Consider the following 72,089-nt stretch of genomic DNA (forward strand, 5'->3'; position numbering starts at 1 on the left):
GACTAGGAAAAAAGTAATTTCTCAAGGCAGCAAATGCTGTATGACTTGGAATTGGTGCAAAAGGCTGATGTGAAACTAACGGTGTCCTCAGTGCTAATTTATCAGTGTGAAGTGAACTCTTTCCAAGCGTAGGCCAAGCACTGGAGAGAACTGGTCCGTAGCTGGGCAGTCCCCTGTTGCCCTAAGACTGTCAGTGCTCTGGGACAGGGGGCGAGTGAAGTTCTGACCCACTGGGGCTGGACCTCGCTGTCTCCAAGAGTTTTATAAGCCTGCTAAATGTTGTCTTTTAACAGTGACAAAATAGCGTCCATTATGCTTAGTAGAACAATATCTTACAAAACAAGAAAAGCCTGTTCGTTTTCAAGATGATACTAATACGATATTATCCAGTTGCTGTTTGTTGGAAAACATGGGCATTACTTTGGAAGATGTAGCTCTTTCTTTATGGCCTTTTTCTTACTGGGGCCAAGGCATATGTGATATGCCTAGGAATTCTGTAAAGCACTGAATCATTTAAAAAACAAAACCCCTATGAAGTATTTGGGAATCTGCATCGCGTAACAAGTTATTTTTTATTCATTTTTAAATGTGTTTGCCCCCTGGCATGAGGCAATGCTAGCTGAGTGTTACTCATTGGTATTCACAAAGTTGAAAAGAACTTATTTCTATGGAGTCTTTGCATTAAATGCTACCAAAAAAGGACATAAGGTATGCCCCTACTTCTTATGGGGGGGGAACAATCTTAAACAGGTATCTCTAAGTTCAAGAATAATGTAACCAGTTTTGATATCTATAAATTCTGTGAGAATACTTAGCAACTTTTTTTATGAAAAACGAAATGCTTGTTGCTTGTCTTTTTGCAAGGCACTACAAAGATTTACTAATCAAATTACAGTAAAATTAATTGGAAGTCATTCTGGAAAACTTTTAATTAAAACCAGTCTGCAGCAGCATGAGGGGTGAAGGAAGACATGCAGAGTATGGTCAAGTATGTTGACTGCAGGTTTCTACACACCTCATGTCAGTGAGTTTAATTGTTCATGGAAAGAGTATTAACATTTTTACCAATCCAAACAAAAAGCAAATTCATTAGTGCCATGAGAGAATAATTATCAGATTGTCCACAGGTAGTTATGCAGCTAATGACCTGAAGATGGGAGTGTAATTAAAGCCTTCACTCACAGGCTTCGCTCCCTCTAATATCCTTTTCTGTCTCTTCATTTATGTTCTATTCATTATAACTGTACAGATCGTTAACTCATTAATAACTGCAGAATGCAAACGCAGTGAAGTAGAGTGAATTTAATGTCTCCTTGGTTGTGAAGTATGTTCCACTGCTGGAGTGATAATTTTTTACAACTGCTATTAGAGTGGTTCTGTCAATGAAAGAAGCTCCTCAAAAAAAAAAAAATTATTAAAGCTAACCAAAATTAATATTTCACTGTTAAATAGCAAACCCAGCCACCAGACAAGTAAGGGAATGAACTGCTATTCTAAAGATACGTTTTAGAAAGCTATTCTCTCTACTTTCTCTAACTAAAGGGCTGTTTCTAAAGGTACTGATCTTGCCCTTATTTTCTATTGTAATATAGGAAAAATTACCTGTGTCTTTTCTCCAGGATTATCCCATTAACAGAACTCTGACAAACATGGACAGAGGTTAGGCAGAAAAACGTGTGGAAAAACTGGAATGATTTACGCATACTAATTTGTTGCATAATATAATGTGTCAGAGGGTTTTTCCTCAAATCTGAGATATGCTTGGGCCAGTTGAGGAATCTCTTAATGACAAGCATCTTGCCACCTGATCCTACAAACCCTGCATTCAATCCACTGCCACCTAACTCACTTAAAACCTTTTCAGTCAAGAACTTATAGTAGAAGATCTCATAAAGAAAACACTATTTCAGAGCTATTTGATTTCCTCTTGTTATCAAAAGCCCTTTTGAGGCCAGGAGATGGACTTAAGATAACCTGTAGCCTTACAGACCGTGTTCAAGAGACCCGGGGTCAGTCCTTGGCTATGCCATGTTCCTCTGAGCATCCTTGCCTAAGCTCTTGAGGGACAGAATTTCAAAATAGCTCCAATCCCACCATTCTGATTTTGGGAAAAATATCACTGCTTAATGAGAAGTCTTTGCATACTTTTCTGGTGGCCTTTAATTTTTCTATGCCTCAAATTTCAATCTTTAAAAGGAAAATACACTTTTTCTCTGTCACTGGCATAGTAACAAAATACGATGTTCAGCTTTTTGCTTTATAGAGTGTGATGTATCTGGGGTGCACTACGTGTTGTTGTTATTCATAATTAAGTCATCGATGGGACAAGAGTTCACCCAGATCAGACTACTGGCCTTTTTCTAGGCAGTTAGCTTTAAAAAATGACTATTCTTTTACAAGTATCATTGAAAAAAAGTTAATTAACAGAGCACTTAATCACGTTTTTGGGCACCAATACATCAGGTATAGATGTCATTTTCATTAATATCCTCCAATATTTATATTTCTCAAGACTCTGTGAAAGTACTGTTAATGGACTTGAGAAGAAGAGATAATTTTCTTGCTGAACTGAGTCTATGTGATTAAGCGCTCAGTCTCTGGTAACAAATGAATGCAACAACCTTTAAATCCTTTCCATACAGACAAATTAATGTATTTCTCATAATAATATTGCTGGAAATATAGACAAGCCAGTGCATCTTTGTGACTTTCTCTGCATGAGTCAGATTTACAATGCTGCACTGACAAAAAAAAAAAGGGCTATGATGACAAGTTGATAAACAAGTTAAAATAATATAATTTGCACTGTGTCATTTGTATGCTGTCAGCGTACATATAATTCCAAAAATTACCGTGGGTAAATCCATTATAGGTCTGCTAAGTACTGCTGCTGGGTACATTGAGTCCTGATGCCTCATCATGCTTTAGACCCGTTAGCAATTTGCATGGCAGAGCTACATAGCTCTTAACTGAAAGATGAAAGTCACACTTCCTATTCCAGTAGTGCTGACATTTAAATTTGATGTCAATGTTACAGTCTCATCCTAATTTCAAAATCCCTTGTGCTAATAGTGCTCAAACCTTAATTGCACATTTAATCATAAGAATTACAGAATCGCTCTGGTAAGTTAGACAGGAAAAAATGCAATGGACATAGATACCAAAGCAAATCAAATAGGGAAGACAAAGAAAATAAGTAATTTTCTATTTTACAGAAAATGTTAAATGTTTTTCAAGCAACCAGCACAAATGTTGAAATACAAGATTCCTGTAAGTATTACTTTTGTCCTGCTAAATGTTGTGTGCTTACTGTAACTAAATATCTAAAATTTGTCTGTTTATCTACAGTTCTAAAGTGACTAAGGGACTTACTGCCATCAACTAAACTCAAATAACGAACATGGAGTTTTGTGTAGCTTGCTGCTTTTTTTTAAAACTCTGCACACACATAAAAAAACCCCACATAAAAAGTATGCTGTATTTGAAGGGAGAGACAGATTTTTAACAAGGTAATTAAAATACTCGGCCTCAAACAGAAAATCAATCCTATCTACAGGCTCTCTGAACCTAACGCTTCAAGACTACCAATGAACTTGCTAAATGACTACAGTCACCAAGAAATAAATGTTACAAAGTTTGGGAAATAATGAACTCAAACTGGAAGCTAAGATAGTCAAGAATGTTCAGTGTTAATACTGAAATGTCAGAACTACAATTTATGTATCAGTGCATGGATCTCACACAGTGTAATTATTTTGAGAAAAGTCAAAATAAGATTTTGAGCCAAAGTCCATAGACATTAGTTGTCTTACTACATGTGTTACTGTAACACATTTGTTACTGACGTTTCTTTATACAGAGAAAGTCTTTTTGTGAGGTCTATAATGCCTAACAAATGACACTAATTTCATAATCATCCTGCCAGCTACTATCACATTGTTAGAACTGGGCAAAAATAGATCCCACTTTTTTTTTTTTCAGAAAAAGTTGCCATTTTCTCACTGAGAAGTGATTTGTTCATAAAAACTTTAAACTCTTTTTATAAAGAATCCAAAAGTATGAAACTGATCCAAAGGCTGACCAAAGACAGGATGAAAGACATAATCTGATCCTGTTTCTGACAGTGGGAATAGGTTTGCTTGTGTCCCCAGCTAAATTCTACAGTCTACACTCACAAAATTGATTTGACTGCTTCTAGTTTAACTGCCATGAAAACCAAATTGATTCTATGGGGGAAAATAAAAATGATAAATTGAGATAGTTTTGACAACAAAAGCTGTGTATGTTCATGGACTGGAAGCAGAAACTATCGATCTTTTGATAATCTATCTGATCATCACAACTGATGCCATTAGCATTGAAGATAGCACAAAAGCAAAGAGAATCTCAAAGCACAGAGCAATGCTGTATTACAGTAAGACTTAAAAAATTAGAAGTCTTTAAGATGCGAGTATTCTTTCAGGCTTCAGAGGTGCATGGTGAAATCTGAAGGGACCTCTCTTCTCTGATAAGCATCATATTATATGTTGCTGCACCTTGAGATGCTGCCATAATCAATGCGTTATAGAGATAAGTCCTTTTGAATCACAGACAATACTCTGTTGTACTGCATCTTGGGTCATCAAATCCTGGCAAGTCCAGTGTGTGAATGGCATTCGTCCCTTTCCATGATCAGGTGTAAGTTAAGTCAGAAAATCTTGGAACCTCTGCCCTGTGAACCTGCAGTTTTCAGTGCCATTTGCTTTGATATCAACTATGTGTTGCTGGTCAGACCAAACCATCCCGACACAAACCACCAACACCAGCATGCCATCTTTGCTGTCAGTAATTCCTAGCTGTGTTGGTCTCAATGTCATGTTGCTTGAGGCTGTGCTTCAGTACTTCCTTGCAGATTTTCATCTGACCGCCCTGCTGACATACTCCCTCTTTTAGTTCACCAAATAACACCTGACTTGGCAATCTTCTAAAATCGTTGTCTTCCATTCCAGATACAAGACCAGCCCAGTGAAGTGTGCTGTAATGATCACGGTTTCAGCTCCCTATAAGACTGCTATGCTTTAAAATTATTTAAAAGAAAACTTCTTCCTACCCTGAATGCACAGTGTGGTAAGCAGAAGAAATCCCTCCTGAGCTGTATGCATTATCACAAATCTGTGCCTTCTTGTATAGAAAATTAGATAAAGTATCCACTTTGCAGACCTTTAATTTAATCTAGAGACTGATACCATATTGCTTCCAAGCTTTGTTTCTTAAAAAAAAAAAACCCACAAAAGATGGACAGGCTGTGCTAATGATATTTGACAGTTCTTTGTCCAAGAGAACACCCTCCAATAATGTATTTCCAAAATAGCAAAAATTTTCATGGCTAACATATGTTGTGAATTAAAATGACTAATGACAGGCTGTGATACAAAATGACATGCATAATGTCCTTTTTCCCCAAGTTTATTACGAGTCTGTACCTCTCGAACCAAGCTCATAATCAGCTTCGTGATGTTTTGTGTACGTGCTTGCTTCCATGGGGCAGTTATCAGCAAATCAATGTGATTTAGTGCTTGTAAAACCTCAGTCTGTTCAATGGTGTTCACAAAACAGTCCTGGCCCATCAGTGATACCAGGATCAACTTACACCATCTCCTAGGCTTTCTGTCACGAACAATCTCGTGATACTGTCACAGCTACTCATTGTAACTTGCTGTGGACGCTTTCCTGGCTTGCATCTGACCCTGTCTCTGGTTGCATTCCTGAGAAACAATCCTCTCCTTCTTGGCGCATACTAAAACCCCAAAGCTCCTGAAGGAATTTTACAGGTGGTTTGGATTGTTTTCTTGGAGAACCCAACTTGCAGGTCATTGCAAAAGTCCAGGTCTTGACAGTGTCAAATTCACTGATAAGAAACAGAACAGATATGCTCTTCTATACTTTTCTGACAAATACCTTACTGGTTGCATCTCTTCTGCATTTTAAGCTGTATCGTGGGTCAAATGGCATGTACTGGACTATATTCTTCTCAAGAAAGCATTCTAGTAGTGTGCTAGTTTTTTCTTTTTTTAATTGTCAGCAGTAATGAAAATGGCACTTTTGAAATCCTGCCTTTCCTATGTTTTCCAGTTTGAGGGGACAAAGCAAGCCCTGAGAGAGCATTTTGAGGGAGTGACACATACAACTGATAGCAATTGCTGATGGGACGTGTCTTAAGCAAGGCACCAGTACACTGCATTTTCGAATAGATTTTTGTATCTATTCATCAGTTCACCTACTCGATTCTTTCTTAGTATTTGTCAAGGTTTGTACTGACTCTGAACATACCTGTCTCTTTTTTTGCTAGGTCTTTTATTCCCTCTGACAGCCCAGCAGAACCTCAAAATGAAAAGCTTTTGCTTTAGTTATAGGACTTATGCATAGATCCCTATAACATTACCTGAAGCTCCACAAAGCCTGTGGCGGGTTTTCTTCATTTCTAACTGTCTTATAACTCTGTAACTCTTTGCTTGGCTTGGATTAGGTATGAGAGAGGTTTTACTTGGGTACCTGTCTAGCCCAGTGTTGATACAAAGCCCTGATTCTAGATGAGTCCTTTTCTTCCGCTCTTCACTGATGACCCTTCACAAATCAACCCGGGCTCAGTTTTGCTCTGACACTTAGGAGCTAGGAAGTCATCAGGAGCTTGCAGACATAAATCGAGTGGCCAGGGCTCATTGTGCATTCATTGTTCATGCAACAATGGTTTGAGATAAAAACACTGCTAAAACATGATACAAGCTCTACAAGCAGTGCTCTTGGCAACAAAACACCTTATATATCATCTTTGTTGTTTTTAAAGGTCAGTGAATGGGACCACACACACAATATTCAGAGGTATTAATGTGCCTAACGGTTCACTCATGGTTTTGGTACCTATCTGGCTGTAAACATAAAACAAAATATTTATAGTAAACAGACAATATTTGCCTGATCTGTTCCCTGCTGCTGTTTAATACTTGTAACTCTCACCATTTCTGGCAGCTGAAGATGTTCAACATTTGTAAACACCAAAAAACTCTCTCCTCTGTTTATACAGAACTGAGTTCCTGGTCTGGGAGAAGATCCTTAGCACCACTCAGAGAAGTACCTAGGCCACAAGCTTATGGGTAAAGCTCTCACATAATCTATGTAATACAGATTAAGCAGCCCTTGTTCCTTCCCCCAGACAGGAAGAAGTCGGGAACTGCACTACCAGAAGGACATATAGAACTCAGCCTTCATTCAGCTTTGATCTGCTGCTGAGACCTGCCAGGCCAGAACACAGTGTTATAGCCCCTGCATACAATACTTCCGTCCAGAGTTTTGAAAAACTTTGGACCTCTTGCATAGATGGGTTTTGTTGGGTTTTTTGGGGTTTTTTTTTGTGTACGCACAAGATATCTGATGCAGCCAAGGACACTTCTGTTCAGTGCAGATGTACAGAGCTTCCCACGAAAGCTGGACTTACTATGCAGATCTCCAGCACAAATACCTCTAAGCAACAACCAGCATCTCCACTAACACTGCAAAATGTCTGAGCCTTTCAAGCACATGGGTGGGTACAGTACCATCTCACAGTTCCATCTGCCAGTCCTATCAGGTCAGGCACAAATTCTTCAGAAAATTACTGGACATTTTTTTCCAGCAGAAAGAGGACACATCCAAAACCACCTAGGTATACAACAGACTTGCATTTTTTTCTGTTTGAAAAAGGTAACATCTAAACTTGACATGGTTCCTGAGGACAAAGGCAGAGCTCTGTCTTGGTATTCTGGTGTAGTCTTGCAAAAAAAAGAGCAATAGCAAAGTCATCAATTCTATTGTCCTAGAAGTCAAAAGCAGGTACAGCATTGCTCTGGCCCAACCAATTATTTAATCACTGAAAGAACTTTAATGCCATAAGATAAGACATTAATTATCACCTTGAACAAAAATGTTTTATTTGAATTATGCACTATAAGCAAATAGAATTACATCCTTGTTTTCAGCATGAACTAGTGAGCTCTGAAAACACCTTTTTGCTTTGTACCTGCCACTCTGTGTATCAAACAATCAAATAACTCTTCAATCTCATCAAATGAACTCCCAAAGTCATTGAAGAGATAATAAACTAGGTTACAACACTCGTCTGGTATACAGTTAAATGTCTTTCATATATCTTTAAGTGGTTATTAATCTCTGAATTAGTTTAGAATACATTAACCTTCAAGGTAAATTAGATCAATCAAGAAAATGACTCACAAGACTAGGTCTATCTTTTTTGCTCAAATTCGGAGTGTGTGCCAAGAATATAACAGTGCTGGGGAGAGAGCTTTCAAATGCAGCCTTTCCCTGAAAGTATGGCATTTATCATGGAGAGGGGCCGGACTTTCATGTTCTTCTTGATGCTTAGGGATAAAGTTGTTCCTTAGGATAAGAGGGATCAATGACCAGACAAGAACGAAATGTTTACAATTGTGCTAAAGGGGAATTATGCTGTGAATGCAGAATGACATGATGTCCGTGAAAATTAGGTGTAATCATATCTTCAGCTCAATTCATTTTCTGCTCTGGGTTTATTTTCGTCTTGTTTACTTTAATTATAGAAATGGCTAAAAAGCTTATTCTGTTCCATTTTGCATATGGCAGACAAGGCAGACACTTTTCACATTCTGCTTCAAAATTATTCCACTCTTCAACTTTTTGACTTCAGATCTTACAGAAAAGAGGTACTTAAATACTCGTGTGAAAGCGAACCATAATTACAGTTACTATACATAATGTTGTGCTGTGCATTGTTCTAAGAACCTATGAATTCAATGTTTAGCCACTATTTTCTAAAGGAATATGAGAATATTAACACTGAGTAGCAAGAAGACTAATCTGAAGTCAAGTGGTGTTTAATGTGAATGACTGATGGTGAAAGCTTTGTGCTGGTTTAAGCTAGCGATTTATTTTGCTGTTGCAAAATGCATAGTTATCCTGGCTCAGCTGGATAAGTGATAAGTCACGAAGACAAACTCGGGCTCCTGTGTTTGTGAGAAGATAGTTAACTATTCTTACAGGATAATTCAGATCACACCAGTGATCAGTGTCACTACTTAGAATGCTATATTCCAAATCTACACTTAAAATCCTTAGTTATGAGAAGTGTCACAAGAGATGCACTTCCTCTAACCGTAGTTAGTGAAGCACAGCTTTTGTGCGTAGTCATAACACACTGAAAAACTGAAGGAAATTGATATCTTGAAAACCTTTCCTTTGGCTGGTAAGGGGATTATTGTATTAAAACTTCAAAGACTGCAGTTTGCCTTGACATCAGAATATCTAGAAGCATGCGATTTTACAGTGCTGATAGATGACATGTTAAGACTTGATGTGCTGCTTTACAAATGGGCAAAAAAAATCTAAAACATAAATCAGACCACCTTTTAATATCAGTATAGTGTGTTCCAAGGTAAAAGAAAATACAGACAGAACTTGCAAAGCGAGATCTGAGAGCATGATGGAAAGCAAGTAATACTGCATATGGGCTCTGGTTTGAAGACACCGCATACTAAACACTTGACTTAGGAAAGCATTTTGCTGTTATCAAACTTCTGAAATATTTGTATAGTCCTATTGTTTTCAGTGAGACTGCTTACAGGCTGGGATTACATGTACTCTGCAGGCTTTTGTTGGACCAGAATCTAAGGGCTGGAGCCCTTCTTGCCTCCTGGGCAGCACATGGAATGATCTGAGTAGTCCGATTTAAACCACTCCTCCAGTCCACCATTACTTTCCAAGAGGGTCAAGAGCATCTTGCCTAAGGTAGATTATGCCAGCCCCAGATGAAAAAGAATATTTTTTTCTTGTCTTAGAACATCATGCCTTTACGGTACCACAGAAGTTACACTGAGCAGACTGAAGGGTAGCTAAGGATCTGTGCTGTGGTTGTCTACAATGGTGCCACTTTCTTGAGGCATTAGTTGTATTGGTTATGAAGAATTTCAACACAGGATGAACTCTGCAGTAGAAGAGGAAGATCTAGCTACTACAACCAATTCCAGCTTCTCTTGAGTCTGTGTTTGCAGACTCTAGCACAATAAAAGCAGGCAACCAGATCCCGTTTTGAGACAGATCTCTCAAATATTACAGCCATTTAGCCAGCAGGACCACAAAAATCTCCTCATCGCCTCTTCCCGTCTGAGCTATTCTGTACCTGCTGAGATAATGTTCCTACTTCATCTGAATTGCAGAGAAAGGAGTAAAAGCTTTGTCCTTGTACATCTAGGAATAAAGACAGAGTTTCAGCAATCTTGTTGCAATTAAATCTTGAAGATCAAGAAGTTATTGGAAGTGGTCAACACGGATTTACCAAGGGTAAATCATGCTTGACCAATCTGATAGCCTTCTATGACGTTATAACTGGATGGCTGGATGAAGGGAGAGCAGCAGATGTCATCTACCTTGACTTCAGCAAGGCTTTTGACACTGTCTCCTATAACATCCTCATTAGAAAATTAAGGAAGTGTGGGCTAGATGAGGAGGCAGTGAGGCTGTGAGGCAGAGCTGGCTGTGTGACAGAACTCAGAGGGTTGTAATTAACGGAGCAGGGTCAAGTTGGAGGCCTGCAACCAGTGGTGTCCCCCAGGGGTCAAAACTTGGCCCAGTCCTGTTCAACGTATTCATCAATGACCTGCATGAGGGGACAGAGTGTACCCTCAGCAAGTTCGCTGATGATACCAACTGGGAGGGCTGGCCGACACTCCAGAGGGCTGTGCTGCCATCCAGTGTGACCTGGACAGGCTGGAGAGCTGGGCAGAGAAGAACATAATGAGGTTCAACAAGGGCAAGTGTAGGGTGCTGCACCTGGGGAGGAAGAACCCCAGGCACCAATATAGGTTAGGGGTGGATCTTCTGGAAAGCACTACTGAGGAGAAGGATCTGGGAATCCTGGTGGATAGCAAACTTTCCATGAGCCAGCAATGTGCCCTTGTTGCCAAGAGGGCCAATGGGATCCTGGGCTGCATAGGGAAGAGTGCGGCCAGTAGGTCAAGGGAGGTCATTCTCCCCCTCTACTTTGCACTGGTGAGGCCACAACTGGAATACTGCATCCAGTTCTGGGCTCCCCAGTTCAAGAGAGACACGGAACTACTGGAGAGAGCCCAACGCAGGGCAACTAAAATGATTAAGGGATTAGAGCACCTCCCTTACAAGGAAAGGCTCAAAGAGCTGGGGCCTGGAGAAGAGAAGGCTAAGGGGAGACCTTATCTATGTTTACAAGTACCTAAAGGGTGGGTTGAAGGATGATGGAGCCAGACTCTTTTCAGTGGTTCCTGGCAATAGGATGAGGGGCAACGGGCACAAGCTGGAACACAGGAAGTTCCTTTCAAATATGAGGAAAAACTTCTTTACGGTGAGGGTGACAGGGCACTGGAACAGGCTGCCCAGGGAGGTCATGGAGTCCCCTTCTCTGGAGATTTTCAAGACCCGCCTGGATGCAGTCCTGAGTAATGTGCTCTAGGCAATCCTGCTTTAGCAGGGGAGTTGGACTAGGTGATCTCTAGAGGTCCCTTCCAACTCTGACAGTTCCGTGATTCTGTGAAATACAAGTCTGAATGTGCATGCCATAATTAAAAATAAGTCTGTTTCTTTAAAACAAATCAGTTTTAATTTGCATTATAATTGAAAGCCTATTAAATATAGTGATAAATGCTATTTGAGAGATAATTTAAAATCTTGACACCTACATGATGCTTTACAAAGCTCTGAAAACGTTGACTAATTCACCCTTGCAATAGCTGAGGCAGATAAGTAAATACATCTAGCTCATCTGAGGAGAAGAAAAAGAACTGAACAGAAGCTTGATTTTAAAAAAAAAAAAAAATTAAAAATTTTCAAGACTATACAGATTTTGGTTAAATGCTCAAAAAATGAGAAATTAAGCTTTTTTTATATTCTCACAGCATCCAATCAAAATGAACTATTGTTGTAGTGAGCCAGAATGCTCTCCTGAAATGCCCTGTGCTCATGATAGTGTCAGAAAGGCCACAGCAGCTTAGCTTAAAAATCCTTCCAGCCCATGTCATTCCTTTGAGAGCAATCCGCTGTGGTCAAAGCAAAGGCAAGGATGAGAACAGAACTAACCTATGGCAGTTTTCTTTGTGCAGCTCCTCAGCCTGCAGAACTGTTGCCCTGACTTCCTCCATCAGGTGTTACTTTGTGATCTTTATGTAGAATATAAGACAAACTTCAGTCAATGAAATTATCTATGGAGAGAAATTTTCTCTTTCCTGTGTTAATGGTTCATTTATGCTTTAAAACATGAAGTTAATGGTAAGAGCTGGACTAACTCTGGTCATATTAAGTACACTCTGCGGCCTCACTGGGAATCTGTCTTAATTCTTCCTCCTGTAATACTCTTATCTCAGAGAATTTGGTGGTGTTCCTCTGGAGGCTGCCACTATGAATGAGTTTAATTTCAGGAATACTGGTAGCTCTAAGAAAAGAAGCAAATTCAAAGCAAATACAGTGCTACCTACTCGGATGAAAAAGCAGTCATTTTAACTAAAACTCTGATTCTAAGCAACTTAATGGTTGCTATCACAGAATCATTTAGGTTGGAAAAGATCTTTAAGATCATTGAGTCAAACTGTTAACCTAACATTGTCAAGTCCACCACTAAACCATGTCCCTATCATTCAAACAAGATCCATAGCATGAGATTTGTATCCAATTAAACATGTTGATTTAGAAATATCTCCTATTTTTAAAACAGCTGATACGACAGCATTGGAGACCAAGAATTATTTTGTTAATTTCTTGAATAATTGATCAAATAAAAGAAGTCACTCTATTTGTGGCCAATTTGCAAACAGAATGGTAAACAATGTGTTTGAATTAACTGTTCATCATGAATTATTTATTTGGTTCTACTAACTCTTTGCATGGGGTTGCTTTTCTTCATCTGTGTCAACTGTAAGGAGACCCATTATTAAAACAGCACATAATTCTGTATTTACCATAACTGAAGAGGCAAGTTAAAGTTTTCTGTCATCCCATGCAGTCTCTGTTGAAATGGCTATTGTGAATATACCAAAACTACTTTACGTGCCAAGAAGAGTGTTTGCAACGTTTTTGAATCCCCTGTGGGCAAACTGTCCAAAAAGCCATGTCAACACATGTCAGGCAAAGCTCTTGCTGAAGCTTTAGAATACACCCGTGCCTGCTCCCGGTTACTTGGCTAGAATTCATCCTCTGCTGAGGACATAAGACAGACTTCAAGGAGCTCGAGGTCTCATTTGTGTTTCAAGGCTTGGTTTCATTGCATTAGTAAGGGAGGAATTATTAGTCCTTCCACGAGGATTTTCATTTCCATACTTTAATTTTCCAAATTCTGTACAATGGTGAATTCTCAGCCCCATACTTAAGACAATCTGCAAGCCAGCTGTGTTTACTAGAAGAAAGGAAGTCTCTCCAATAAGATTTACCCTTTCTACTTAAATCCACAGATTTCAATTCTAAATTATCAGATTAAATTACTGTAAAATAGATACCTCCAATGGATTTAGGTTCTTCTTTTGTAACTGCAATTTTGGTCTAGCATTTACTTTTGCATGACATTCTTGGTTTGGAGAATGTTAATATGTAGCTTCACAAAATACTTGGACAGTTGCTGTGATATCCCTGGGACACAGAGTATAAATATTTTGGTTTAGGGAATCTTCTAGCACTGACTGGATCTTTATGCAAAAGGTAGGCTTTTTACGATTATCTGAGAATAACAGACGCAACCTCTAAAAGAAGGCCAGCAGAATTATGGAGCTTAAACTTCTCTGTTTATACATCTTACTGTACTCAAAAGGATATGCTCTGCATGCTTGAATACTTGTCTGTCTTCAACTTTTATGAACTAGTTCAGAAAAAATACAACACAATTTAAACCTCCTCTGAAAAGTAAACCCAAAAGTATTATTGTATAAATGTCAGCATGTCTTTACCTTGCTTCCTCTTTTAATGACTGCTGCACCTTAGCAGGCTCTGGCTAAAAAACAGGCATCCAAATCCCCAGTTCTTTCAAATATGCTTTCACACTCAAAATCCATCTTACTCTGTCCAGACAAATGGCTAGTTGAAACCAGGACAACTACATGCACTTTATGTCTTTAGGTACAATAGACTGGACATGGCAGCTGCCTGGCTCTGTTCCACTCATACTGTTACAACAGTCAGAGAACTTTCCTCTCCTTAGGGACTAGGAAACAATCATTCTTTTCTGTTTTCATGTTTTGCAGACACTAGGGATAGGTGTGTTTTTAGCTGCAATCGCTGTACTGTATGCTGCCTTGGAAAGCTGAGATAAGCATCCCAAATACCTGCTTCACAGAGAACAGAGATGAAATAAGATTAGCTCTTTTTAAAAGGCAGGAGAAAAGGGGGCAGGGAAGAATAAAGAAATCAATTCCAAAGAGCTACTAAAAATTCACTTCTTCACCTGAATAATTACTTGTGATATCCTCTGAAATACCAGTGTCACTCTAAGGGGTTTATCATTTGAAGTGGCATTTCCATGGTAGCCAGTACTAGGACTATAATCCCTTCCAAGCTTTTAAATGCTCTAATAAAGCTCAATATCAATAATCAAGGAAGGAACAGTTGTAGGCTTTACTGTATTTTTCATCTCATTATTCTTTATAAAATGGCTGTGTCCTTTCTTCTCACAGTAATGCTGCTTTGCCTACTGATTGTACCTCTTTTTAAGCCACAGGGAAGAAAGAAAATATGATGAGTAATGACGTGCTTCTTCAGATTTTCCACTGGTAAAAAATAATAATAAAATATTGAAAATTACACTGCGGAGACATTAAAAAATGTATACATATGCCAGGCACCTTTTTTTTTTTTAATTTCTGCTTTTGCCTGTTCTTTTAAGAAATAAGACCAATTACTGCTTTTTGTTCTAAATCAGTATTTCTCCCAGGCTTGGCTACTAATTTTGAGTCAATTTTAATACAACATCTAGGAAAAATGTAAACTATTTGCTTAATGCAAATCATATTCAACTTTTGCAAAGTTTGAATTGAGGATGTTTGCTTCTGCTAAGGCAGAGATCTTTGTATGTGTGGTCTTACGTTCACCACGTTATAGATAGTGGTAAAGTTTATGTTTAATTCACTTCCTTGAGCCTAATGTGTCTGGGGCACTTAGTAATGGTTTAGCAGACAAGGGTCAACTCTAATTCTTCAACAAAACTGAAATGTTAACCATGGGGAAAAGCGGGCAGACTGCCGAGGATGTTCCTGCTCCGCACTGCTGTTTCTATGATGGCCAAAATCATTAGCAAAGCTGTTTCAGACATACAAAAGGCTTGTTCCGAACTACAATCATAAGATTCCCTCTAAACTCTGTAAAAGTCCACGTCTAGGTAAAAGAAAGAATTTAGAGGGAATGCCACAGCTTTCTTTGTGTGGGAAAAAGTCCCAATGCCATGAAATATAATGACTTTTAATGAAGGTACTAACACCAATACAAAATCCCAAAAGACACAGGAAAAAAGAAACTTACTTTCTTATTATGTTTCTGTTCCTAATTCCACACACAGTGATTTTGTACAAATGCAACAGCAATGATTCAGGAAATTTGCACAAGTATACATAAAAATGGAGCTTAGGTGTTTTTCCAGAAAGCTCAGAACCCTTTAGAAATAGCTAGGATGGAACTCATTATTGCGATGCGAACAGAAAATGCTACTGCATTTCTCTCTATAAAATACAGTACAGACATTTCAAATGTTGCTGGTGTCACTTTTTCACAGCAAGCTGTAAGTTGGTTTTTAGATCTTTCTTACTCCGTTGCTTCCAAATGAACCATAATAGCTGTGAAATGGAAAGAATTCTATTTTTTTGAGTTGTTGAAAATTTCCATGTTTGCTTTGTGCCTTAAATAAATTGTTCCCATATAATTATGCAGACTACTATGGCTCATTAATTCAGTTCTATTTCACAACCAAAAGACCCAGACAGCAGCGTTTTCAAAGCCGAACTAGAACTTTCTCCTTTCATTATGCTGATTAACAGAATAGAATGTGACACAATTTGGTTCACATACTTCAGCTAGGTGTAAGTGGTGCATTGATGCATAGCAACTAACTTTGTGGCCTTATTTGAGAAGTAGTATAGAATAAACTTAGGTGTACACATTAATGAAGACGTAGCCACTGGAAATAGCTGTGATTTTTCAGAAAAGTTATATTTATGGAGAATGTATCTTATTTGCTCCTTTCAGAATTCATTGCAGCTAAGGGGAATTGATTTCTTTTGACTCTGAATTAATCACTTTTTCATTTTACATTATTTTAATTGTATGACTAATTTGTTTTTCCAATTTGTGAATGGTGTTCATTATCTTAGCATCTATACAACTCCATTAATTGAAATACAAACATTTCAACATGAGGCTACAGGTCACCATGTAAGCAAAGAAAAGTAAGGGCCGAAGTGCACATTTTCAGCATGCTAAGAAGTGTGTGAGCTATAGCCAAGCCTGATCCGGAGCTCATTATCAATGCATCCAATCTACTGTGGAATAAAAAGCAAATTTTGTAGTCTCCACTGCAGTACAAAGGACAAATAAAAATAGCAGGTTACAGACAAATTACTCTGAGAAATTTCCTAACTTCTGTATCAATCAAGAAGAACTTCACCTTTGAAATAAGAGGGAATTGAAACCAGCATTTAAGGAGCAGAGGAAAAGAGCCCGTGATTTTTCTCCCACACGTCCTGTTTAGTATAAGGAAAGCTTTGCAAGCTACTCATATTTGACATGAAACTCAGGAAATTCTTGAGGTAATTCCTACACTAACCACAAAGTTACTGCATGTTGTCATAGCAACACGCATCAGTTGAAACATCATGATGATATTAAATAAATCTTTGATATAAAATGAAATACAATTTTATTTTATTAGATGTTTGTCATATCAAATATAATGGCAATAAAATTATATGACAAGAAGTTCTAGCCAGTGACAATAAATAAAAGTCAACCTGATGTGAAATTCTTGTGCTGACGTCACCAAACAGCATTATAAATTCAAATAGCTACTTAGCAGTCTGATGCCTGGGAAAGTGAAAGCACACAAAGCCCAAGCTGGATGTAAAAAATGCAAAGCACCAGCAAAGTGTCACTTACAGCACATGCGGCTGAAATGCAAAATACTGGTTGGTGAGCATTGAAAGTAGTATGAAAGTTCCATGTCTCATTTGAGTTAAAGGTGGCTACCACAGCAGAAAGCAACAATATCATATAGGTAAAATACCATTTTTTTAACTTTGTTGAAGTCTGACAGTTACTGTATCCAATGCAAAACTACCCATAAACTTGCACTTTATGCCCTCTAGTTACTTTTTCTTGAAGAACTTAAAAAAAAAAAAAAAAAACCAAAAAAAACCAAGAAACCCACAACCAACCAACCCACACTTGTCTATAGGGTATCATAGATCCAATTCTTCTTCCCACGGTACTTTGTACCCGCAATAATGAGGTGCCAGAGAAGTGACTACAGGTAAACATGAGTGCTATAATGCACTCTGTGGCTATTAATAAATATCACTATCTCCTCCCTGGCTACATCATGTAGGAATGAACCACGAGGAGGATAATCTGGGAGAGAATAACTGTGAAACCTCTGCAACAGTGATCTCACAGTAACATCTGCAAGCAGTCACACAGCTACTCCATATCACCAATGTCCAGAGCTGGAGGGTGAAGAAAACAGAAAGAAAAACATCCTCAGCTTTGCTCCATCAAATGTTGTAGAACAAATTAACTAGTAAAGTAAATTCTACAGTTGGTTTTGATTATCACTTCCGTAAAATCAAAGATCACGACCATAATAAAATGTGTAATCATGGCTACAATTCTTCTACAGTGAAGTTCATTTTGATCCTTTTAAAAAAAAATAAAAATCAATAATTCTTAATATTTGTGTTTGCATATATGATGTACCAGCATCTTCTGCAAAGCGCACAGTGTACCCACACGGTCCCATCCTTGGCTCATGCAGTTGTTTACATGAAAGAAACAGCACTTAGGAGATAAGAACTGTAAACAGATACATGGTTAGGTAGCTTAATACAAACATCTCCCTCAGTAGTTGAAGTCATGCATAGTCCTTGATGTATCTGTAATTATTCTACAGATAGAAATATTAGCAAACTGTTCACTTCATGCCTGTAGACAAGATCCTTCACAAAAGCGATGTAAAGTAAATGTAAAATGGTTGGGGCGCATTTTTACGGGAGGTTTAACACAGCTATCTGCATAAGCAGCACAGGAGCTGCCAGGATTTCCATCTGTGGCTGACATTATCCTTGCTTCCATCTTCAAAAGTCAACCACTATAAATGCTGCCCTGAACACCTCAAACACATCCATTGCTCTTTTTCTTTTCAAGAGCATAAATTATCATAATGCCTTTGTCTTAGGCAGCATTTATATGAAAAACACACAAACACTTCTCTAACCCCTACAAAGCAGAGACAAGCCTTAAGTTTAAAAACTTCCTCAGAGGCTGTTCTAGAGCATAGTCACATTTAACTGATGCTGGGAGACATTTTCAGAAGCAAACTAAAGCTTTTACGGATCAACTTTTAATAGCAATATTAAGCAACTGGGGAAGAAAGAGTTTTCACAACAGAAATGAAAGTTTTATTATTTTCCCCTGAAGTGTTAATAAAAACCAGTCTTGGGTGTAAAGTTACCATCAGTCCTTAGCCATATGTGTTGAGATTAATAATTTTTATCTGAGCTGATTTACCACTGTTGTGTACCCAAAGGCAGTCAGCTTTTATACTTGTGTGCTATGGGTTGTTGTTGTTCAATGACTAGCCCTCACCAATGAATCTGGTTTAATTCACAGTTCTATCCAGATAACTAATAGACAGTAGAAATTTCAACTTTAAATATAATTAAAAAGAAGTTTTACCAGAACACTAGAAGTCTGGTATGCACAATCCTATTAGCTACAGTTAACAAGACAAAAAAAGCACTCAAACGTGGTAATATAATGGACTTCTGTACTGTGCTGGAAGGGGTAAAGCTTGACAGAATCTAAAAATCCATTAAACAATGTTTTTCCTCACTTGTGCTGAGTTGTGTTGAGAAAGCAAAGAGGAAATTTTCCTAATAGCTTAAGGAAATGGCCAGGTGTAGTACTGGGCAAGCTTGTATTTCAACAAGTACGTCTTGTCTCTCCTCTCTGCTGTACCAGTGGTAACATCAGACCAGACCTCAGTGGTTATCCTGAAGCAATCCTTTGATGAACTTACATAACTCTGCACCCCACCACTCAGTGTCCCCAAGTGAGGGGTTTTCTGGCATGAGTACAGAAGGCCACCTAATGATACCTGCAGTTTATAAATTTGTAATTTTTTTTAAAAAAATAGTAATTCTTAATATTTGTATTTGTCTGCATATGTGATGTAGCAGCATCTTACAAATTGAGATCAAAGTCACAATATACTAACCAGCTCTGGAGAGCAACAGCAAAGAAAAGATTTTTATAAGTCTGCAGTAAATGGCTAATGTTCTACCCAGGTTTATAATTGTTTTATTACATCTCTAAGAGCTGGATGCAGTCCTCCTTAACTGTAAACCTGTTTCACCTCTTGCTGACAGAATCCTTCCTAGCCATTTACGCCTGCGTTTGGTGCACTGCATTCTGTGCAGTCTGATCAGAAGCTAATGTTTAATTACAAAATAATTTGTTTTTCTGTATGACTCATACAATCAATATAAGGACAAACTTGGTTGTAAATAATTTCTGTCTTATCATGCCTATATACATCCACATTTTTTTCTCTTTCATGAATCAGACTATTAGAATAACATTAGATAATTTAACTGAACCACTGACTCATGCAAACCAAACTACTTAATTCTGTTGCTCCTACAGAAAAACATGGCTTCAGTATTCAGCATTCAATCTCTTTTCCCTCTTTGAAGTGATAGTTAATACCACAAAATTATCTGTACTTCAGCTACACACCACTTCCTATAATTATTGAATAATTATCAGCCACATTTATATTATGGAGTGCTATGGTATCCAAGGATCTTCTATACAAAAGTGATGAGAAACAATGAAGGTTCAACTGGAGAAGGTTATGCTAGAGATAATCACGTGGAAAACATTTTTAAATCAGCTGACAAGATACAGAATCACAAACAAGCCCCTGAAAATATAATAATAATTGTATCCTATTGCAGAGTTTTTAGTGGGCTACTTTAAAAAACTGGTAAGTTAAGTCTCCCTGACATCATGCACTGAAATAAGCTCTGTTTCACGGGCTGCAGTTTTGCTGGTTTATCTGCTTTAACTGCTGCAACCAAGTGAAACGGTGAAAAGCCAGTCACTGGTGGCTCTATGACTTGCAAAACAAACACAGTACAGAAACTGTATTTTAATACAAAGATGGAGCTGAATAGATGATGCAATCACTAAGAGATAGTAAGAGATCACTGGCCCAATGCTCTAAATTAAGCCGTTAAATTAAAATAACACTTAGCACTTTTATGGTGCATTTCATCTTTGAAGTGCTTTACAAATGTCACTCCCTTGACAATACAGAGAATGACAGTAAACTTTCTGCATTCTGACAATGATATTAAAAACTGTATCTTGTCAAGTGCAGCTAAATGATTCATGACATACAGAGGTGCACAGAGGATCAGGTTTTTTTCATGGACTTACATTATCTGAAGAATATAACTGTAAGGTAAACATTATTAAAGGTAACAGAAATTTCCAATCTACCAAAAATAGGAAGTACTTAAAAGATGGGGTGCTAAACAGAATAAATGCCAACTGAAAAACAATTGCATATATTCACTAGGGAGGAGAAAGGTTATTAAAAGGAAAATATAGGACTCTGTTAAATACGTTCAAGCAACTGATGGATGATCTGCAAATCGACTTCTACAATGACAACTTAAGAACAAAAAAAGAGTTTGCTGCATGTTCTATTTTACGCATATAAAAATATCAAATGATAGCCTGGGCCAGTAATTATGTAAACTACAAAAATAGAGACTAGTCTGAAAAAGCTTGTTGGATAATTACTTGCCTGACTTGCAAACACAACTGTGCAAACCATACAAGGAAACTGGACATTACATGTGCAAAAAGGCACCTATATTTTCAAGGCTGCACAAACACACAATTTGTAGTAAGAACTAAGGAAACAGGAAAGACACATCATACATAAAAACCTAAACTCTAGTAGTGCAGGAAGGCCTAGTGAAATGGCCTGAAATACGCCAACACCATGATAACCAGAAAAAAAGAAAGAAAAAAAAGGGGATGGGGTCACAAAGCAAACCCCAAACAACCAGAGAGGAAAGACCTTTGGCATTCACAGGAACACTCTAACAGCCTTCTTCTCCCTAAACACCAGGGCTGTATATATGGACAGTTCCAATTCTAGGACACCAAAGAACAGCAGGGATAATGCAAGCTCTCCACACCTTGCCAGCATTCTCCCTTTGGTCCTTTACTGAACCAAGGTCCTCATCGGCTTTACAACTGCCACTGGAATCACAGTTAAACCTTACTACCTGCCTTTTTCTTTTCCATAATGAAGTCATATCCATACTATGGCCTATCTGCAAATCACAATCATTTTAAATACCTGCAGTCTGCACAGCTGTGAATATGCTCAGAAAAGCAGAGCTGGCACAGCAGTCACTTCGGAGTGACTTTTAAAGCGTTACCAACCATTTAATGAGAATGTGATCACTGCACCACAGTTTCACTTTACTAAAATCAGCGCTGGTGCTCACAGCCTTGGCATGGGCTTACGATAAAACAGGTTTCCCGGCTCTTTGATGCCATCTGCTGGATGCTTCTCATTATGGGTGAAACTCGACCATTAGCTCAGTTTTCACCTGGAAAAAGTCTTTTACACTTTTTTTTTTTGTATATAATTATAAAGACAAGTGCATTGGATGGTTTATTTTCACATACCAAATGAAGTTTTTGGCTGTTTAGAAAAAGCATCAAGATACCGGCACCTCCTACGTCTGTAGCCTTGCATTATTTAGCTCTCAAACTGCACTGTCCCGAAAGACAGTTTCGGACTAAGAGCTGTATCTAATAAAGCAGGATAAGCAAAGCTGAGTCACCTAAGTCCACAACACTCATATCACCTGCTCTCAAATAACTGGCCACAAGCACCCTTAGTGCTTAAAACAACAGTTGGTCAATCCAGAACTGTTCTAAGTAGTTTGGTGCCAAACACTTAACTAACACAGAAAAATGAACGGAGGGTTCAGAAATTATGTAGAGGAACACCTCTATCTCCTTGAAGGCCCAACACACTTGATTTGCTACAAGCACTGACTGGCAGATAGAGCAGCAGAGTTGCCATGGCTACCATATCCACATTTTACCTAAGAGTAGCTGAAGTATTCACTCAGAAAGTAAGGAAAAACCTGAACTCTTTCCCAAAACATAGACTTGAATTAAAACCACAACCAGTTAGAAAGCAAAGCTTAAAATCTCTACAGGTACAGCCAGGGTATTTGCACACATGTCTAGCAGCAGAAGCATACAATCCATTGGAATTCTACAGAAAAGAAACTTGGGAAATGCCAGGGCTAGAGAGAACATTAGCACAGCTTTTGAGACTTGCAGCCATCAGCTGATCTACACTGTAGGTGTAAGTGCTTGTGTTGAGGTATTGGATCTTCACTATCCAAGACAGTCTTCTCTTATGGCTATGCTAAACATAATATACAATGTTAATAAACTTACATAAACAACTATGTAAGTTACAATGTTGCATTCATAAATAACAATGCACTGGTGAGATCCTGCTCAGGTGTACTGAAGACCAAGTTCAATTATCACCGCCTTGTTAAACTACTTCAGTAACAGAGAAACCAAGTGGGGTTTTTTTCCTCCACATTCCCACTGTTTGAAGAAGAGGTGCTATACAACTGACACAATAGGTAGGTATTAATCACTTTATAAGAATATACTCATCTCCTACTCTGATTATTTATATTAAGAACAATGACCATAGATTAATATTTGGCCAAATGAATTCTCTGTCCACCCTGTTTTGGAAAATAGCTTAAAAAGATGATTTAAGCATACTTAGACTTAATTTTTTAAAAACAAAGTCATAATGAGCAGGTATTTCCATGGAACAATACATTAATCAAAGCAGGCAAAAGTCCAAAAGCAGATTTATAGGATGTAAGGATGTCCAGCAAATTAAGGATGTAGGGAGTCAGCAAATTAAGACATTTAAAAATTACATTCAACTCCACGTAGCAATGGAGGCATAGTTCCAGGGATTAATGCTGACATTGCGACAACATCTACGAACAATTCTGATATTAACTTGATGTATGTATCTGGATTTAGAAAATGATTGTTCAGGAAAATCAGAAGTTAAGACTCACCATTCTGACTTACAGCATCTTTTGTGATTCCCAAATACAAAGCAGTAAATGACTGAATATGACTGTGACTCCAAAAGCTTTTCTTCAATACCAACGTGAGCTTTACAGAGCCCTCCTTTCCTTTCTCCCCTGTCAACTTGTTGCCACGTTGTGCACTGAGCTAACAGCGTTTATGCTATCTGAGCTAAGAGTGAAAGACAAAGTATAGATTTAGTATTTCCAGGAGGGCTGCTAAAAGCAGCTAAAAATAGCATTATAGTTAAATCATGCCCTACATGTTACAGAGAAACTTTTATCAAAAACAGCCATTACAGTGCAAATCAAATATTCTCCATTTCTATTGTTTTTATACTTATAGCATTTTAATGAGTGGAAAACAAGACCAAGGAAACTACAAATATGTGCCTGACTTTATTACTTTAATAACGCAAATATTCCAATCTTGATGCTTTACCAACAGTATGAAGCTAATGCTTTCCTGAACAAATAAATAATTGCAATAACCAAAATAAGAAAGTTCTCATTAAATAGATGGAACCCAAGACAGGAAAGTTAAAAAAAAAAAAAAAAAAAAAAAAAGAGTTGTTTTTTTTTTTAAAACGTGATGGGAACAATGTTATCAAAACATTTAATAAATCACGGAAAAGTTGTATGGTATATTTAGAACACCTTTAACTGTCCTCAGCCTCAAGATTTATGTTATTTCCAAACTTTGCATAGAGCTGAACTTTCAGGTCAGATAACACCCTCTGAATTGATTCCACTCGGGATTCTAACGCTTCAATTTCTTCTTGTAAACTTTTCTGAAAAAGAAAAAAAAAAAACCAACTAGTTATGTAAAACAGAGTCATGTTTGTCAGCAACATATAAACAATAAAGAGGTACCTCTGCCAACTTTTTGCCATGTCAGGCTCTAAGACTTATTACGGGGCCATGACTTTGTACACTGACATCCCAGTTAGGAATTACTGTGCACGCACGTCCCCTTCCTCAAATCATAAATCAAACATGAACTTTAGAAAGTAAAAGGTTCATAGGAGGAAGAGATTAACTGATTCCAACGCTCATCACACTACAACAGCCATTTATTACAGTAAAGGAGCTCCTTTTTGCCCAGACAAACCTTTGCCTCCTCCAGCATCTCTTGCGTCTCTTCTTGCGAATGACTAATGAAGACATCTCCAATTTGGTAGGGTATCAGAAGTGAATCACCATCATCAAGCATCATAATGTCATCACAAGCATCTTCCAAATTCTGAAGTTGTTTCTATTTATCAAGACATAACAAAGGTGGTCACTTTGTACTAGGTAAATTATTTCAATGGATACATTGTCTTGCTTTCAGAATAATGAACTCTGTGAGTCCACATTTCGGGCAAAAATCCTACCTACCAGCATGATATCAACATGTTTAATAGAACAGTTCCAGAGATGTAATTTAGCATTGGTATTAAATTCAATGAAGCTGTACCAGGAGAAATTTCCAGTCAATACTCATTATCTATCATTAATAGGATAACTAATTGTCTAGACAAGGGAAATACAGCAGATTTATATTTCACTAATGTCTTATATGGCTTTACATAGGAACTTTTAAATTTAGTGAGAGAACAGAAAAAAATTAATGAGATGGCAAATGTTAATTACTTTATTGCAAAAGCAGGATTGCTTAGAGTCCCAGCACCTTAAGCCATCAATGGAACATCAACATAAAAAGGCAATATTTTTACAATATATGTCAGACAAACTAATTACAGAGAGCATTTTTTGACACTACTAGCATTTTTTAAAAACTCAGTAAAACTTCTTTGGAAATGTTATGACATGTTGAAGGACAGTGAGTTAATATTAAAAAAGAAAATTAGAATGATGTATCCTCTGCAGCCTAGCGAAAGAAAACCTCTGCGCTCATAATGACAATCTCTGTCAACACATTGAAAGAAGAACGTAACAAACAACTGCCTTACCGGTTCAAGAAAAAATAAATATGAACAATCTCAGGCAGGAAATTTTAAGAACACTACAAACAGACCTTATATATAGACAACGCTTCATATATGACAACTAAGTAGTTCTAAGAACTGCATGCAGAAACATACTGTTGGCTTTTATTTCTCATTACTTCTTTCTCCACTTTAATGTTCTCTGGCTATTTTCAAAGAATCAGAAATCCCATATTAGAACCTAAGTAAGTACACAGTAATGCACAGACCCTATTTCCTGTGTTACAGTTAAAAATTAATTCAGGGGAATGAAGAATACATGATATTTGAAGCAAATATACCTTTTTTACTTCTATTTCTTCTTTCAGCTCTGTGATCCTGCTAGTATTTCGTGCAAACTTGTTAATTTTCTGTTGATCTTCAAAAGTTACATTGACATCTTCTGCAGCCTGCAAGGAGAGGTCAAAATGAAGACTTCGTTTCTTACATCAACTTGAATCTCAGTACAAGATTACTCCTACAAAACATCTGAAAAATAGTCTTACAGCCACTACATTCTGCTTATACACTTGATTCCTTACAACATCTCCTTAAGGATATCAGCAATACCCACATTTAGCTGGGCAGAGGCTCTGGTAACACCCAATTAAAACGAGCTATCCACAGCATCCCAGCGCCAAAGGTTGTTTCCTTGACAGCAGCATTGAAACAGACACCTCTGCTTCAAGATCACTGCATGGTACAGCCTAACAGGTTGGTGTAATCTGTCAGCAACATCATTTTGTAGTAATTGGTTAGCTGTGCTGTGCTACAGATTTTAAACTCACTGAACCATGTCGGAATGTCCCTGAGCAGCCTGGGGAGGTGGACAGGGATTGGGTGTCCTCCCTTACAGGCAGTTTGTGCGGCCACAAAGAGCTTCTGTCAGTTTACAACTGCTGTGTTTTGGGCCGGACTGGCCACTGAGACGAACACGTAACGGCAGCATAACCAAACCCGCACTTGCACGTTCGATAAGCGACTTCGATAGAGCCAAGAGAACAACGCCAGGACCTTAATCCACCGACAAGCGGGGGGGGTATTTTCGGCCGGGCCTAACCCGAAACCGGCCTGACCCGCAGCGGCCTAAGGAAAGGGGTCCTTGGGAAAGGGACCCTCCTCCTCCGGCCCCGCAGAGGGCTGCCGCCCGGGCGACTGTGTGAAGGGGGGGGCGGGCGCTCAGGGAGGCACCTCAGGTCTGGCAGGTGACGGGAAGCAGCGCTGAGGCGACATGGCCGCGCCGCTCCAACACCGACGGACGGCGGCCCCCAACGGCCGGAGGGCCCGGCCCACCCGCCCAGGAAAGCGGCGGAGGAGCTGCGCCCTCCCCGCGGGGAAGCCACGGCGGAGGAAGAGGCCTCCGTAAGAGCTAAAACACCCCACCGTACGCTCCTGCCACACTCACCGCTTTCTTCATGGTGGCGGCCATGTTGGTGGGACTGAACTATCCGCCCTCCCCACAGAGGGGGAGCTGAGGGCAGGGAAAAAGGAGAGGAAAGCGCCCGACGGCGGCGACCGTACAGGGCTCGGGGCTTCCCCCGCTCGCCACCGCCTCCAAGCCGCCGGGCTGCTCGAAGGCGCCACAGAGTACACAGGAACCCCCGAACCACCCCCGAAGCCCTTGGTACGTCCCGTTTAAAGGGGAAGAGACCCGTCTCCCCCCCGCCGCCTGCCGAAGGGGAAGACTGTGGCTGCCGTTCGACAGCGCGGCCGCCGGGGGGCGCCGGGGCCTCGGGGCTTCGGCGCCTCGGCTTCGGCTTCGGCTTCGGCTTCGGCCTCGGCCTCGGCTCCGGCTTCGCTCCCGCTCGGTGCTGCTGCCACAAGGCCAGGGGGAGCCCGGCTGGGTGCGGCCCGGCGCGGCGGCAGCAGAGCGAGGGTACGGGACGGCTCCTGAGGGAGGGCGGCCCCGGAGCGGGCAGCGGGGGACGGCCGGGCCGGGCCCAGCCTGAGGCCCGGGGCCAGGGACTCTGCCGAGCTGTCCCCAGCCCTCGGCAGCCGCCTTTCGGGAACGGAGGTGGAAGAGGCCTTCGAGTTCAAATCATTGCGGAGGGACTTTTTAAGCATAAATAAATATTTTTTTCTCAAAGGGCTGGTTGACAGCTTCTAAACAGAACCAGGATTTTATGGCATTTATGTTGCATAATTGCCTCCATGTGCTTAAGTTTATTTAGCTCCTCACAGCTACAAAACAAAATTTAAAAGCAAACCAGGTCATGGTAACGTTTCCCAGCTGCGGCGAGAGCGGTGGGTACGAGGCCCGTGATCCAAAAGCCTGGGGCGGTGGTGGACGGGCACACGTGGGTGGGTGGGTGGGTGGATGGATGGATGGATGGATGGATGGATGGATGGATGTTCAGTGCCACGGGGGGAAGGGACAGGGTCTCTGAAGGCATTCGTGCTGGCGGAGGCTGGTCTTGCCACTGCCACTGGCAACAGTGGCTGAGACTCCCTGAAACTCCATGATCAGCTCCTGCTTGGGTCTGCCAAGACCGTCTTGAGGAATGATCAGCATCTCCGGTACCTGCGAGCTTTCAAAAATTTAAATACACCTCAGCTACAAAGATTGCCGAGCGATACACTGTTTTGCCAGTGTCAGGTGGGGATGGCAACAAGCCTGTAGTGTAAGATTCAGAAAGGTGTTTGAAAATATCTTCAGGTGTTTTGCTGTGATTCATCTTTATGCTATGCTCTCCTGTGAGCTGTGGTTGAAAGTCACTAGACCCAAAGAAAGTACCTGGGTACGGAGAGTCCAAGGCCCTGGATGTGCTTGTAAAGTGTCTGGCTTTGGAAAGGAATTTGGAAAGCTGGGTTGGAGTCTGCAGCTCACTGAGCAGTGTCTGGGGAGAGTTTGGATGTCCAGAAAGAGAACCAGACAGTGCTGTGACCAAGGGGCTGTCAAGGGTCAGCACGTTCAGTCCCAGGCAGCCAAAACTGCTGAACCTTTTCTCAGAGCTGCTGAGAATCGACTCCCAACTGGTTTGGAGTCCAAAGATCAAAACCATTTCCTGAAGGCAAAATTTATAACCTTTCTTTCTCAAGCTATGGTTTCAAAAGCCAAATACCCTGATTGCACGCGATGGTCTTGTTCTTCAAACACTTATTCATGATATGGGAGACTGATGTACATTTCCCTGCTGTCTGATGGCATCCAAATTCACGTCTCCCACCCCCCTCCTAACACATGAACCTTAAATAACTCATGTTATCTAATGACTATTTTAATGAAAAACAGAGGAAGAATCCGTGGACCATAGCGCCAGTGTGGGCTTTGGTTAGAACCCCTTGTTGCTGAGGGAGAATCCAGTCCTGCAGCTGCAAGAGAATCCTTGCTCCACAACAGCTTATAAAAGTCCATTCAAAAGTGGATCTTTGGAGAACAATAGAAGACAACACCCAACAGAAGAACGGGTCTATATTTTAAGAGTTTCCTATTAATTTCCTGCAATTAGGCTTATTAGGAAGAGCTGAAATATGGCATGCTCCATACAAGTCTTAGCACGTATACTAACATCGTTCTCTCTCAGCCTTGACTTTGTCCATTAAAGATGGAAACAGTATAGTGGCCCTACTGCCTACAAGAATGAAAAGATTGGGTTCCTGCTTTATTACTTATGGAGACGGAGTTTACACCAACAAAGCTCAGCTTCATTTCATAGTAGAGCTGGTTTGGGAGCTCTCTTTCAGTAACTGCTTTTTGTTGAATAAACGTAAGAAAGTGACAAGTGCTTCTGGGAAAGATTGCAGCAGGTTTCTAGCTTGAAAATGAGGGAAAAAACTTTCAGAACTATCAAAATATTCTATAATGGATATTTACTGAATGAAAAACTTCTGGGTTTTTTTTTTCAGTTCAGAATGACTGCTCATTTCAAAACTCCTGTTACAAACTAGTAGAAAAAACAGAATAGAAAATATTTTGAGTGGCCCTCAGGCTGACTGTTACATTTTATTTTGGTGCATAATTTCGACTTGTTTCCCACTGAGGGAGAAAATTAATCACAAAAGTACTCCCCGGGGAACTATGTTTTTATTGACTTATATAAAAATATCATCCTAATTCTAAGTCTCTCTTTTTTCTCAGAGAACAAACTCTCATCTCTCTGGCCATTCTCCTACTCTTCCCTAAGTCAGCTATCTTCTCTCCTCTTAAAGATCGTACTATGAAAGGATATAGTCTAAACCATGGTTATTTCTGTGGGTGGATTAACTGAATAATACATGTTAGGTCCGAGCCAATGTAATTTCCTTCAACAGAAAAGGAGCGGATTTCGTAAGAATTTGATGACTTGAAGGCTTTGAAAATAAATCTTTTTCTCCCACATGCTCGGGCAAGATTTGTGGTGTGAGCATGTTGCCAAGAGTAACTTACTGTAGACCTTTCTTATGTAAATAAAAGTGAAAACAGTGCACGAGTGCAAACATCTAGTGGTGGAGTAAGATAAACTCAATGAACTCAGTGACCTCATTTCTCTTTCAGTTGCATAAAAGGACTTGCTCTTTCTTGTACTGGTCCTCGTTGTTGTTGCAAGTGTGGTTAGCTTCACCTTGCATTTTGGTGGGATGCCTTCCATGGTGTGTATAACCCCCACGCCCTTCTTCTTACATCTCCTTTGTGGTTCTTTTCCACATTTTTATTTCATGTTACTTGCTGTAGCCTTTTGCAATCCAGCTCAGTGGTAAGGAGCCTTCCCATGCTCTTTGCTGCCTAAGTGAGTTGTTTTGAATTACCAAACTCTTTACCCTTTTCCCTGAAGTTACACAGAGCTCTTTCTCAGTCTTTGAGCATCTTGAAACACCCACACATCAGCAATGTTTGTTAATACAAGATGCATTAGAAATGGAGAAAACTTAATGGAGATGGAGTGGTTGGTTTACCTAGATTTAGCCTTTATGAAGTGGATTGCTATTAGCAGAAACTGCACAAAGTTGTACTATTTTAATTGTGCCAGTATCCTAAAGGGGTACAGCTTCCATATCATGTAGGTGTAGAGCTAGCAGTAGTGTGACATTTCCAATATTAGACAACATGACTTATTGTGGTATAAAGTTCCTTATATCAGAAAGCCTATGTCTTCTACCAGCATTGCAGGAAAAATAGAGGTTGAAGAAAAAAAAAAAACCTTCTAAGGGTGTTCTTATTTTCCATAAAGACACGTCAGCTCTTAATGATACAAGTCTTAAGTATTTATAGGATAAATCCCCCTTAGTTTTTCATTGTTTTGTGTTCTGAGGAAAGGAAGGCAGATTTTCTCTGATTTCTAACCTTGTTCTTTCAAAGAAAGAAAATCCCTCCTTTTAGTCAAAAGCACCATAACCATTTTATCATTCAGGCCCTCCTCTATGTTTGTATATATCCAGCATTAGAGTTATTAAATTGCATTAGCTCATTTCTGCAAGTAATCCCAATAGGCTTCACCCTCTGAAGGAAACTTTCTTCTCCCTTGCTGTAGTGCTTTGCGGACAGTTCTGCAGCGTCAGCTGAACCCATGAAGCCAAGGGGAGTTTTTTGCTGGCTGTTTGTGCCTGAGATGGAAGCTGGAGATTCCCTTTTGCTGGGAAATCCCTTTATGGTTAAGCACAGTAGAAGACCTTACTCCACCTTTGTGGACAGGATATTCTGTCTACACAGTGCTTTATTATCCCATAATTCTGGCCCAGAAGAACAGTTGTTGCCTTATGCTGATTTTATTTAAAATAAAAGGTAAGAGCTATCTCTGCAACCCTGCCCTTCCTCACCACTACTTGGCATCTCAGTATCAACAGTGAATATACCAAAGTCCAAAATATTACCCATGTATTTCTGTTACTCCACAACCCATCCTGTCCCAGAAATGTTTCTAGTGGTGGAATGTCTCTCGGTTTACTGGGAACTTTTCATGGCCCGCACTGGAAGTCTCTCTACAGGGCCTACAACTGCATCAGGCTTGCCCTTTTTTTACTTTTGTGGTTCGTCTTCAATAAGAAATGCTTACAAACTACCTAAAGTTAGGTCTTCAGTTACACCTGTACAGGTAGAAATAATTTCCCTTCTAATTTCCCTTCCTTCCCTTCCCTTCGCTGACCTGCTGTCAGTGCCAGTTTCAAAAGTCAGTGTGTATTTGTTGAAAAATACACATAAGGAGGAGTTCTGTTCCCTCCTTAACCATCGTACTGCTGGATTCTTTTGTCTTAAAGCATTACCAATTGATAAAATTGATTTGCCACTGAATCTGGAGGCTGGTTCTAAACTCACAGCAGGTGAGTCAGTAACATACCCTGTCTGTAGTGTTACTCAGCACTTTTTAATCTGCACAAATTTGTCTTTTTTTTTCCTTTTTTTTTTTTTGGTTGGGGGAGTGTTGGCAGAATCACAGTGGAGTTTGGGAGAAGAGTTTTCCTCAGGAAGGTATCAGATGTGCTCATTTGATACTTTACCAAATAGAGCAAGAAATATATTAAATGTTTTCCCAAGGGCAATAGTTGCATTCGGTAGTCATACATCTGAGGAAACTAAACTGTTCCCTAGAGAGGTCTGTGGCCAGGCATTTGAACTGAAATAAACAGCAGGATTTCAGGCAAAGGCTTTATCTGATGAACTACTGATGCAGTCTGCTCTAATCCCTCCAAAAACAATGAATAGGAGTAGCCAGTATGTGGCCCAGAGGGTATTGAGTTCAGCGAAGCATAGCCCAAGTGCCTTTTGGCTGACTAATAGTAAAGGGAGATAGAGTTTTCATCTTTTCTTATGGCTCTAATGAAGACAATAGAAGCAAAATGCACTCAGTTCGCAGCAATTCACTCGTTAAAGTTCAAACTCATCTCTGTGGTTTTGCAGAAGCACTGCTGGATTAATAGTATCTTCTACGTATCTATTAGACCTTTCATCAGAAAATACTCTAAAGGCCACAGACAAGGATTGTTTCACACACTCCCTCCCTGGGGTGAAACACAGCAGTGCTCCAGAATAGTTAGTAAAAAACATTTAAAATCTCCTATGTCTTTGCCATATCTGGGAAATTTTGAGACCAGATATTATTACCAAACTGTAATCATGGGTAAGATGATGATAATACTAATAACTAGCACTCTTCCTCTCTGAAAGCTTGCAAACTCTCATAGCCGTGGTGCTGTATATCGTTCAGAAGATAATTGCTGTAAATGACATGGAAACTACTGACAGCGGGCTGGGGCTTTGAGTTCTGTATTGGCTCAGGGGGGAGACACCACTTGCTTAGTCACTCACTTAACCTCCTAAACCATCTTTCTCGTATATTGGCAAGAGTTCAAGATGCTAACCTCATGAGAGCATTATCTTGGTATTTCAGGGGAATTTAGAGACCAAATATTAATAGCTGTGAAACTCTAATTCTAGAAATATAATACAGCGTAGTACAAAAATGACATGAAAGACTATATTCACACAATTATGCTTTATGAGATTTTATAACAATGTGTCAGTGCAGGAAAAATAGGATAAATATTTTTTATCTTAAGATAAATGTAAGAAAAATGTGCAAGAACAATATTGTTATTGCCTTTTCTTTGACAAACTGGCTGGTAGCATCTCGTAGAAACAGAGCCTTTAAAATTTTAGCAAGTAACAAGCATCTGTTTGCTTTCAAAAGACTTGGTATGAGGTCAGGTCTACCTCAGCAGAAACACATCCATCAAACTGAAAGTAAAGTAATCTGTGCAAACGTTACAGCCTTAATCAACAAATCCAGTAAATTGCATGAGTTTGAGTCTGATTCAAGTGTTTGCATAACCAGCTTTAGCAAATTCTCTCAAGAAGTCATATAACAGCTATTTTTCCAGGCAATGAAGACAATCACACAACAACTAAAAGCTTCAGGTTCTTAAGCATATCTTTATTTTAGAGTTGTGTTGTTTGAATTAAAGGGATACTCAACGTTTCCTGCTTCTGACAGCTTTCTTTGCTTTTGGCAAACAGGTTTTGGTCACTTTCTTACATTGTGGAGTTATTAATACCACTAGAACTGAAAATATTTTCAGTATCGTAACACCAGCACTACTTTGCACATTAACTGGATTGGAAAAAGGCAACTGCACATGTACAATGTCTTAGCAGAAGGTTAAATGTGTAATTGCACACAAAAATAAGTAGAAATATACACGATTGCTCTGACGTATACTGTTTCTGGAAGCAGAGCTAAAATGAAGATTAATTTCCCAATGGGGAAAAATCATAAAATCATAGAATCATAGAATCATAGAATCATCTGGGCCGGAAGGGACCTTCAAAGGTCATCTAGTCCAACCCCCCCTGCAGTCAGTGGGGACACCTCCAACTAGACCAGTTTGCTCAGGGCCTCATCGAGCCTTACCTTGAATGTCTCCAGGGAAGGGGCCTCAACCACCTCCCTTGGCAACCTATTCCATTGCTCCACCACCCTCATGGTAAAGAACTTATTCCTAATGTCTAATCTAAATCTGCTTTTCTCCAGTTTAAAGCCATTACCCCTTGTTCTGTCATTGCCGGCCTTTGTAAACAGACTGTCTCCAGCCTTCCTGTAGGCCCCCCTCAGGTACTGGAAGGCTGCTATTAGGTCTCCCCGGAGCCTCCTCTTCTCCAGGCTGAACAACCCCAGCTCCCTCAGCCTGTCCTCGTAGCACAGGTGCTCCAACCCCCTGATCATTTTAGTGGCCCTCCTCTGGACCCTCTCTATCAGGTCCATGTCCTTCTTATATTGAGGGCTCCAGACCTGCACACAGTACTCCAGGTGAGGTCTCACCAGAGCAGTGTAAAGTGGCAAAATCACTTCTCTGGATCTGCTGGCAACACATCTCTTGATGCAGCCCAGGATGCGATTGGCCTTCTGGGCTGCAAGTGCACATTGCCTGCTCATGTCCAGCTTTTCATCTGTCAGCACCCCCAAGTCCCTTTCCTCAGGGCTGCTTTCTAACACCTCATCCCCCAGTCTGTATTGATAGCGAGGATTGTTCCGGCCCAGGTGCCGGAAGTACTGTCAAGAAGTACTGTCTCAGAACACTGCATGCATTCGTCTTGGCAGAGACACAACCTGTCAGGGGTTTTTACAGCTGGAAACAGAGATACATAAATACCTACAGAATTTAGGTGCCTTTTGGGTTTGGATGCCTGAGGATCTACATTTTGAACTGTATAGAGGTCTAACTCTCCATGTCTCCAGGTGATGTAGCAAACTTTAACTGACTCCTTTGGCCTGAATCTTGGGCAAAACTTGACCACCCGAAGGCTTCTTTAGACTTTATGTGGAATCTTTCACAGTTCCTCTCAGTACTTCTCAGGACCCTCCTGCCCTCTGTACCTCTAGGATCAATTAATAAAGATAGATACCTAGATATTGTGAATTTACACGGGACTGTCTGCAGGTCTAACCTGAAGTGGATGCAAGCTGGCCTGATTCTTAGATGCATCATCTAAAGTCACTAACACCCACCACACACACCAAAAAAAAAAGGAATTTAATGGCAATTTATTGTATCTGTATAATTACAGGCTTTTGCTGATACTGCTAAACTAGACTGTTTCAATATAGACTGGATCTAAAGGCACAGCGCTTACATGTCATGGATCATTAGGCAGCATAAAGGAGGGTAAGTCAACCTGTTCAAATGGTGAGGAAAATACTATTTACATTATACCTTTTTGTATGCTCTAGCATTTTCTTTGCATAACATCATGTTACACTGATAACATCAGCAATAAATTGACACTTGCATTTTTACACTGTCATAAACATACGTAATTCTTTCGCAGTAAGTAACCAAATTACATCCGTACTCATTGGGATAAATGTAAAATATAGTTAGATTGTACATTACACCTGTCAATAACTGCAGAATAGAGAAGGATAGGATGGGTGTCAACAGGAAAAAGATGGTTTATGGACATCTGGGAGAAACAAGGCTGAGAGAAGCAACAGGGCTTGTACTATACTATCTTAGTATGAAGATATCCACCTGCAATTATTGCCCAATCACAAAATCATGATTCCAGTAAGTACTTTTGAACCATCCTGAGGGTTTCAGTTCACACTGAATTCCCTCAATTTCCCACTGGAAGTGTTGAAGACTAATAAAGAGAAACCAGAACTTCCAGTATCACCTTTCATTGCACAATATCACTAGTGAAATTCCTACCTCCCGAACATGACCAAATGCTTTGAAAAATGAAATGTTCTTCTGTCTGTTCTGTCCAAAGACAAAAATTCAGCCTGGGACAGTAACTCATTCTTACAGCATCCTAATACACAAATCCCTTGGTACAACAGCTCCCTTCCCTACTCAAGGAGGACAGGATTGCTAAAAGAGACAAGGAACTACAAAAGCCCAGAGAATGGTTCTAGTTATCAGAAGAAAAGGGAAGAGCCAGTTAGATCCTGAGCATTTCCAAGCTGACTGTCAGAACATTTTGTCATGGACTTCAATTTCTTGGTCTGTGCTCACTGCTTTCTCCCTGACTTATCCTCCTTTATGCTTAACCTCTTGAGAGAATGAAGTATGAATAGAGCATTGCTTTATCCATGTAAAGGAGAAAATAAATATTTATACACAGAAAAGATGGTTCAAATTATTTTTTTTCTAAAGTAAATATCAATATGCTTAATTTAAGTCAAGAAATCTCTTATTTTTCTTGAACCGTGTACTTACTTAATTAGAGACTCCTTCAGTAGTTGAATGTTGCAATGTTTATTGCAGAGGTAGGTATCTCAAACAGGTCATGGCCAGCTAGAAGATTCCTTGGCTGGTGGAGTTTGAGCTCTTCATCTACCTTTCTGTTTTTCTGGATCCCTCTCTGAGGATTACCTTGTTCTCAGTTTGCTCAGCAGACCTTTTTCCCCACACTCCTACTCCTGTCTTGTAGGAATGTAATCATCTAGTACACAGTGAGATCGGACGAGTTTAATGTTAAAAAATTAGTGTTTGAGTAAAAAATATAATGAAGATTTCTTTTGCTTTCATTTTACAGTGAGTGTCTGTGTAACAACTTTGGGATCTCAATTTTCAAATACATTTCAGTTTCTCTTCTGTAGAATGGGAATTACTGTACTTTCCCATTTCCTAAACTGAGGCTTAATTCATCAGTATTTACAAAACTCTAAGATCCTCAGCTGGAAAGAGACAAAGAATTAAAAGTGCATAAACAAACATGAGCAAAAGCCTGGAATAACAACTTTGTGTTTTGACACCAGAGTTTACAAGTTGCATTCAGCTCGTCTTCCCCAGCATTGTGAAATACCTTCCTATGAGAGATACTCCCTGTGCAGTCCACCCATTCTCCTATAGCACTTTTACGTTGTAGCATTTTAGGAAACACTGGAGACTTCAAAACCATTTTAGCTCCAAAAAGGAGAAAGAGTAGAGGTCAGGAGACAGGAATTGTGTAATATGTCACAAAACAAATCTGGAATTACAGGTATTAAGGAGGAAAATCCACTACCAATCTAAAGCTCTTTCCCATGGAGGAGTTATTCTGGTAATATTTAGTGTATTTGAAATACACTATATGAAAAGCAGTCAGTTCACTTCGCTCAGTGCTTTTGATTTGTTTTACGATATATTGGAAGTTCAGCTGTTGTGTTTCAATGAGATTTCCAAGCACACCTCAGTCTGTTAAATCCCAGTGAGGGGTTCTTAGATTGATGGGATTCCCAAGTTTTATTTAAAGAATATGTTACTATTGTTTCCCAAGAGGCAGGACTAGCAATTGCTTCTGCTTGGGAAGCAGCTCTAAAACTTGGACTTCAGGTACTGATTAAATATTTTAGTGATGAAAAAGATATGCTGTGATACAGCCTTTCTGTACCTCTGCAACAATCCCAGTCAAATCTTCTACAGAAGCATCACAGTGGCAGCTCGTTTTTCAAGGAACATTATCTCCTGACATCTGAGACTGCAGAAATCAAAACCACATTTATTTTTCTGCAGCAAGAGAAGCATAGAAGAATATGTATCATAAGCTATGTAGTTTTGATCTTCAGATATTTCCTAGGTCTTTGACCTAAAAATACTCCTTGCCATAGTATAGAAGTGAAAAAGGCTTTTCACTCACAGTTGTCATTAGCTGTTACAATTATTAGACAATATTGTGAAGTCTTGTGGATAGACATCTGTGGGACAATGGTGACATCTTCCCTGTCACAGGTGCCTCAGTGAGATAATAATCCTGTGAGGATAAGCCCCCAAAATTCAGTTCAGGAACCCTGTTAACTAGTGTCGCTTTACTCTTAAGCTAACCCTTGATATGTTCTAAAGGTCACAAGAAAAGATCGTGCTGAAAATTAAAGGCTTGTTTTTGAGATCTCTTAAAAGGGAGGGGAGGAAGAAGTGAAGGCTGAAAATGCCCTTAGAACTGCACTTTACCTGAAATTGAGACAATCATTAGCTCTTGCAGCTCCAGGCCCAGCTGAGCTACAAATATACCAGCTTCCCTGCCAGAGAGTTACATCACGACCACAGAAGTTAAATAAAACCTTTTCCATTCTGTAACTTAAAAACAGCTTAATAGAGAAGATTTCGTATTAACAGGGTGGTTTCTTCCCCATAGCAGCGACGAACATGGAAAAATTGACCTGTGCCCAGTTTAGTCTTGACTTGCCTATTCCAGAGTCTTCTAAAGAGATCGTTTCACAGGCACTAAGCTGTGACCCTTCAAATGAGTTCATTTTGGTTCCTTAAATAGACAGATGTCCAGAGAGCACACAAATTGTCTTTTCTTGTCTGGTTTCTCAGAAGAACTTATCATTGAACAAAGCCCAAACTGCACTCAGTCTACAAGGACAGCAAGATGTGTTTTCAGTAGAACTAGTTCAAAGAAAAAAAAATGCCAAGAATATCAACTTGTTGTGGTATTTCCCTAAAAAAAAGTTGCAAACTGTCAAACAAGCTATAATTGTTAAGCCCAGCTAGAAAGTGATCTTGTGGCCCATGTAGTATGATCCCCTAGAAGAAAATCACTGAAATAGAGGGGCAAGATTGGAAAGGACGTACAAAAATCACAGAAGTCTGCAGTGAGATGTCATGTTTTTTGTACATTTTTCTCTGTATTGATCTACCTTGGTCTTTTTATTGTGATTAATTTGAGTTTGAGACATGAGCCTTTATGGGTCTCAGGTTCCATGTCAAATCCATCTTCTAATTATTCCTCTGCGTGTCCCTTGTCTAACACACCCATCTATCTGCACACTCTGCATCTTACTGTCAGACACTTAAATAAAAGGGATTAAGAGCTGAGTCACAAAACGCAACTTGAGAAAGATGAAAAAAGGTAGTGTGGGGTGGGAGAGAATCAAGTCCTCATTGTAGCATACCTGTCTTTCCTGGAAATGCTCTGGTTTACAGGTAGCTTTTTGTCTTGCAGCAAGACCCGCAGCCTCTCTGACTTGTCTTGCAAGGGGAGGACAGAAGGCTAAGTGTCTGGGTGACCTGAGCTTCTTTATCTGTGCTAGCTCTTCTCCTGCCTTCACTTAGCATGAAAACCTTTGGCTCTTTGTGAGCAGTTTCCGATTAAAAGACTCATGGCAATAACTGATTATTTTTTTTTGTCAGAATTTAATGGCTGCCAACACTAACAGTGAAGGGAATTTTGCCTTCTCAAGATGATGCACTCACATGCTCTTTTCATAAATAGGTGGTTAGTCAGCCAGATAGGGGAAGAGCAGTCCACCCACCAAAACTTGTTATTCCTCAGCTCCCTGCGTTTTTTATTCCATCATTTCAAGTGCAAACACTAAAGGAAGACTGAACTATTCAGCCACCTGTGCACCGCAGTATGAACACCACAGACCCCCCACGCTTCCCACGGCTGTGCCCTGGCCGCTCGCCCCGCTAAAAAGCTGAGTTAAAAAAAAAAAAAAAAGAGTAAGAAATTGCTTAATGAGACCGTTCTCACGAACGCCAGGGAGCGAGTGCCGCTACCTGCCGCGCTGGCCACCGCCTGCCTCCCGCTGGCCGCCGGTAGCCCCCGGGGAAGCTCCGCGGGCGGTGGCGCGGCCGGTGCTGGCGCGGTGCCCTCCTGCCTCGCCTGAACCCTTTCATGAACCGCTTGCCCCGCAGCCTCCCCGGGCCGGGCCGGGCCAGCCGGCCCCACCTCACCCCACCCCGGGCTCCCATTGGCCCCCGATGAAAGTCCAGCGAGCCTCCCGCCTGCTATATATATACATATATGCGGATGGGTGTCTGTCAGCGCGGCTATGGGAGGCTGCAGCATCTTCCTCCGGCATCCCGCCCTCACCTGCGGCCGCGCCGCGATGAGCCCCGCCGGCCGCGCAGCCCCCGCGCAGCGCTTGCTCGCCTCCTCCCTCAGCGCCCTGCGGCCGGCGGCCACCCCCGCTCCGCGGGGCCGCGGGCACCCCCTGGCCGCCCTGCCCGGCCCCCCCAGCTGGCCGCTGATGGGCAGCCTGCCCGACGTCCTCTGGAAGGGGGGGCTCAAGCGGCAGCATGAGACGCTGGTGAGGCGGGCGGAGGGATGGGGATGCTGCGGCGCGGGGGGAGGCAGGGGAGCGCCTGGCACTCACCGGGGCATGTGGGGGGGTGTTTCTTTTCTGCGCCCCCAGGCTGAGTACCACAGGAGGTTTGGCAAGATTTTCCGCATGAAGCTGGGGGCTTTCGACTCGGTGCACATCGCAGCCCCCTGCCTCCTGGAAGCCCTGTACCGCCGGGAGAGCGCCTGTCCCCAGCGCCTGGAGATCAAGCCCTGGAAAGCCTATCGGGACTATCGCGACGAGGGCTACGGGCTGCTGATCCTGTAAGTGGCACCCGCAGCACCTGGGGGGCTCCTGGGGAGTTGCGGGGGGAGCCGGTGCGGGCCAGGGCGGTTTCCGAGGGGCCCGGGAGATGCTGGTCTTGTGGCACATGCTGCTGGTTTGGGTTGTGGGTTATTTTTCTTCTTTCTTTCTTCTTTAAGCCTTTCTCTTTTCAACCTGACTTTTTTTAATTCAATCTAGGGAGGGAAAGGACTGGCAGAGGGTAAGAAGTGCCTTTCAAAAGAAATTAATGAAACCCAGGGAAGTTGCGAAACTGGATACCACAATCAATGAGGTACAGCGCTTCGAGAAACTTTCTCTCTCCCCACTCCCCTGGAAACCTGGGAAATAAAAGCAGATCAGAGCTTTTGCTTATTTTTCTTGCATTCAGTGTTTTTTGCCTTTACTGCTTCATTCTTATGTTCCTCCTGTCAGGGAACATCTCCCTCTCTAACTTCTGTGCTCCTCATTGAGTTTGAGGAGCATCTGTGATAAACAATTTAATCCTCTTTATTGTGAAATGCCAGTTTTATCCCAGTGTCAGACTGAAGCATTTCATCCTGGTGGAGGAAAGCTCAGTTTGTCAGAGTACAAGCAGTAATAGCATGAGAGTCATGTAAAATCCAAACATATGTTAACACAGGGAGAAACTGAATCTTGTTCAAAGATCAGGAAACAAAAGTCTTCCTCTCTTAGGTGAGATTGCTACCTATTTAAAAGACAGTTAAAATGTTCAATTACACAGGATTTTTATTAGTTGATGTCATTTTATTGACTTCTTTTCTCCCTCTTCTCTCCACCACTTAGGTCCTGGAGGACTTCATGCACAGAATAGATGATGTTTGTAACCGCAATGGACAAATGGAAGATATCTATTCAGAATTCAACAAATGGTCATTTGAAAGTAAGTTGTTTTTTTCCTGGGAATGGTATGCATTTTGTACCTGCCATGGCATTTCAGTTAAAGTACGATCTATGCTGACAGTGTAAGCTCATTAGTTCCAAACTATCAGCTACAATACCATGGAAAGTGGGTTGCAGAGGAGCCAAGGGACTGTCAGTAGTCCCCTGCAAAATTCATCAGCAGCTATACAAACTCTTCTGTCTTGTTATCTATGTGTCTTGTAAAAAGAATCAAAAATAGTCATAAATCCAAAAACAGTGCATTTATCTACAGTGGGATCAGATAGCACATGACCATTTTTTTTCCACCTCATATTTGTTAATTATCAGCAGCACAAGATCAGTTAAATGATCCAGTAACAGTGAAAAAGTTCTCAATGTAGACAAGGGTTGGAAAATCCCATTTAAAATGTTTACATTGGGATTGAGAAGCACTGGAATAAGTTACCAAGACAGGAGCCTCCATTTTTAGAAACAATTGAGAGGGACCATCTGCCAGGAATGACTTAGGGCAGAAGAAACTGCAGCAGTGGTTCCCAACAAGGAGGGATGGTTGGGTGTAGAGCTCTGCCAGACCTGGCTGCTTGTGGCTGGCTCATGTCACCAACCTGTGTATTGAGTTCCTGAAAGTGTTTTTTTTTTCCACTGCCAGTGGTGATGGCTGCTTATGGAAAGGGAGAAATAAGAAGTGACAGCTTTAAAAAAAAAAAAGGCAAATGGAAAGAGGTGGAAACTTGTGGAGTGTGGGATGCTGCCAGTGTTTGCAAGTGTTTTCTGGCTGTGGAAAGGGCTAGGAGATGTTGGACTAGATGGCCCCTTCAGGACCTGTTTTCCTGCGACTCGGTTCTCTTCAGCAGCTTTGCCAAATAGCTTACTTGCCAAATATGCCAGCCCTGCTTGGCAGAATGATCTGCTGCTCATGTGAGGGGATCAGTGGTGATTCTTATTTGTGAAGTGCTACTGGTAGGGCATCTTAGCTTGATACACTGCTACTTGGGTCTGAGGCAAACCTGCAGAACGTGTTTTAAAGGGCTGTTCTCACAGGTGTGTGTCATAGAACAGAGACCATTTTTCAGAAGGATAATCCAAATGATTCTTTGACAATAAATGGTGGACACCATGCACCCTTTTGTTTGTATCATTTAGTGATAATATTGCTTAACAACAGGTATCTGCCTGGTGCTGTATGGAAAGAGGTTTGGACTCCTGCAGCGGGATGTAGAAGGAGAGAGTTTGAACTTCATCAAGGCTGTAAAAACGGTACGGAAGAGTCTTTACTGGGGCCCCATCTAAGGTGACACTTAGATGTGCAATGCTAGTACTGACCATCTGACTGTCCCATTATGAAATGCCTAAATCTGTAGGGGGGAAATGCTGTATGGACAGCAGGGGAATCCTGGAAATAGAGTTGTTGGGTTGGGTTGGTTAACTTTCCTCTCCCTCTGAGACACCTGTTGTGCAACTCTGCTGTTTCTTGGGTGTGTCTCTTGGAGTTGTGTGAGATTATGCAAATACTCTGGATTTGGAGGTTAGTCATTCCTGCAAGCACACCTGCTCTGTATTTTGCTGCAACTTGGATGCCGGTGATGTGTATCTGCCTAATTTTAGCCATCTAAAAGATAGGCATCTAGCCTGGCCTAGTTTTTTAGCTCCATCTGTTGTCAAGGGAGAGAGAGGCACTGCCAAAGGGTGGCTTGTCCCATTCTAAAACAGGTGCCTAAAATAAATAGAATGAATCACCCACTGGAGAAGCCTCCTGTCCTCCATTGGCTGTCCCTAATTTTCAGCTGGATATGGTCTACGGTTGAGATCCATCCTTTCTGTCCAGGATGGAAAATCTGCCAGAATCTTGATTCCTGAAAATTACATCCTACTTTACAGTCTAATTTTGTTCAGAGATTGCAAATACACAGATTAAAGAAAGATTTCAAAAACTCTTTCTCCACCACAGATGATGGCTACTTTTGGAATGATGATGGTTACCCCCGTGGAACTTCACAAGGGTCTGAACACAAAAGTCTGGCAAGCTCATACTAAAGCATGGGATGATATATTTAAAACAGGTTATTGTTTTAAACACGCTTTGTCTCCTTTCCCTTCATCTCCGTTTCCTGCTTGGTGGAGTAAACTGTCTCCATACTTGCTACTGCCCTACGCTGCTGTTAATTGCTGCCTTCAGCACAGATTGAGACACCTTTGCTGCAGCTAACCACAAACCTATTCCAAGCATGGGAGCACTGTTTTCTTATGACTAACACTTAGGTCTGGTTGTGGGGCAATAACCAATCCCCAGGGAAGACCCAGAAATTTGGGAGCCAGCAATGTGACGAGTCCACTTTAATCTATCATATAAGTAAACAGCCAGAAAGTGTATGATCTCTTTAAAGTAAAGGTATGTGAGTGAGCAAAGGAACCTTCCTCAAAGGGACCTCAAAGGGAGTCGTTTTCTTGAGAAACAAGAATTTTACATGCAACAAAAGCCTGTTTGCTTAAAAAAACGACAGATTTTTTTTAACAACCTGGAATATAGTTATAAGTCTTAAAAACAGAAGCAATTTAAATAATAAGGTACAGTTTGGTTTTTTGACAAAATTTTCTATTTAAGATGAATTGGCCTTCAAGGTTGTAAAAATTACTCCAACTCCAGATATGAAGTTAAGTTTATATTTTTCAATATTTTCCTAGACAGTGACAGTTGTAGCTAAAGATTAAGAAAGGTTTTGGCACTTGGATGATTGTAATGCTGAGTGATATATTTCTCTTAGGTATGAGTGCTTGATACTTCAGGACCTGAGGTCATGCCAGCCACACGTGCACTTATTTTATTGCTTCGTAGTTTATGGGTTTTAGGAAAGACCCTTTAGACCAGTTTTGTTCAGAAAAACCAGTTTGACACCTTCACTTGACATGAATATCTCTTTACTAGGAACTGGTCTTAACAATTGGGATATTCATGAGAAAGGGTGGGAAAAATCTAGTCCTTTATGTTTAAAAAAAAAAAAAATAGAAATTTGGCACCTATTTATTTTTGCCTTCCCCTAGTAAGTCAAAGGCTTAAATTTCCCCTCAGGGAATCTGACTGTTAAGTCTCTTTGATTTTTTTTTTTAACACCTTGATCCCTTTTGAAGATCCAACCTAATAAATTTTACACACTTGTATTTCTGTTTGCTAAATATTTCACTCAATGCATCACTGATTTCCTTTCCCAGTTTAAGAAAACAGAGTTCCTAATAGTTTGCAGAAGCTCCTTCTGTTCAGCAGTGATTTTTGTGACTAAGTTTTCTGTCTAAAAGTGAAAATACCGTTATTTATTCAGTATAATGCTCATTGCTTGAAAAAAGAGCACAGCTTGGTATCTTCTTTCAAAATCCTGCATGTGAGACATCTTTTTATTTTTATAGTATTTTTAGTGATTTTCCATTAATTACCTCCTGCTCCTCCCCCCTCAGCCAAGCACTCAATTGACTGTCGACTGGAAAAACACTCTGCAAACCCTCAGGAGGATTTCCTGTGTGACATCTATTCTGGAGGACAACTTTCCAAGAAGGAGCTGTACGCTGCCATCGCAGAGCTCCAGATTGCCGGAGTTGAAACGGTAAACCTGACTTTCTGAGAGCCTTTAAAAATTAGCATCCTTCCAACCCCCTGCTTTCTTCCATAACCTAACCCTCACAACATCTGGGAGTGAGATAATCCTGTCATTGATTCAGTGGCCTAATTGCGAGTGAATTTTTACCTGAAATCACTAGATTCTTTCTTCTGTTCATTACTCATAGAGAACAACTGGGATGGCTCATAATCCCTTAGGTTTACAAAATACCATAAGGCAGTGACCAACTGTAAATGACACTTTGAAGTTTTGGCAACTTCTTGTTTCTGTCACCACAAATGGAGGTCTTATGTTTCTTTTTGCTTTGTTTCAGACGGCCAATAGTTTACTGTGGGCTTTGTATAACATTTCACGCAATCCACATGTTCAGCAGAAGCTTTTCCAGGAAATACAAAGTGTTTTGGCTGCTAATGAGAGTCCAAGTGCTGAGAACTTGAAGAATATGCCTTACCTAAAAGCATGCCTGAAAGAATCCATGAGGTAAAATTTTCAAATAATTTGCAAAAAGCAAAATGATCACAAAGTTTTTTACCAGCTAGTGTGTACTACGGAGAAAGAATTCTCCAGTATATATAATTTTGTTCATGTTGTTGTTTAATGTAAACTGTGATAGATACAGGATGAAAAAATGCTGGAAATTTAACCCATTTTGTTTCTTTCACTGTAGATTAACACCATCGGTGCCATTTACCACTCGCACCATTGACACAGAAATGGTTCTTGGAGACTACGTACTACCTAAAGGGGTAAGTCAATTAATTTAGCTTACTACAGTATTTTGTCATTGATTAACTGTCCTGTAAACCACTAAAGTTGGTCATATTTCAGTCTCAAAATGACTTTGCCAAAGGATAAGTCCTAGGATATGGAACGAGGAATTCTCATCAAGAATTCCCATAAACTGAAACCCATACCTGCCTGCACTGCTGTTGGATTTAGACAGAAATATTTTGGTGTGCTATTTCAAAAAATTTTTCAAACTTTCCCATGATTTTCTGAGGAAACTATGACCTTTTCTATGTTTGAATTAATCTTCAGAGAATTACACGACATCTTCTGAAGAAACTGCCTCGCCTTTACTGTTGCGTTATTTTTTTCCATCAACAAGCTGATTCACTCGGTAGCTCTAAGCCAATTTGTAACGAGACTCTTTCTAATGCTTTGCTTATAGACCGTACTGATGATAAACAGCCATGCCCTGGGTTGCAATGAAGAGTACTTTAATGGCTGGACTCAATTTAAACCAGAGCGCTGGTTTCAGAAGAACTCAATAAATCCTTTTGCTCATGTTCCGTTTGGCATTGGGAAGAGGATGTGCATCGGGCGCCGCGTAGCAGAGCTACAGCTTCACTTGGCCCTTTGCTGGGTAAATACTCTAAAATGGCATTCCGTGCACAATGGCTGGTTGTTCAGCATTTAAACTAATGAGAAGATCTAGAAACCAAAGCTTGTTAACTGAAATGTTTGTGTTTCAGCTCATTCGCAAATACCGAATTGTAGCCACTGACAACAAACCAGTAGAAACACTCCATTCAGGAATACTGATTCCCAGCCGGGAGCTTCCCATCGCTTTTCACAGACGATAAGGTATGGGCATAAGGGCCTCCTGAGTACGAGACTTTTCTTTGAACCTCATTTAGAATTTTCATAGAACTGTGAGTGCAAAAGAACAGATGTTTTTCTAAGCTTTATCCTCACAATGTGATGCAGGTCAAAAATGGGGAATTCAAAATGTGTATACTGTTGGAGAAAATAATAGCCGTTATTTTGTTATAACTTCTCCACTGCATTTCTAGAAGATGTTTCCTGAAAAACACCATTTGATTTTGAGCATCAATGTACAGATTAAAAAGAAAATGTCCTAGTGAAGGAACAATATACACAATATAGAGTTTAGATATGAAAACTTGATTTTAGGCAGAAGGACAAAGAAAAATATCGACTTGTAAATAGTCATGAAATGTTGCAACTTATTTAACATTTTTGGTTCAAAAAAATTGAATGTAAGATTTTCTCTCCTCATAAGCTTATACAAATAAGCTAACAAAATAGATTATTTGTATCAAAATTTAAATTGGAAAACTAATTCTTTGATCTAGTGACATTTAAATACTGTGGGAGATATTTTTTTGCTGGCCAACAGCACAGCAAAAAAATCACCCAATGTAATTTAAGTAAGGATATTAACTCCTTTAACTGAAGTTTTTTCAGTGCTATCTGCTTTTAAATAACCGATCACTCTATAGATTTTTTTTCTCTTTAATACAGCTTGCAGAAAATAAATGACAACCCTGCTGCTGCCTTGTCTGAAAAAATATACATCGATTGGGAAAGCCAAAGCCTAGGGCAACCAGTGGAGAAACTGCAACACGTGTCCCTTGAACAACTGCGGAGCCAGATATAGTACCAAGAAACACTCCCATACTGTTTTATTGGAAAAATGTGGTTGGTTAGTTAGTTCAGCTGTACTTAGCAATGTTAAAAGGAAAGAAAAATACCATGCACGTTCATATACCTATGCAAATATACTGATTTAGTGCAGCTGAGGGACTGTACAGGATAGAGCTTGGTAATGAGCTGTGGAGTGTTCTCTGTAGTTCTTGTTAGTGCACAGTGAAATTATTACAGCCTCAAGCTGTTCAACAGGCTGCCTTGGAAAGAGCTGTTTTCCAGTTTGTGGAGATCATAGAGGACACCTGAGGGAACAACAGTCACGGCTGAACTGGCCCAGTTAGCTCAGAGTTGAAGAGCTCTGAGAAGTCAGCTTAAGGGAAAGGAAACTCGCTTAGTCCTTATCAAATTGCCAATGTCAAGAATTAAATTGAGAAGTAAGATGGCAGTCTGTAATAAAGCTAATAACAGGGCTTAAAAATTAGGATACTTAAAGAAGTATACTTTCCCTAACACTACTCACTTCCTTAATAAAAGGGAAATAAGGACAAAGGTATATAACAGGATTTATTCCTCATGCCTGCACAGTACTTTGATTTGAACTGTGCAGTTCAAATCAATATACCGTTGCAATACTGTACCTGCCACAAATTCTTCTCATATCCATAGAGTTTCATGCCTTCAACTCCCACACAAGCCATTTTATCACATCTTTATTGTAAAACCTTAGTGGTCTTTTATTGCATGAAAGGCCTTATCCATAAATGGAATCATTGGAATCCTATGGGTTCTGCCACTATTAAATGATGATTATCCTAACAGGATAGTTACTTCATCATATGAGTAACATAAAATGTATGTTTCAAAGAACCACAGGAAATAAGGATCATAAACATTTCGAAGAGATCTATTTCCTGTGGAGATTTCAATACCTGTATCTAAAGGTTAAAGCTGTCACTGCCCTGCATGTAATACCATATGTTAGCTATTATGGTCACTAGTGTATTTTTCCCATTGATGCAGTTTCAAGTACAGGTTTATATATACAACCATGAATGGTTATTTTTATTTTTTTTACATTCTGAAATGATGCAAGTTTAGCATTTGTTAGTCTGTCTCCTGAATTCTTTTTTATTTGTTTTCCTTTGCTGTTATACTCAGACATGTAACGATATTACAATGTGTAAAGCAGTTTGTGCATTAGCTGAATCTCTCCAGTCAATTTGCTAATAGTCAATTTTGTAATAAAATAAAGATTTCTATTTTTTTTCTATAAACAGTCTTCTGTAGTTTATTATAAAGTCTTTGTAGCATTACAAAAATGTTGTCTTTCATGATAGCTTCTTGCAAAAATCCTGCTGTGGGGCTTTCATCCCTCTGCTTAATATCCTCAGTGGGCTTGAACTTGAAATTCTCTAAAATCAAATTACTTTAATTCACTAGTGAAAAACTTCTGCTTTATGGTACTCCCACCCCAAGTTGCTCGATTGCATGTTATAATGACACCCTGGCTGGGGAGCGGTTTGCAAAGTCCAGCTCCCAGCGGGAGGGAAGGGTGGGCACTGCCTGGCACCCAGCGAGCCCTGGCGAGGCGCATCCTGGCTTAGCAAGTAGAGGGGAGTCAAGCCCTGCAGCTCAGAGGTTTGATGCCAGACTCCTTTTGTGCAGTTGATCTCGCCACTCCCTCAATCCAGGCTAGTCCTACTATTCAGGAATGTGTTAAATCCACACCTACAGCCCCTTTCCCTCTGTATAATCCTATCAGACCTCAGTGAATGCTAACGTGAGGAGGCTTTCTGCATCTGTAGCACAGCCAGAACACGTTTCTCCCCAACATGCACAGTACCGAGATCTCCAGGGATGGGATTGTTACATTTCTCTGCCATTATGACAAGCTAAAATCAACATAAAGTTTTGAGGAAGGATGAAAATAATTTGAACCTTTGCAGAATCAAAAGAAATTATGTCTATTTAAAAAAGCCATCCTCCCAGCACTGTGACTGACAGCCTGATGGTTAAGCAAAGAGCAAATTTGACAGTTATCAAAACCACGCTCTTTGCCAAGTCAAGGCTGCCTCCGGCTGAGTGAACGATGGTGTATGAAAAACTGTACAGCACTATGCGAGAATTTTGCTTTTCTGAAAATCATATTGCAATGTGTACTTTAGAGCGACTGTCGTTTGTGCTGCTGAAACTGCTCTGACAGCCTGGAGCCCAGGGAGGTTGGGCTGAGAGACCATAGGTGCTCACCAGATCCCCGGGGAGCTCTGGCAGCTCATGCTAAGGTGCAAGACTGTGAGGGGAAATCTACCCAACCTGTTACAACTATAATATACACTAAGCCTCTTCTTATAGTATTATAAGCTACTATTACTCCATTAGAGCCAATGGAGTTGTGCCAATATGGAACAAATGTTAACAGAAAGTCAGAACTATTCAATTCCAGGCATATCACGTTGCTCACAAATGTTCCGGTGATTTAACTTTTAAAGACAACCAAAGAGAAGAGGTGTTATCTGGTTGAACTGACCTTGACAGCCTAGATATCAGCTATTTCGAAATCTTTTATTGCTTCTGTATAGTAAATCACAGGTTATGCTTACCGGACTGCTTATTATTTTCTCTATTTAAATTTAGGGGACTCAAAGATCTGTACAAGTGTTGCTCTGAGTAAGGTTTTGACCAGCCCTATACAAGCTAAGGTACAAATGCGTGCTGTCTTCTGGATTTCTGAAAGTACAATAACCACTGACCTGGAAAATTTTGTTCCGGAAGCTTTGAAGATTTTCAAGTTCCTGAAGTTTTCAAAGAACTTCATTAATCTGCTACCTCAAAGTACATGTCCAAAGCAATTTACCCAGGAAACAGGTAATTATCAAACTACAAAGATAATGAGTGACCAAGCCAGACTTGCACATTAAGAAACCCAGATGGCTTTCTTTTTCTCGTATTTGAGAAGTATAAAAAACAGCATGATGCTTCTGAGATTAATAAATATCTATGAAACCTTTCGCCTACGGTCAGCTGGCTAAATTCAGTTCAGTTCTTTGCTTTTTTGAAATGATTTGCTCATTCAGAATTACTTATTAAAAAGACAATGACAGCACTAGTTCCCTGGTATCATTTCCTACAGTTACTCCTCAGAGGAAGATAGATGGATCGTAAAATGAATGGAATTAATTGGCCTCCACATTAACTTTCTCAACAAGGAAGTGAAAAAGATTCACATATCCAAAAGGAAGTTAATTCTGTTCAGGCTTTAGGCATGTTAGGGCGAATGATATAGAAAAAGTTGGAGCCAACTAATCTGCGCTTTTTTTATGAATAAAGAATGCCAGTTTTGAGGACTGACAATCTGGGATTTTTCATACATGTTCTGTTCATTACAAGCTGGCTGTGAGATAGTATGCTCTGAGTCACTCTCTACATACACCTTCCAGTGCCCTGATTAGATGACAGATAATGTGTTCTCGTTTGTCTTCTTCCACACTGAGAAGGATCTTTGTTTACAACAACTAGAGGCAGAATTCATGTCTGTGTCAGTGCTGACTTTAACTGATGGGGAAAAATAAACCAAGCTCTGAAAAACTAATTCTGCACAATGTTCATAGCTAAAGTTCATTTCAGAATAAATTTTTGGAGAACAACTCAGCACGTGCTTAATTTAAATATGTAAAACATCAAATTGACCTCAGTGGGACTGCATGTGTATGTGTGGAGTTTGGAATGCATTACCACTTTTTAAAAAAGGAGAAAGTTTAACAATTCCCAGCATGTCTTTTGTGGTACACACATCCAAAATTCATGTAAGGGTTGTAGCTTTAGAAGAAAAAGATGCCTTTTTCTTCAGCTAATTGAAACAAAGGGCCTATTGAGGTTGAAACTACAAGCAGCCTCATTAATCTCTTACCCTGGATGCGTGTGTTGTTCTGAGAACTTGTGGATTGATATACCGTAGTGTGGGTGGCTGCATTCAAATTTTTTTGATGTGTCCTGCCAGGCATGGCTTGGGAAAAAGTATGAATATTACATTACGAAACTGAGCATTGTGCTTATTCACGTACATTTATTCTTGGGTATTTCTGAGTATCAGCTTTCAAGAGAGTGAAAAAACACAAAGATGCTAGTTTGTTTTGTCACAGGAACAGCACATGTCCTGACCTTTCTGGTGATACTGCCAACTCTCCGCTGTCTTGTACTGCAGCTCAGGGCTGCTCCCCCGCTGCCTTAAATCCCTTTCACACACCGAGGTATAAGTCAGGAATACATTTGTTGACACTGAGAAATGTAAACTAACACAAAACTGGTATCAGCAACTACAGAATCAGTACAATTCTTTGGGCAGAGAGGTGTGACTGGTACGGATGGAGACCACACTTGGAACCTGGTTCAATGTTATAGTGTACGTTTTTCAAGACAGTGCAACTCTCCCTGTGAATATTACTGTTCACTTTCTTGTTTGTTTATCCAAAAGTGCATTAACGCCTCATACGATACCTTTCTTGACCTTATCTTCTGTATTCCTATATTCTTCTTTGCTAGCAGAGGAAGGACTACATTGACTTCCATCTCCTGTTCACAGTTTTTGTCTCAGCTGCACGAATAGGACCCTGTGGCTTTGAAACAACATAAAAAGTTAAACTTAAGCTATAGTATTTGGATACAGAAGATGTTTTAGAAAGATTTACATTGTGGGGTTTGGATGGAGCTGAACACTTATGGAGCAATACTCCTCCTGACAACGAAAGCAACAACAAGACTTCTTTATGAGACAAAATATTTTTCTCCAAGGGACAATGTCAAAACAAGTGTGGAATGGAATGCATTTTATAATCAGGGTAAATTATACTTTGCTTTCTTGGGCATGTTCCTCTTGACAAGTTTGAACTCTTTGCCTCTAATTGTTAAGTGTGTTGAATGAACTCCAGACACCTCAAGTCAGAGGAGAAGGGAAGGCAGCGGAGGCAGCAGCTGGCAGGGACCTCAACAGGGCAATAAAGGGGAACTCTGAGTGCGAGAGTTACCCCTCATCTTCCCAAATTGGTATGCATATTTATGATACTTTACCCTCCACTATCAACCTAGGTGCCCAGAAACTTGATAGTAAATCAAACAAATCACATCTGATTGATCTTGCTGTTGAACTGTGTTCCACATAAAAGCAGGAGATAGGAGAGAAGCAGGGGAATGGCGCAGGTCTTGCTCACCTTGAACCTTCACTGCCAGATGGACTTCCAGCACCATGGAGTTGGCTCAAGCTGAAGAAAGGAAAAACGTTCTCTAAATTTAATGGAAATAATGGAAAGAAGTCTTTGAAAAACTCATACCTTGGGCTGTATGGGTTGCACTTACATAGACTTTCAAGTTCCCACAAAAATGCACTTGCTATCTCAGTTATACCAATGGAAATCACAAATAGTTTTGCAGATGAGGTCAATGCCTGAATCAAGCTCAATCCCAGTTGGTTCAGGGCAAAGGTAAGCACATATCTGATCAGCGGTCAGCCAAGAGCCAACTCAATCCATGGGCAAAGGCCAGCCTCAGTCCTAAAACTGGGAGCTGCTTTGATGGCTTTGCAGGAACACTCAACCACAGGCTGCAGATACCCAACTGCACTTTGCCAACACACTCATTATGTTGAGGTTGCGAGTTGGTAGGATTTAACTGGCTGTCCTACCATAAAGCACAGGAGAAGCCCTCAGGTAGGATCCAAATTTTAGTCATTTTAAATGGGACCTGCAGAGCATAAGTAGAATAAGGAAGACTTTGGAAGCAAGGTTCTGGGCAGGAAAACATGAAGATAGTTGGGTTCACACGCATCTTTTTTTTGGTTCAGGAGATGCCAAGTTTTGGTACTCAAGAACCATCCTGTCTTCCCTCTGGCTGTGTTTGAAAGTCAGAGTAATAGAAAAGCTTTAAATATACATTGCTCTTTGTGACACACACATTCAGTATCTCATTTCAATGCAAGTGAAAGCTCCAAAGCACAGTCCACTAAAAAAAGGCAAAAAACAACAAAGAACAAAACAGGAGATATCTTGTATGCAGTCACTGAACACACTGATGTAAATTTCTCAATTAATTGGACACCCTGGACATATTATTAAATTCCTATGGGGAGCTTCCACTGTAGCTTTTCCCTTTTAATAAATGTACAAGGGGTTGGAATGCCACAGAAAGGTGGTTTTAGCCATTAAAGACTAAACCCTGGAGCATCTTGGATTTTCTACCTGATGGAAGCAGGTTGTGCAGCTTGCAAATTGTGAAATCTTTAAATAACTTCAAGGAAGACAAAATAAACTGCTCCTTTTTTAAAAAAAATACTTCACATACTTGAATTGCTAATGATATCTGGTACACAGCAATATATATTTATTATATTAAACAGCATACTCATTCTGGGCACTAACTGTAATTTCTAGCTTTGAAAAAATGCAAGTTTTTCTGCTTTAAAATTAAATTGAGAACAATCCTCTGTTTAAAATACAGACTTGTATTTTCTCATAACAGTGTTTCACTGATGACATTCTTTGAAAATCACAGTGAATGGAACATTTGTGTGTGTGTACAAAAAATTCAAAAGCCTATAATGAAACATGGATGACATCTCTAAAAATACTTAATAAAAATTCAGGATACTTTCTAAACAAGGCTGGTGACCATATAAAATTAGTTATGAAATGAAGTTTCTGCTGAAAAATTTCACTTTCACATTTTAATACAAATTATCAATCAGTAAATGAGGAAGAGATTACTTGTGAGGTGATAAGTAAAGGAATTTGGGTTTAGTAAGGGAGGTGTACAACAGTGTCTAATATTTAGCTTTGAAGAACATAGACAAATAATTGGAAGAATAGAAATTTGTTAGATAATATGAAATAATGCTGGGTTGTCATCAAGAAAGGTATAAAAAAGTCACATTTTGCTACAGATCAAAAGTATACCTCCCTAAAGAAAAGCCTTAGAATAAAAATTGGATTTTTTACAAAGAAAAAGATAATATCTGGCCATTAATGATTTATTTAGGGAAAGATGTTACCATTTTAAATAACAAGCATCCAAGTACACTTTGCTATTAATGGCAACCAGGTCAGTTCAACACAGTACTCCATAAAAATGTTTAATAAACATGATTTATCCATCCCAAAGCTTGAAAGAAAAGCTAATTAGACTAAGAATAACAATATTAGTTTTTCTCACCAACTCCCAGAAAAGAAGAAAATTGAAAGATATGTTACTCAAGGTATATGATGGGAATTTGGCTCCATAAGATATCATGCATTTGCTTTTCCTAAGAAAATTTAATATTTCAAAGTTCACGTCGAAGTGCTTTCTTTTGAAAGGACTGATAAAGAGTGCAGACCGAGGGAAACATTTGCAGTGAAGTGAAATGTTGTTTTATCAGCTTTATTAAAACCCAAAGCAGTGCTGCATTTTTGTGGAAGCTTCTGCTCAACATACCTGTCTATTAAATACTATTTACATGCAGATTGAAAAAGCCTTTTCAGGGAAAGAAAGTACAGTAGAGTTATAAGCAGAATGCAGGCCCATATTTGTAAGCTTTTTTTTTTTTTTTTGAGGCCTCTGTAGAAAGGATGCTTTCATCGTTGATTTAGACATCTAGGCCTTCAATGACATTCACTAGCTGTCAATGAGAGTTAAACTCAGCAGCCTCTTCTGAAAATGGAAAGGGCTTGCCACAGAAACCATTCACACCAATTCAGAAGAACAGATAGTGTAGTTGTGTGAATTTTTTAGGTGTGGTTAGTAAACCTGCAATAAAAGAGATTGCACCCCAAGGGAACTCTGTGGGTTCACAGACTAATTGTGGGCTGTTGTCCTCCACCCCTCGCATGGTCATATATCCTGATCTCTCTCAGCCATGAGACTTTGATCCAGACAAAAACATTTTTTGCAGGGTTGGTTTTAGTAGGATCAGAGAGCTGCTCTGACTCACCTCTTGGCTACAAAATTGCTGGAGTCAACAGTAGGAAAGTGGCATGAACACGTATCTGAGGGACACCCTGACACCATGGAGCTGGAAAGGACAAGATCCCCCCTTTCTGAGCTGCAGCGTGGCTTTATATTAGTCAAAGGAACCATGTAACTCTACCTGTAGCTGCTCAGATCAACCCAGGGAGTGATTCCCAAGATCACTCTTGAGAGAAATATGGGTGCTGAATCATTTAGTTTGAGATGCAGACACTCAGGGTCTTAAATATTTAGGTGAAATTAAGGCATCTAAATCCAGGGTGATTTTTTTTTTTCACTTTGGATATGCAAGAACCTCTCAGGAACTTTCCTTCTGTTTTGAACAAATCAGAAAAGAAGAATGAATTGCAAAAGATGTCCTTGTTGCTAAACCGTGGCAAAACAGATTTCCAGCAAAGGGGCACACTCAGAGGGAAGTCTGGTAACTAATGCATGGGAAGACATGCTTGAGAACATTTTCCAGGACACAGGGTAGCTTCAAATAGAGTTGATTCATAACTCTTGCAAAGTTTTTTTGCCCAAAGGCGGAATTGAAAGAGAAACTAGATCGGCTCATTGCTTGAGGAATCAAAGAGTTATCTGTGAGCCAACAGTGCGCAGATATTCACCGTTCACTGCGGGGTGGGGAAGTTTTATTTATATGTGGATAAAAATGAATGAAATAAACATTTAAAAATAGCATATTATACTACCTCCAGGTGGAGATGTTCAGGGAGGGATATGGCTGATGCCAAATATTTGATCTGTGCTTTGATCCAAAAACAGGGTTCTGGCAGGTGCCCTTAGAAAAACACAGCACAAATTTTTCTGCATACTCAATAGCCCCTCGGGAAGCCACTGTTTCCTCCAAGCCCCGCTTGGGTTGTGATTGGCACCCAGTGTCCTCCACTGGAAAAGGCAACAGATTTTTGAGGACATGAGGAGTATTATACTATATACAGAAGTCAATGGGATCCAGGGAAAAACAATAGAAGAAGCAACTGGCAGTTCTGGAGAAAATCAGAGCTCCTGGGCAAATAAAGATGTGAATTCTGTGTAATGGAAATAACATGCTCATAAGGGAAGTTAAAGTAGAGGGTGTTCAGACAGATCACACAACAATCACTAACACACCTGTCTCAACAGACAGAAATCAGGTACAAGAATGATGGGGATTATGAAAGGAAGTGGATATTGTGTTTGGCTGCCTGAGCCCTCGTGTCGGGGCACAGGTGGCAAGTGGGGCAGCCTCGGCCGGGCACCGGATGCCCCGGGAAAGGACATGGGTGCAGGACCTGCATGTCACAAACACACGGGGACAGATAAACTGCCGAGAAACATGCTTGTATGGTCATAATGAAATTCACTATTCAAAGCATGACCATCTGCTATCTTCTCTCCCCTTCCCCAACAGTCTCACGAGATGCTTAAAATTTTACAACAAAGTGGCTGTGCAACCCTGTGAAGCCACATGCCTAATGCTGGCCACCCTCAAACTCCTTCACTTGTTATTCTTCTTTATGGGGGGATGTTGTACTTCCGTGCTATGTGTGTTGAAGCTGACAGCTCCTGGTCTTTACACCTGGCATAGGGCTGGTGCCTTTTATGGCTGCTGAAAGAGAATGGGAACTAGGTTTTCTATTTTTTTGAACAACTCTGAAATTTCAAATTGTTCTGTGTTTGGAAAATGAAATTAAATGAAATTACATTAAATGAAAATGAATTTTTTTTCAAAATCAAGTTTGGGAAAGAGAAAATACTTTGGGATGAATGCAAATATCATGCTTTGAGAAAAAGAATCCTCTAGAAAACTTGGAGTTGTTTTTAAAACATAGCAGGGCTGTTCAAAGAAATTATGCCAGGACAAGGATTTTTCCTTCAGTCAAGCTCCCAACTGGTAGCTTTCAACACTATTATGTCAACAACTCTTCATTTTCATTTTGAAAAAGCATTTCAGGAAAGCTGCCTTAATCTCATGGCATGTTTTGTTTTTAAGAAAGTAGCTCCATCTTCAAACATCTTCAGACACAGCATCATCAAGCACATTTCAGCAACATTAAATTGTGTAAAAACCTCGGACAAAGTCGCTCTGAGTAGAAAGTGGCCAAGAAACTCCTGAGCCTGCTTTTAAACCACACCCTTTCCCCCAAAGACTTTTAAATCTCTGTGAGTTATACAGTAAACACTCTTTTTCTCCTTGATTAATGATTGCAGCATGAATGATAGCCACCTAAAATTTTGCAGGTGGTGATCAAACTATTGGTATTTTGTGTGTGAAAAGACTAGGTACGTTATACACCTCCACGGATACATTCTTGGTATACTTAGTTCTTTCGGCACCAAAATTCTGATTGACTGGATAGACAACCTGCCCCGTGAAACCTTTCTCTGTTCATACAGTTGAGAAGACCCCAGTGAAACAGTCTGTGATCAGATGCAGAGAAGTTTATTAACCATGCTTGTCAGATATATGCAAGGCTTCACACAAACACTGGTTGAGTTAGCAGGAAAAAAACATTCATTGACCTGAGTAAGGGTATTCATCAGAAAACTTTACACTGGACTTCTGTCAAAGGTTGCACCATTTTTTTGGTGTGTGGATAACACTTAAGTCTTCAGAAATATGCCACCATTGCTCCCTTTTCTGCATGCTCTTGGCATGCTCTTGTTTTAGCATGTGCACACAGAATCAACTAGTTTATTTTCAGTTGCTAATCCAGAGCTCAAGCTTTACTTATATGATACCTAGCACGGAGGACCATACTTTAATTAGGCAGTGTCATTCATGGGGAAAACCTGACCTCCGAACCATTTCTGACAGTCTGCGTAAAACTTGGTAATATTCTTAGCTTCCATAGAAATCATAAATACTTTATTATTAGTGACTTAAAGCAGGCAGATATTTTATAATCCCAGGTAGCCGCATTTGACTCAAAGTTACTTCTCTACTTGCTCAAAAGCAGGCAGACTCTGTCTCCTTTGATTCCTCTCAGAGTACTCTCCTCTCATTTCCTGCTGCATATTTCCAGATTTATCTTATACAATTGGATAGAAATCGAGGATCCATCAATTCTCACCCTCAGTGCTTATCTCAGCCTGTCAGATGCCTTTCTCCTTCGCTCCTGGATAATCCCCACATGTGTATCTCACCTAACTACCTACTTTCTAGCATTCCCCAGGCAGTTTTCTCAGCCTGTACCATATCTTCCTTGAGACAAGCTGAGCATAAACCAGGCAGGGCAATGAAGATAACACATTCTGCCCATGTCCATGACTGGACTATCAAATTGTGGCCAGGCTTGTTTTAGCACAGTTATTGCCCAAGCAAGCCTGTGTAGAGAGTGACTGCAAAAGAGTATGGACCTGTTGCCATTGATGAATGACATCCAGTAACTGAGATTAAAAAAAAAAAAAAAAAAAAAAAGGGAATGTGCCACATAGCATCTCTTTTGATCTTTTTCAAGAAGAGGAAAAATTTACAGAATGTGTCTAGACAAAGTGATGATTCATAATCTCTGCAAAGTCTTGCAACTGCTGGGGGGAGACAGGCTATAGCCAGTATGACTTCTTTCTTCTAGGAGCTTTCTGCTTTTTGTTTTTGTCACTGTTTCTTCCTGAGGAAGGGCATGGGGAAAAATTAGTCATGAGTGTCTGGAGGGATCTGGAGCAGCTCTGACACCAAATATTTGTGCTGTTCAGCACATCCCAGAAACAGGAGATTTAACTACTTCACTGTTAATCCCTGAAAGTTCAGATAATAATGAATCAGTTATAAGGGAACTATAACTAATGTAGCCTGTTTCTTATTAGATTTGGGTCCCATGGTTGACTGAATTTTAAGATAAGAGAGGCATAACTCCACATGTAAGTATTGCCATTGAGATGAAATACCTTTGGATGGCCTATGACTGAATAAACACGGAAGGTGCTGTAGTGGCATTAATTATTGGGTGAAAGTCTAACTATCACAGATTCTTATTTACAGGAGATAAGGGCTGCCGACTGGAAAGCCAGACAATGACCTGTGCATCTCAGCTGTGAAGAGAAGTCATGAGACTTTATACTGTGCTTTCAGTATACTTTTAATTTTGAGCTTGTCGTGATGTTGCTAGTGATACACTTGGTAGCTCCTTTGTAATTCCCATGTGATAAGGCTCGGTTGAATGAGCTGGGGCAGTGTGTGTTTCCACTCCAGCAAAAATGCCCACATCTTTTAGGTTTTCCTCACTAAACTGGTTTGACTTGTGCTAAATGTTTTCCTAAAATAAACTGTGGCACTACTTAGTGTCACCTCCTGAATTCTTTTGTCCTAAGAGGCTTATTTTAAAACTCTTTTACTGAGTGAGTCAATCTCAGAGTCAACTGCAAAGGAATACCTGCAGGAAGATATGTCTGGCAATTCTGTGTCTAAAACATTTTCTGCAGCCACTTTGAGCTCCAGCTGGAGGAAGAAATTCCCTCATGTCAACAATTTCCTACTTTGTTGCATTTTGCTAATTGGCTTTAGAGTTTTATGGCAATTTCTCTTTCATTTATCTCATATTGTTTCCCCTGTGCTGACGGTGAACAGTTCTTCAGGCAGGGAGGATAACTTCTTGGTTAGTCATTATATGCTGCAGTGTTCAGTCCTGTCTTTCTTAAATGCTGAAAATATTTGTCAACTTTCTTGTAAGTGTGGAAGCGTTCAAGAAATGTAGTTTTGAGTGGAATATCTTCTAGAATGGTTAGGTTCTCATCTCCATCAGAACAGGCCAAACTAGAGATTACTGCAGTCACGGGATTAATACTGGCAGCTTCATAACATTGAAACTGAAATGTAATACTTTTTTTTTTATTATTTAGAATTGACTTAACTGTTGCTTTGTATTCATTTTTACTATAGTTAATAAAATACGTTAAAACACCCTTGAACTTCATTTAAACTCATAAGCTGAAAGTTAAAAGAAACATTTGCTAAATATTAATTTGGAAATACTACCAAAAGAGAGATTACAAATAAAGTAGGTGATGCTCACCTGCTTTCTTTAACACAATTTTTATTCTATAGCTTCTGAGAAACTAGCAAGTGAGTATCAGAGATCAGTGCCTCCAGGGATCACAGAATTAGTATAGTATGTGTTTTCTACTAAAAAAAATTAAAGTTTTATCAGGATTGGACTTTTGTGTGTCTATTTTTGGCATCCTTCAGTTGAAAAACGCACTGGCTGAACTTGTACTCCCAACCTCTCCATGGTGTTTTACTATTAATAGAAAAAGTGTTTACTAAGTAACCAGTCTGACAGTGCGTGGTCATACATTCCCACTTCTTTGCAATCCGCTTCTGTGAACTTTATGACTTACGATACCCACTTAAAAAACAATAGAGGGCTCTGCCAGGACACACAAGCAAGAAGGAGCAGGTGCCCATTGTGCTGCCGGTGGCACGGCGGTGACTCAGCCCCACGCCACCTGCGGGACCACAGCCCGGGCTGGCTGCTCCTGGGGGGCAAACGTCCCCCTGGCCGGGGACCGAGCAGCCACAGCCTGAATATGCAGAACCGGGGCCAAATTGCTACAAGATTCCTACCTCAATGTGTCTGTTGATGCAGGAGAGGAGCAGCTCGGGGCTGTTGGGAGGATGTCTCCCAGAACTGGGGATGCAGGGACAAGTGACAGATGCAGGCTCACAAGTCTCAACTGCAGATTTCTCCCAGACTCTCTAATATGAGAATCACAGAATAATAGAATCGCTTTGGTTGGGAGACCTTTAAGATCATCAAATCCAACCATTAACCTAGCACTGCCAAACTACCACTAAACCATGTCCGTCAGCACTACATCTACGTGTCTTTAAATACCTCCAGGGATGGTGACTCCACCACTCCCCTGGGGACCCTGTTCCAATGCTTGACAATCCTTTCAGTAAAGAAATTTCTCCTAATATCCAACCTAAACCTCCCTGGTGCAACTTGAGTCCATTTCCTCTTGTCCTAACACCTGTTTCTTGGGAAAAGAGACAACCCCCACCTCGCTATAACCTCCTTTCATCATATTATGAGCTGGTTTGGGTCTGAAAAGCAGGGCGGAGTTCATGATTTAAGAGGAAATAAAAGATCCAGGCCATTTGAAAATGCCTTGTTGCACAATGATAATGTGGGTCATGTGTATAAACCAAAAATGCCACCATGGGTTATGGTGCGGGAAGTGGGAGTCAGTGTCAGCGTGTGGGTAACTGGCCCATCGTAGCCGTCTGGACTCGGAAAAGAGGAGGAAAAACAGCAGGAAAACCAGGCCAGGAGAGCTGCATTTATTTCAGAGCAATATATGACACTCTTATGTCTACTGGTATTTTTACTTGAAAGGTTAAGTGAGAAACAGAAACAGAGTGTTTGCTACTCTGTTCCAAGAATAATATTTGAACTAATCCAGCAACTTTGATCATCCGACTATACACAATGTTTATTTGTAAAAAATGTTAACATTTTTCTAGGCCTGTGCGGATTTCCCCTCCTTTTGATCTCTACACCCCCAGTTTTCCTGTAAGGATTTAATCCATATTTATGTTCACATAAGAAATAAGGTATCCTTTGTTTTTAAATTTTCCAAACTGGACAGGATTAAGACATAAATAATAAAAACATATAGAATAACTTGTTGCTCTCCCCTGCTCTTACAAGTTAAACATTCCTTCTCACGGGCACTCTTGGAGCAAGATTTCCACCAGCTCTTATCAGTTCAGAGCACACAGATACCATTCCTTGGGTAAAGGTGAAAAGGCTCTTACAGCCAGAACAGTGGGAGCAGAAGGTTTGGAGTGGCTGTGTCTCGCGGCTAGGCTGGAGCCAGGATGAGTTGGTTGATAGCATAATAAATACATGTAGATTATGACTTTCATTTGTTAGACCATATGAACTCCTGTGGCTCTGATCAGTGAAGCAGGAGCCAATTTAACCCTCACCCAGAGGACTGACGGTAGCGCCTGCCTGTTCTGAGCCAGCCCAGAGGACCCCAACTCTCAGTGGGAAAGTCACTGCCAGTTATTTATTAGTGGTGTGTGAAAAAAGGAATGTAGCTACATGCTGTTCTTTCAAAAGTGGTTTTTTTCAGCCATTTTCTCTGTTTTCCACTTATGGTTTAGTTGATGGCTTATTATTAAAGAAAACTGATCAAGCACAAGGAAATGCGTGTGGTCATTGTCACTAGCCCTGGCAGGAGGAGGTTTAAGTAACTATATTTGCTCCACAAGTTTCTTTACATTTACTTTGATTTAAAGCTTATGTCTCCATTAATTGTATACCTCCATCTTATGACAACACACAATATCCCAGATGCACAACATTACTTTCCTGGTTTTGATGGTAAAAAGGATATGGCTGGCTGAGCTGGAAGCTACCATTTCCATTTTCTAGACAGACATCATTAAAGCCACAGTAGCCTTTACCTCAAAAGTCTTGTTCTGGAAGAGAGACTATCATTAATTTTGCATGTTAATTCCTTGTTTTTTCAGCTAGAACTGCCAATAAAGACAGTTGTGTACATCTTGTCGAGTGAGGCTTGAATCAAGATCACTTCCTTATTGCACAGAGGATTCTGAAACTATTCAGAATCTAACTAGCAACAAGGACATGAAAGTCTTTACAGGCAAAGTTTTTCCTTTGCCATGCCAATGTTTTAAGAACTGTTATAAAAATTATCTCCCACAGCCATTTCCTCCTGAATTCCATACAGTTTCACTGACAATTTTCTGCTAGAACTGGTTCTGTGTCAAACTTCTTTCTCTTTCACTCTCTCACTCTCACCCAAAGCAGAAGCATCCTGAATCCCCCATCCTAAACCTTGTGTTTGGTTTTGTATTTGCAATTATTCTCCTCACCGCCCATTCCATCTACGTGTTGCACAAAGTCTTCCAAGTCCAGGTTGTTGCAGCCAACAAAACCATTGGGTAGACAGTGGTGTGGGAAAGACTCGTTGGGGTTTTCTTTAACTTTCTTGGGCAACCTGTTAGAAAAAAGCTAGTATAAAGTGATGATCAGCTCATAGGAACTTATTGCAAAAGTTTGTCCCTCCTTCTTACCAGCAATGAACTGCATGATCTGAAATGGAATATGTTTGTTTCAGAGAATGGATGAGTGAGTTTGCTGGGATTATCAAGCTTGCTTATGAGTAAGAGCACTGCCCTTGCTTTCAGCAATCGTTGATCTAAAGGAAAACAGTTTGCTTCTCACTGTTTATCTTTTATTAGACACTATTAAGGGTGGAAAAAGAACATTGGAATTTGAGGCCTCAGAAACCCCGTGCTAGTTCCTTGGTAGTGTAATAGCCCATTTTACCAGCTGGGCAGCCCATAATAGCTGTAAAATTAACTGACTGCTGCAGAAAGTACACAAGGAATTTATCTTCTATTAATCAAGACGTGGCTTTTCTAAACAAATAACGTTTTCAGTATAATTGTCTTTTATAACCAGTCTCAATCTTCCAGTATGCACAACTCAGCCTACAACTTGCAGGCAGTACCTAGACCATCAAGACAATTAAAAGAGTACTCAGCCCAGTCTTGGAAATGCCTTTTCTTGGGGGCAATCTGGGAACACAGAGAGAGCAGGTTGCAGGCAGGCTTGAATGCATGGGCAGCAGCAACAGCCCAGTCCTGGCTGCTCCCTCCTCAAGCCTTTTCCCAGCATGTCCTTAAGAATTTGCTGAGTGAATTAACTGCACATCCACGGCGCATCCAGTGCTTCCAGGAAAGCATTGAGTTTTGGGAAAACATGAAATATAGTCATGTTATGTATGCACAGCAAACCTAGCTCACACTGGGTCTACTATGTGCATGCAGAACAAACATAGAGCATGAATCCCTTATGCGATAAGGGAAAGGCCAAAGAGTGCAGCCCATCCCAACATTGACATGATGAGTACGTGACCCACTCTGCCCTGCCAGAAAATAGGGACACTACTGCATGAGGTATGAAACACACCTGTACTTTTCCTGTGAACTTCAACACCAGTCATCAGCTAAAGGAAAACTCTTACATTTTTCAGTTTTTCAATTTTTTTTCCTTTTAACTGGAAATTTGGAGAAGAATAAGTATAATAGAGGTGGGGTTTTTTTTCCTGAAAGTGGCCCCAAACTGTGTAAACTTGCAGGTTAAGTGCTCAATTAAAAGGTCAAATTATCCAAATAGAAAACTGAAGTGTCAGGCAATAATTGCCTACTGGACTCCGTTACCTGAAGAGTTCGTTGCACACTGACCTCGTTTAAATATTATACAAACTAGTGGTACGTGTGGTACTTCCTACCAGTTATTTATAACTCTTAAAAATCTGGAGTTAGGAAAATATCAAGATCACTCTTCCAAAGTACTTTAATATGAAATTGCAGGAACCATGGACACAATAAAGATGCTCTTAGGATTCCCAACCAAAATTTTTCTAGAAAGAAAGTAGTCCCTATGACCAGACTTATATTTACTTAACACGATACTTAAGCTATTACTAATACTTGCTAGAGGAGTCCCATTTTATGAGCCACCCCCAGGTCTCAGCTCTGTGCCCATACTTTTCCTGTGTGGTATCTGTTATGACTCAACATTTCAAGCTCATTCTTGACTTTTGACCAAAAACTCAGCTTCTATTTATACTACCTCTGTCTCTGGCAAATCAACAGGGATGGTGACATGTGGTAATCACATCTACTGTAATCCCTGCTCAGAGCTATTTCAAAAATCAATTCAATGCTTCATAACCAAGTTTTTACTTTGTAGCTCTTGTTAAAAAAAAAAAAGAAAAGAAAAGAAAAAGTGGAAAGAAAACTTCAGTGTCTGATGGCAGCATTCAATAACCTTTTGGTTATGTCCAGAATAAGCTATTGTAGCTCATTTCTCATTTCACAAATGAATAAGGAAATATACGTGAAGGTATTCTACTGCATAAATTTTTCTCCAACTGAACTAGGAGTTCTTGTTGGCTACATCTAAACTGCAGGGCAAGACTGGTGACTACATTTACCTGGAACATCCCATGGCTATAAAAAAATACCATCCTATGGTATTTTTTACCATACCACAGGGAAATCAGGAGAACAGTGAAAAGAGTTGCACAAAAGTCTCATCCTGGCATGGACCAGGGATGCACTCATACATCTAAGAGGTGACTGTTTTTCTCTTTGAGCACAAATCTGAGTGCCAAGGTTGTGCACACCATGACCTGCAAAACACAATAGTATTTTTATAATGTCCTAGTTATTAATCTTCATGCACATTAGAGGAGGTGTCTAAAGCTTACTAAAATTGATGGGTTCCTTTCTGTTGGGTTTGAACATGATTAGATGAGGCCTGAAATTTCACTGAATTTCACTGAATCTTTTAGAGTTGGAAGGGACCATAGAGATCATCTAGTCCAACTCCCCAACAAAATGATTCTGTCTTTTGCACTCAGCAACCCTGATGGTACCACATGATACACAGATCCCTTTCTCTTCTTACTTGTGTGTCCCCTCTGGCTGAAGTCACATGCTAACTGCAAAAACATTAACCACTGTCCTCTTTAAACCCAACTCACTATCAGCAGCAGGGAGGCCATAAGTCGGTGTTTTCTGGGAGATGTGGCCTATTTCTGATAAGGACTATCATCTAATCACTTCACAAAGTTGAAAAGAGATAGTAGGAACAAAAAACCTGCCAAATATATATTACTTCTCTTTCTTTTAGAAATCTTGGGCACTGTAAGCAGGCATCATCTAAATACAATGATAAAAAGGCTTCCTGAGTCATCAGTTGGATTTCTTGTGAGACCTGAGTGAGTTAGCACTGACATATGAGTCACATTAAATCATTAACCTCACCTGAAAATGTCAGCATGGACTCTATGACCCCAGGGAACAAATTTAACAACACAAAAACCTGATGTGAAAAAGCTAGCTTTAAAATGAGGCTGGTAGAGACCAAACATAGCCAGTCCTGTGGCTTGAGTGACAAGCCAAGTCATGTCATGGCTTACACATAGTGGGGCTGTGGCTGGACAAGGAGGGGAGGTAGATGCATCTTCAGAAAGTTTCTCAGGCCTAAATTGGACTTTTTGCTCAAAATGAGAACAAAATAATAAAGCTAGAGTAGGAAATAGTTTGGCTGTCCAAAGAGTTGATCATAACAGCCAGTACAGTCATGTCCTGTCCATTCCATGCTAAAGAGAGAAATTTGATAGTTAAAGAAATGTTTAAGTTACTCTTAATTAGCCAACTGTCAAAGAAAAATCTTAGTCTCCTGGATTTTGGTTGTATTTCTTTATTTAAAAGGCAATTAAAATGATAACATGCTGTGGGAAATAACCTTTTTTTTTAGGTATGTATGTGTATGTCCTTGACCTGATGACACCTACATATTATTTTCACAGCTGTGACTTATGGTTTTACTACAGATGCTAAAAACAGACCTGGCCATGAGTATGTCACAACAAGAACAGCTCTTTTGCAGCCACACTCTCCATTCAGTCACCACAGTCTGTCTATTTTAATAACACAAGGGAGACAGTGTTCATTGTAGTAACATGAATTAAAACCAGAGTGTTTAAAAAAATTACTCTTTTTTGGGGGTTGGCAATTAAATAGCAGAAATGCCACTTCCAGTTTGAGTTGTGCAAACATGCACATACATGCAGTTAATCCGACAAGTTTGTCCTTGGTTGAAGGCAAAAGCGAACAGATAGAAAATTCCTTTGCAGGAGGGAGGAAGTGGCTGGAAGAACCTGGGAAAGGTTACAAGGCACGAGATTGTATGAGAGTACCCCATTTTGAGTCACAGAAATGTTCAGGAAATTAACAATGAGGTTGATTACCTTGTGAGACTTGCTGTCAGTGAGGAAAAGACAAGGCAGGGGACGGTGTCTTTTCTGTCAATGGAAGTTGCAGGACACAGATGTCATAAACAGTTGTGTAAAGTGTGTCCTGAACCTCAGCCCCTTGCTGACACTCAGGATTACAGAATCACAGAATCATAGAATGATATGGGGTTGGAAGGGACCTCTGGAGACCATCTAGTCCACCCCCCCAGCCAAAGCAGGGTCACCCAGAGCAGATTGCACAGAAACATGTCCAGACGGGTTTTGAATGTCTCCAGAGATGGAGACTCCACCACCTCTCTGGGCAGCCTGATTGAGGACAGATTAAGCAAACACAGTTTCAGATTACCCTATACCAGTTGCCAAATGAGTCAAAATCCCCTGGTAAAGCGAACTCTGCCAAATTCCCAGATAGTCCAAATCCTAGGTTTGACATTTCAGATGGCCCTTAGCTTGGTGTCAAGGACAGCATATGGCTGAAAGGTGGTTTCTGTTGGGGAAATTATGCAAATTTTACTGGCTTGGAAAAAATGTGTTGGTTTTAACAGGATTTCACTTGAGGCAATGAGTTCTTTCTAGTCCAGAATTCATAAACTGACTGCAAAACAATTATGCAAAGATAAACATGGTGGACAGCTACAAACCAGACCAAACAGGTTTAGAAAGGCAAACTTCCAAAGTCATACCTGCAGGATGAGTTGAGAAGGCCAGAAGTCCACATGCTCAGATTGTAACCACAGTAATGTCTCCAGGATCCTGAACCTGGATTGGAAGAAAATAATGGACCAAATAATGGACAAAATTGAAGCTTGCTGGAACAGTGGAAGCTTTTGGTGGATACAATACTCTCATTTGGTGGAAATAATATGAAAGAAAACGACTTGTTGCTAGGAATGTTCTTCTTCACTATAGTTACCTAGATGCCAACTAAATTATTGAACAATTAGACCATGGAACCATTGGAATTACTATTTCAGGTGAGACTTTTGGTCAGTCAATGATCCCACTGTCTCCAGGAGTGATCCAAGACCTTCAAAGCAAGGCAGGAGAAATATGGTTTTAGCTATGTAACAAACACATTTTTCCTCATTAGAGGTCTCTCAATATCTGGCAAGAGGTTGTCTTAAGTCCTTGAATGTTTTATTTAACACTATTTCAACAGCACATCATCAGTAAACATGGTTATCCTGCATTTTTTTTCATGCGGCAGCCAATATCCTTTGAAAGTTTCTGAAATTTTAGCTTCATATGTGCTGTGGTTCAGCCCTTGCCATTTGTAATGGTCACTGCGTTCACCAACACAGCAGCATTTGAAAAAAGAAGATGCCAAGCCTAAAAGTGCAAGGTGTAAGGTCGTGAAGGAGACAGGTGTGGCACGAGAAACAGCATTTACCAAACTGATAAACTCTACATTTTATCAGGGATATCAAGGAGCCAAATGACGACACAGTTATTTATATCTGAAGTATTGCTGCAAAGATTAAATCCAAAAAATCCCCAAGTCCATAAGAAATGCTGGTTGTGATGGCTCACCTCATGACATGTGTAACTGACCTTATTAATGAGACTGATGGGGAAAGTGAAATGCAAATCAGACAGTGTTCCAGGCACTCCCGTATGAGTCACTGTTGCAGCAGATAACATCAGTGAGAAATGCTGATTGCCAATTTTCCATTCTTTCCCCAGATATTGCTTCCTTAACATTGCCCTTCACATATTTCCCTTTCTTACACTGCTGAATGTACTCCTCTGAAGAGCTCCCTCCTGTCAATCATCTGCCTGCAGCTCTCACCAGCTTTGGAGTGAGTGAGAAATGCAAGTGTGCGACGCAAAGTGAGAGTCTGCCCTCCGAGAATCCTCATTTGTAATTCAGAAACCGCACTCTTTCCAGCTGCCTACATCGTTCACTTGTAATTAGCGAGGCACAGAGTTTCCCGAATCCATTTGCAGAATTTGCAGTAGTGGCACCTAATAACGGCATTGCCAGACAACAGGCTCCCACTGATTTAGGGCATTCTTTCTGTAAGTACCAACAAGAGTTACGTATCTGTCATCACAGCAGTGGAAATAGAGAACGACCTTCTGTTGGGGTCAAATGTTTGGGTCTTGTGCTGCAGCACGTGGGCTCAGCCCATTTGAAAATAGATGAATACAAAGTAATTCAGAAAAGGTTACACAGGCAAAAGTGTATTGAGCCTGAGCATCTAGCCAAAATCATCCTATCTTAAATGCGGATTAAGGCAAATTATTATAATCAGGTAAATCTTACATTGGCAAATACAGCGGGAGGGAAATTATTCTTAGATGTGGATGAATTTACTTAAATCCTGTGAACAATTTTGGCACAAAAAAAAAAAAGTAGAGAAAAGTATTCCAATAAATTTAGAAGTTTTGCTTTCATTTTGTAAATTCTTGACATCTGGATTTTTTTAAATGAATTAGAGTGGGTTATGTAACGCATGGTTTCTGACCAAATAAAATTTTCCAGATGATCTCGCTCATTTGAGGATTTCTTTTTCACTTTTTTGAGAAGTATTTTCATTTTGGGTCATCCCTGAGTAATTTTTTCACTCGTTGAACTGCAGTGCTCATTGGTAATAGTCCAGAGATGTTTCCCTGATCATCTGGTGAATGGGAAAAAGACAAAGGGGTTCCCATCTTTTAGTCTAATATCCCAAATGGAAAACTTTGCTATCTGAAGGCATTCTATTTTACCGGAAACATCTCTGACTGTTCACCATAGTGCTGAGTAGGTTGAGCTACACAGAAATGAGTGCTTGCAACCCAAAGCATCAGCACCCAGGTGTGATTTTACCTTTTCAGGAAGATTGGGACCATTCCTCAGCGGTGAGGTTCAGCTCCAAAACAAATGCCAGACTCTAACACCTCTCATGTTGCCTTTTAAATTACAGGGACAGTTTCACTTCTGCCTCTTTTGGTCCAAAATGCTGAGTTCGGTGAGATACTCCTCATCGAACGTGATTGAAGGCTGCCATCTGCCGTCAGGCTGCTTGGGGCTGGACCCGCTGGTGCAGGCAGCAGTATCCCTGGGCTCCATCTCTCACTTTTGCTGTCAAAATGGGGAAAAATGTTTCCATCAGGGTGAATTATCCCTGGTTTTACGTTTCAGAATTGTTGCAGTATGGAAGTTGTGGGGTTTTATATATTTTTATTTTGTCTCGTGCATTAGACTTGCCATCGTCTCCCTAATTTAGAACTTAAAAAAACCCAAACACACAAACCACCACATCACACAAAGTAGTGTGGGTAGTTTGATAATTTGCTGATAGTTTCCAAATAAAATCTATAGGGTAAATTAGCTCATATACATGAATGAATTATGTCAGTAGCAGCAACAGCCTGATCTGTGCTCATTCTTTGGTTAAAAAAAAAAAAAAAAGTCCAGTGTCTTTTAAAAAGTGCTGCTAGGAGAAGTTACAATTTTCAATGTTGTAGCACCTTCAAACTACAGTTTTGGACTTGCATTCCCCTGTGCTTTGTGCCATATAAACACCAGCCCACATTGTTTCCTACCCTGTTCAATTTTAAGGTGGGACTAAAGGCAATAGAAGAATTGAGCAGAGAGGAATAAAAGGTGCAAAGGAGGCAACAGGCCCCTTAAAATTGTGGAAAGACTTGCCAAAAGTTATCAACTCCTGTAAGTAAGTATTCTTACTAACAGCTGGAGAAGCTTACGGGCAGGAAGATGCTTAAGTCTCTGTAGTGGAAGAGGTATTATTTAGTGAAGAATTAATTTCTTCTTGTCTATTTCTCAGCACAAATCCCAGGTGATATCTTGACTCTTTCAGAAGGTTGCCTGAGCTTGTAAATACCCAGAAGGCAAAAATTAGAGCGCCTTGGTGCACAAAGACCTTTCTTCCTGTTTGTCACAATGGAGTTATAGAAAACCTGGCCCCAGTGTTAGTTTTCTTTAGTTCATGTGATTTCTCACTAGCTCTGACTCACCTGACAATGACTCAGCGTGTTCAAGGTAAACTTTCATTTTATTGAATTAGCAGGAAAAAAATGATGTGGAGAGCAGCCACCATTTATTGTACTGCTGTAAAGAGCCCATGAAGTAGCGGTTTAGAGGATAAAGAATAGTTAACACTAGAAAAAAACAAAACAGACCTAACTATGACCAAAAAATGCTTCAAAGTAGAGACCCATGGGGAAGAAGAAAAGCAGGATACAACCAATATGAAAAGGCACCAGTAGCAAAGAATAAGAAATTCATCATTTGATTTATAGCGTAAGTCCATAAAAGGCTTTTAAGTATATATCAAGCTGCATTCATAAAAACAAGTTAACCTTCTTGTGATCTCTTTGGAATTAAGGTGACATTTATGCTTTTAGTCTATATGCAACATGTCCAAATGGGCAAAGAAGAAAAAGGCCCAAGAATACCTGAAATGAACTGGAGCTGGGCATAAAAAGACATATTGAAAGAAGTCTTAACTCTTTATTAGAAGTGATTAGAGAAAGGTGTCAACAAAACAATCTCTTCACATCTCTTGTCCTTAAGCTAATCTTACAAAGGGTAGGTTGAGAGAAAAAAAAAATGGTAGATGGGTCAAGTATTTGCACTGTGTATTTCATATTTTTAAGGTGTGTAAGGTAATCTTCTTAATTGAATATTTCAAAGCTGGACTGCCTATTTTCTACTGTAAAATGGGGAAAATTCCAGGAATTTTTCAGAAGGATTTTGAGTCTCCTGCAAGAGCATGCTGTGCAGCATGGTTCCCAGTGCCACATCCAGGTACACACTCCCTGTTCCCTTGGTGTGAAAGAAACACACACATTGGGGCTACCTGGGAGTCACCAAAGGACCTCTGGTCTGCGCGGGACACAGCACGGTGCCACTCAGCTTAGTCACAACCAGAGGCAGGGCTGGACACTGGCACATACCAACTGCCAGCTCTGCAAACAGCCCCATCCGAGAGTAGCCTCAGTAGAAGTTGCGCAACTGCGTGGGCAAGAAATGGGAGAGGAATAGACTCTTGTACATTTAAGATCACTGTGTTTTGACCACACTGTCTCATGAATCTATTTTTGTATAGTTCCTATTGTGCTGAAGTTCTCTGGCAACAACCCACCCTGTTCTGCTGTGAGGTTTTTTAAAGTACAGTTGTTTTCATGAAGTTATATCTTTACTTAGCCCTAATTATCAGTGTGAGCACCCAGGTGCAGCAAGATACACATCGGGGTTCACAGGAAGGTAGGAAGATGTCCCATCCTGCTCTCACACAGACTGATTTGATGTAC

General features: G+C 40.2%; 2 protein-coding genes across 2 annotated transcripts; one reads left to right on the forward strand and one right to left on the reverse strand.

The window, feature by feature from the left end:
• Window positions 1-21,939: 21,939 nt before the first annotated feature.
• PFDN4 (prefoldin subunit 4) lies at window positions 21,940-26,846 on the reverse strand. Its single transcript, XM_074157359.1, has 4 exons — window positions 26,820-26,846; window positions 25,717-25,824; window positions 24,556-24,699; window positions 21,940-24,235 (listed from the first exon to the last, which is right to left on the reverse strand). Exons 1-4 carry the CDS (start codon window positions 26,841-26,843, stop codon window positions 24,104-24,106), a joined length of 408 nt encoding a protein of 135 aa, XP_074013460.1. The 5' UTR covers window positions 26,844-26,846; the 3' UTR covers window positions 21,940-24,103.
• Window positions 26,847-39,585: 12,739 nt separating this feature from the next.
• Window positions 39,586-46,237, forward strand: CYP24A1 (cytochrome P450 family 24 subfamily A member 1). The gene is made up of 11 exons (XM_074157505.1): window positions 39,586-39,843; window positions 39,949-40,139; window positions 40,339-40,432; window positions 40,945-41,041; window positions 42,209-42,300; window positions 42,992-43,103; window positions 44,491-44,636; window positions 44,965-45,131; window positions 45,319-45,397; window positions 45,823-46,017; window positions 46,127-46,237. Exons 1-11 carry the CDS (start codon window positions 39,586-39,588, stop codon window positions 46,235-46,237), a joined length of 1,542 nt encoding a protein of 513 aa, XP_074013606.1.
• The last annotated feature ends 25,852 nt before the right edge of the window (window positions 46,238-72,089 follow it).

This window comes from Numenius arquata, chromosome 12, assembly GCF_964106895.1.
Source record: "Numenius arquata chromosome 12, bNumArq3.hap1.1, whole genome shotgun sequence".
Taxonomy (NCBI): Eukaryota; Metazoa; Chordata; class Aves; order Charadriiformes; family Scolopacidae; genus Numenius; species Numenius arquata.

What these genes read in the sequence shown, in the direction of transcription:
- CYP24A1 (XM_074157505.1), top strand. Translation starts at nt 39,586, where the DNA reads ATGGGAGGCTGCAGCATCTTCCTCCGGCATCCCGCCCTCACCTGCGGC. An exon ending in GGATGATATATTTAAAACAG is followed by an intron (nt 43,104 to 44,490) that starts GTTATTGTTTTA and finishes CTCCCCCCTCAG; the next exon opens with CCAAGCACTCAATTGACTGT. An exon ending in ACTACGTACTACCTAAAGGG is followed by an intron (nt 45,398 to 45,822) that starts GTAAGTCAATTA and finishes CTTTGCTTATAG; the next exon opens with ACCGTACTGATGATAAACAG.
- PFDN4 (XM_074157359.1), bottom strand. Translation starts at nt 26,843, where the DNA reads ATGGCCGCCACCATGAAGAAAGCG. An exon ending in CCGCCACCATGAAGAAAGCG is followed by an intron (nt 25,825 to 26,819) that starts GTGAGTGTGGCA and finishes CTCTCCTTGCAG; the next exon opens with GCTGCAGAAGATGTCAATGT. An exon ending in AAGAAATAGAAGTAAAAAAG is followed by an intron (nt 24,700 to 25,716) that starts GTATATTTGCTT and finishes CTTGATAAATAG; the next exon opens with AAACAACTTCAGAATTTGGA.